Source organism: Papaver somniferum, chromosome 3, assembly GCF_003573695.1.
Source record: "Papaver somniferum cultivar HN1 chromosome 3, ASM357369v1, whole genome shotgun sequence".
In the NCBI taxonomy this organism is placed as follows: domain Eukaryota; kingdom Viridiplantae; phylum Streptophyta; class Magnoliopsida; order Ranunculales; family Papaveraceae; genus Papaver; species Papaver somniferum.
In genome coordinates, this window is record NC_039360.1 from 173739208 (window position 1) to 173811296 (window position 72089).

General features: G+C 36.4%; 1 long non-coding RNA gene across 5 annotated transcripts; it reads right to left on the minus strand.

The window, feature by feature from the left end:
* Positions 1-25683: 25683 nt before the first annotated feature.
* LOC113358054 lies at positions 25684-30805 on the minus strand. Of its 5 annotated transcripts, none has more exons than XR_003364173.1 (7): positions 30586-30805; positions 30264-30454; positions 27772-30173; positions 27328-27546; positions 27128-27236; positions 26048-26318; positions 25684-25938 (listed from the first exon to the last, which is right to left on the minus strand). It is a non-coding gene; the product is annotated as an uncharacterized LOC113358054 (long non-coding RNA). The 5 variants fall into 5 exon arrangements; XR_003364170.1 differs by having other exon boundaries at positions 30264-30482; XR_003364171.1 differs by having other exon boundaries at positions 27772-27881; positions 29414-30173; positions 30264-30805.
* Between the last annotated feature and the right edge of the window lie 41284 nt (positions 30806-72089).

Sequence of the window (72089 nt, forward strand, 5' to 3'; positions counted from 1 at the left end):
CAACATCCTCAGCGGTCGCTCCGACTTCCCCAACAGCAGTTTCATCATCCACTTCAGAAGTTGTTTCAGTCTCGCAAACCACAGCCTCTTGAGAATGCTCCAGTTCGTCCACCTCAGAATCGATGATTATGATACCATTATGGATAGGGTAATTAAACTGTCTCTTGTCTAGAAGTTTCTTGGACTCAGTCCTTTGCAGTTTCAATCGAGAGGCGAATCGTTCATCCCTGGCACTGGGTTGTGGAGAAAATCCATCACGTTGAGATTTCCCGACGCGCTGAGATGCTTCATCATGTCTCCACTTTTCCTCTATGTCCATCGAAGCCATGAAAGCATGAGCACGCATCCTCACGATGCGTAGATGGGTGAGAGACATGCCTTGTATAATCCAGTCGGCTTCACGAAACAAAGGGTTGATCTTATCTAATACCTCCTTGTATGAAGAAAACCTGGGTTTGTCAACTTCAAAAAATTTCTCCGAAGAGTCAGAGATATGATCATCACCGGAAGATCCCATTATATGCTTAAAAAAAATTTACATTATGTGTGCATCGACAATTTACGAGATGAAGAAGGCAAATGGAGAGCTATGAGAGGAGACACGATACGGTACCTGTGAGAAGGACGGATGCAATTTTATGAGGATCTATATAAAATAAAGGATAATTGGATCACCTGGACTACTGATAGAAAGAGGCTTTCCGCTACAGAGATAAAGCCAATGATACGAAAATAAAAGGGTGGACAACGCCTTTTATGTACATTGTATTTTTGGAGTTTGAGTAGAAGAAGGTTTCCTCTTTCGGGTCATGCACAGAAGAATGCAACCGAGCCCGCAAAGCCAGTCAGGCGCTCTCCCTGCCATTCCGTGACCTAGCCGAAGGAACGCCATCTTCACCGCTCAAAGCAGCGCAATCTCCGCGCGCTCCACCAGGCAAGCAGCGCCATGACTCCAGCACTCCGTGATCAAAGCCGCACGATCTCTGCCCATTCTGCGACCTAGCCGGCTCCATTTTTACTGTTTGGTAGCCAAAGATCCAAGTGTTGTTCCTACCATTCCACGGACTGAAGCCAGTTTTCATCATTCCATGGACTGAAGCCAAGCACCATCTCCATACGTTCTGTGACCTAGCCAGCTAGCGCCATCCACCGATTCGCGGACCAAGTCGCAGCGCCATCTTTGTCGATCAGTAGCCAGAATTCCAGCGCCAACGCCAGCACGCTATGGCCAAGCCGGAATTACGCAGAGTCGCCAATACAAGGATTACGGATTCCTCATGCCTTCCGCCAAAGGTTAGTCGAATTTCCCTGGAAATCTCTTCACGTATTTCCCTTTCGATTTTACTCTTGTCTGTCACCATCTCATGCTTACCCCGCAACAATGTCATTGTTACGTGCTAAGCAGGGGACTTAATGTTGATGGTGGATTTTAATTCAGGGCTGAAATTGTAAAACCCTGCATTTAATAGGCCGTAACTCTGCAAAGAGACAGAGCCATGTAAAGTGATGAGTGTTCAACCTCTTCACTGGCACACTTATTGAGCAACTCAATATTTTCTCATGAAATTTACCAGAATGGTGCATGTAGCAACAATCTCAGATATTCTGTAAATTTTGGCACCTTACCTATATTCACTTAATATAAGTTTCTTTGAATGCTTTATGTGCTACGTTCCCCGGCTGAACCCTTAATGAAGATATGGCATGACAATTTGTGTTCACTCGCAGCAGAGTAGCACGAATTTCCAAGTATCAAGGATAAGGTCTTTGCATAAGGTATTCAATCAGAAAGCATGCTTCTCTCTGGAAATTAACTTAAAAGAGCTATGCGTCAACACATAGAATTCAATCAATTACCCTGACTAATTTGCAAAAGTTAGGGTTTTGCGCCTTGCGCAGTATATCAGACCTTGCTTGTCGAAATTAAGCTTAGGAAAACTAGGTAATTGATCCTCCATGGATTATTAGGTGCAAAATTTTGACCAGAATCAGAAAACAAGGAGCCGCAGGATAGGAGCAGCAGCAAAGGGAGGCGTGGCCATGCCTTAAGCCAGCCGGCGCCATTTTCCATTGGCCACGCCCCATCCTAAACCGGCCTTATTTCCCTCGACCAATCAGGTCGCATTAAACGCGCCACACACACATAAGTTGTGGCTGGGAACATACTTGTCATTCCCAATTCCCATCGACCAATCAGGTCGCTCTAAAGTCGCCACACTCACACCAGAAGTGTAGCCACGCCCATGCTTGGCCGGCCCTCTTTTTTGACCAATCAGGTTGCTCTAAACTTGCCACATTGTTAAAAATGGGAAACTGTGCCAGATGGTCAAGAAGCCAATTGGCTTTCCAATAACCGCGCCAACATGCCAAACGTGTCATGTTGCGCCAATGAGATGAGCGGCATGCCAACATGCCACTTTCTGGCAGCATGCTAAAACATGCCATAAATAACGCCCTGCATGCTAACCTACCTCTTGTTTGTGGCCAACGCCATGATAAGCTTAAATTAGGGTTTTCTAGTCAGAAGCACGACTCTGCATTAACCAAAGCCCTAATTTCCAGTCGTGGCACAAATTATGCCACTTCGGCCCCACAACATGCCACGAGCCGTGTGGGACCCATGAAGCCCTAGGAATGGCGCCATATCATAGCCACCCACGACAATCCTTACTCATGTGGCCGTTTCCACACCATGGCCTTGCTATAGTTCCTTTGGCACAACTATGGCACCGTTTGCACAAAAAGTGTCCGCATGCCACACACACTAATTAGGGTTTCAGCATGTCAAACCCTAATTTAGGAAAACTTGCTACGCCAATCAAGACAAGTAACGTTTCCCAGAGCATTGGGATTGATGTGGAAACAAGGCCAATGTTGTCGCGCCACATTTCGGGTCTAACACCAATGTGCCAAAATATAGCGGCCATGGCTACGCCAGGCGCTACTTGCATCATAGTGCCGCTGGCATGCGCCAGCTATGTCAGCCACGCCACCGTGCCGCAATGCACGTGCTAATTAAGGTTTCGATACGCCAAACCATAGTTTAGCTAAAGTCGCCATGCCAACTAGGTTAAGTGATTCTCCTAAGTCCTTAAGTTTAACTTAGCAACAGGGCCAATGTTGCCAGAGCCATATTTGGGTCTAACACCAATATGCCAAAACAGCTGTCACGGCTACGCCACTGGCATGCCGCTATGCCAATGGCGCCACTTTTCTATACAACAAGATATGGCCATAATCAATGGCCATCCTTTCTCATGAGATGCAATCTCAACCAACCAAATTCGCCACCGAACTGACAGACTTGTGGCAAGTTTTAGGCGACCAGCCGCTTAAATCTCGTGGCCATGGCTACGCCAGGCGCCACTTATACCACCGTGCCACTAGCATGCACGAGTTATACCTGTCATGCCACAGTGCCATTGGCATACACCAAAAACGTCACTGTGCCATTACCAGGCGCAAACAGAAGGTAGCCATAATCAATGATTAACCTTCCTCATGAGATGCAATCTCAGCCATCCAAGTTCGTCATCGAACTGACGGACTTGTGGCAAGTTTTAGGCAACCATCCAAGACGTGCCTAATAGCATCACATGCTATTTTCTTGCGGCAAGACTCTTGACTTTGACTTGCCGCACATAGAAACCTGCTACACGTTTTCCACGAAAACACTCGAGACATCAAACATGTCACAAACTGGGGGATACTCATCAGGGTATTGGTCTGGCGGTTTACAGCGTGCGGCGTGCAATACGCCCGTTATAAGAAAGTGTTATGAAGCGAGATAATTAGTGGCGGCAAGAAGTAACGGGTGTAAACGGATCCACTTCCTTCATCATGGAAGCATGGGTTTCTGACGGTTATACGTTACTCCACTCTTCCATCACCCAATCGTTCCCACTTCCTACGAGACCAGGGTACGTTTAAAGATGACTTGTATAAATAGGCTTCACCTATTTCCACCAAACAACAAGTTTTTGGTCGGCAACAACATAATATCTAGAAATTACCAAGAACTGGTAGCTTTTCACTCTGCAAGCCAGATCCACTTTCTGATAAAAGTCATAAAACAAGCCACATCCTCAGAATTAACCATTATGGTCTCAACATTTTGTTCGCTTCCATTCCTAAGACCAACCCTTCTCCTTCACTTTATGACCGAAGCAATCCTGAAACGACCATTTCTTGATTTAGGCCAGGATTGTACAGATTGATCTCCCGAATCAAAAGTACTCCCGCATAGTGCATTGTTTAGGGTTTAGATTTGTTTCTCATCCACACACCCAAAATTACCAAAACCAGCAGAAACAGTTTTCACCCGTAAACACTAAGAATAATACCTTTTCTAGGTATATATTTCTTTATCTAAGAATAATTCTTTTTCTAGAAAGAATTACTTGTCTAGGTATATTTCCTTATCTAGGAATATTACCTTATCTAGGAAGTATTTCCTTATTTAGGAATACTTCCTTACTTTTGTTTGGTTTCCCAAACCTTCTAGGAATCAATTTCCTTATGTAGGAATATTTTCCTTCTATAGGAATACTGCCTTAAATCAATAATCCCTCATAAATTACAATTTTATCCTCAATCCGTCTCGAGGATCACTAGTTCCCGGAGAGATGAAGATACACATGTATCATTTACTTTACATAAATCAGAAAATCCCCCCATTGTTTTATATAGGAAACAGCTTGACAATCCAAGACCTCTCTGTGGGAACGATTCTTTCTTGCCCTTGCTATATTATATATTTTGAGTAGTGAGAAAGTAATTTATTCTTGACGGATACGACAGTGATCAGTAGGCTAGCACAACAACCTGTTAAATTAACGTAGTAATACGCTGTTGGAGCTTGTCTTGTTAGAGAAGTTCCTATAGAATGAACAAATCAAGGATTTGTTCATTTTGCTCCCACTACGGACTCAACAAACATGAAAGACGGATGGGCAAACCAAAAAATTTGAGGGTTTGTCAAGTGCGTCCGTAGACTAAACGCGTGTTTGATGGACAACCTCGCGGGCGAAGTAAGCATGCTGGTTGTTATCCAAAAACACCAGTGTTTGATGTTTGACCACCCCTTGGTTTTCTCTCTCCCAATCACGATCATTATATTTAGGGTTTATTTTTTATTATTTATTTTATTAGTTAAATAGTCAGTGGGATCCAACTCTTATTGGTTTATATTAATGTAAAATCACTAGTGAGACCCTAAAATATCATATTTGTTCATTTTGCATTGGTTTTCCATAGTACAAAAACGTGTTTGTTTATCCACGTGGCTCAACAAAAAAAAATTGTTGATTTCCATAAGAATTACCCTTAGGTTTCCAACTAGGGGCTCAACTTGTTGCTAAGTTGCCCTCCATCGACGTTGTATAATAATTTTTCTTTAAAAAACACAAAAAAACAAATATAATAATAATAAAATAAACTAGCCATGTTCGAACATTGGTTGGGCTTAAACATTTACCTTAAACATTTAGAAGAAATAAATATCTTTATGTTTTGTGAATTTACCTTAAATATTTTCGATATTTATTGCCTTTAATATTGACTTTGTTTTCAACAATCAGGTGGAATTCTTGGAATGGGTTAACAACTGGTTTACTAGAACTGATACCATGGAAAGGAGAATCCTTAACTGGTCAGAGACTATGGCCACTATAATGTGGCGGATTTGGAAAACTAGTTGTGATCTAGTGTTTAAGAAAGACAAACCAAATGTTTCTAGAATCAAGTATAGTATCACTGCCTTAATTAAAAGTAATGATAGATGTACGAGGTATTTACACAAGGAGGAGGAGATTGCTAACTCCAACTCGGACTACATAATAAACCCACCCATTCAACAATGAAAATTAATGTTGTCGTGGTTTGTGATTTGACCAACAAAAATTATGGCATTGCCTGACTACTTCTGGTCATACAGGGGTTATCTCATGAGCGAAGTGTGTCCATGCAGCAGGAATTGGCCGAGAGGAGCTAGACGGCCAGGCTGCTTCACATACGATCAAGTGGGCACGAGATTCAAACATTCAGATGGTCCAAATTGAGGGTGACGACTTGAAAGTTCTTGAAGCTACTCGGAAAGAAGTTAACAAGATTGCAAAAGCTCTAATCAGGTTGCAGGAAGGATGCAATTTAAACTTTTGCTTATGTATGAAGAGTATCAAACCTCTTACTATGATTTGAAAATAGTGTTTGTTAGTCTGTCGGAAGGTCTGTCTAGTAGCTGGAATGGTATTTCTTTTTTGAACTTTATGAACCACCGTCATGGCATGCAAGGTCAGTATCAGGTCTCTACTAGGTGTTACCCCGTGCGTTGCACGGTCCTAGATATCTTGTAGAGAAAAATATGTTTTGGTGCTAGTATATTAGTGAACTTCTAGGGATTCAAAATTTGAAGCATGAAACAGAATAGATAGGCAATAAAAATATCACAAAATTGGTTAAAAAGACCAAAATCAGTAATTTTTGGGTGAAAAAGACATCTAGGTTTTGATACTGTTTAAATGGACAAAAATGTTAAAATAGCCAGGATGTAAACAGTTTCATCCTACCCATTCAAATATTTTTTCTTATTTTTAGTTTACATCAGGATGCATCCAGTTTCATCCTCGCTATTTTTTAAGTTTAAGCCTGGATGAATCCAGTTTCATCCTTCCTATATTTTTTTGTCCATTTCAACCTTAATAATTTTTAGTCGTCCATTAGAACCAATTTGGACAAATATTTCATTTTCCGTAAAAATATTTAGTTATTAAAAATGATAGCGTTGAAAATAGTCAATTAATAAAATTTAAATTATGTTCATTCCATTGCAGTTAGATTATTTATTTCAAAATACGACTTATACTCTTCCCTGGTATTTTTCGATGTTACTGATTTTATTTTTTCTAGGTCTCCACTTTGTGAACTACCCCATTTTCATTTTCAACTACATTCACCATCGTTGCACCATATTTAATTAGCGTCCTTTTCCACTATATCTCCACATTAGTTTCATGCTCTAGAAATACATCCTTCCTCCGTCTAGCTTCTGTTGACGCATCCAACTCGAAGTTGTAAATCTGAAAAATAAATATAGGCTCGGATAAGTTGTACCAAGTTTCGGCAAATGCCAAAATGCAGAAATTTCAGGAAAATGTTAAAAAGACGACTTTTCAACGCAGTATTCAAGTAGCGTCGTTCCTTCTATGATGCCAATATTGAGGTTTCTAAGAAAAATAATTTGTATAGCAATATTTATTGCATCCTATGACTTAGGATGTCAAAACGTTGACAATGTTACATAAGTGGGATCATTGAATTCACATTACTATGTTTCATCTACATAATTTACATTAGCATACTTCATCTAGTCTACATACATATCTAATGACACCAACCGTTAAACAAAAATTTGAATAATTAAAATTAATCTTATCACATATGACATATTATCAGAAAGATTTGGAAGACTCAACTAAATCATTTGCAAATAATATAACAAATTACTAAGCTAATATGTTTACTGTGCCATCTGATAGATCAAAGTGCCATTGGATTCCAAACTCCCATGGATGCACCGGCATCCATGTACTTCTTCCCTTGGTTCCCAACCTGCAATAGTTGATCATTTCACATTAATAGGTTTGCAAATTGTAAAATCACAACTTTTTTTTTTAGCACAATTTTGAGCCAACACATGGCAACCTCTCCAATTAAGAGTCGATTGCTACATCCAGTATCTGAGCTCCATAATGGCACCATACGACATGTCATGATGATACTTAACCGATTAGTTGACTTATACATTTCATGCTAAATTTAAAAAATTATTAACAGCAAAAAAATTTAAGATACTTGCGAGAAATTCAGATTGTTGCTTTGATTCTGTTGTACTCACGTCCTACACTGGCAGCTTTATCCATACAACAACTAAGAAGATAGGGCATACTCAAAATATAATGAGTGCTAGATCAACCAAGGTGCAACAGAGAACTTCCCCTTTTACCAATAATTTATGTATTAAGGAAACATATTATCTCCCCGTGATTGCTTTACGTTTTAGATGGGAGAGCACTACATTTTTGAGATAAAGATTTACGAACAGTTAGATATGCATACCTCATCACTGTTTTACTCCAAGAGGTACAGGTGTTGGGTTAGACAAAACCCATTTGGACCCATCAAAGAGTTTATTAAAACCACTAAAGTTTCTTGAAGCACCGAGAATACCACCTTCCATTATGGACGATGACACACTATTGTTATATGGACTTCAATAGGTACAGCACACCCAACCATCCCCTTGAATGCATATGAAGTTGTCCCTTTCGAGAATTCCTATCACCGTGAAATCATTAGCGTGAATGACAATCAATCACCCGCAAAAATAGAAAAATCAACAAAATCAAAACCAAAACGGAACAGGAGAAAAAGAAAAAAACAGCGAGATGTTTCTATGTTGAAATTTTTGTATCGCCTCTTTTATATTTACCTTAAGTCTCAATCACCGTGATTTTTATTGTTTTGCTGTTAAGGTTTAAACACGGAAGAAAAATCTATGGTTTATGCTAACAAAGAGGTAGAAAAGAGAGATGAGAAAAAGAAATAAAAGGTTTATGCGTGAACTATTCTCTTTTTTTTTTTAGGTCTGATCGGTGGATAGCAAAAATCCTAAATAGGAAAATAAACTCGGTTGTGTTCCGAGACGAAGTATTGTTGGTGTGAAATAACGGGATGTTTCTATTGGCTGAAATATATTCCGGGGCCAGAAACTCTCAGAAAAGAGCTTTGTTCAGCTTTTAACCACAACAGAGAAAAATCACCTGAAATCATATTGTTAATAATGTCTATATAACATCAGGGGTTACCCTGTTTTCTTATTAAAAAACAATTTTATTTGTTTTTGTTAGTTTTTTTTTTTTTGAAGCATACAATTTATTAAAATAAATTTAGTTTACAACTTGTCGTGGATATGTGGTACCCACAGAGTCTTGAAATAAAATGTGACTGATAAAGGATGGAATTGCCTGGTCCCAAATTTTGGTTGAAAAATTTCCTGCATGGCTTCCATCCGCTGCATGGTTTGCCAATCCGTCCGCTGCTTGATTTCCTTCCCTGTAGTTGTGTTGTATAGCGACCTGCGGGATTTTCCTAAGTCTCATTTTTATTTCTTCGATCATTCCTGCTATGTGCCAAGGTGGCGACGTAGTTGATGTGATGAACCTCATGAGGTTTTCCGAGTCTGTTTCAAATAGGATTCTAGTCCATTGTCTCTCCGATGATGTTCTTGAAGCCAATAATAAGGTCCATGTTTCTGCAGTTAGTGTTGTCGTAATTCCTAGTGGTTGAGCCATAGCTATTAATGTTCGTGCATCAGAGTCTCTACAAATGAATCCAGCTCCTGCAAATCCCGGATGTCCTCTGGCTGCTCCATCTGTGTTAATCTTAATCCAGTTGATATTCGGAGTGGACCAACCTACCAATATTGTTGATGTTCTTTTGTTTGTTATCGTGTTGTTGAATGTTGGTGTATCTCCTGGTATGATTGGTGGTGAAGCGTGTAGTGCCCAAAAAAAATTTTGTTGTAGTTTTTGTGCCCAGGCTACGATTTCTTCTGAAGTTGTTTGTTTTTGTTGGTAAATTAGATCATTTCTGGATAGCCATAGGGTCCAAAATAGGAAACAGACTGAGGAGATTATAGATGTTGATGTTGGATGCTGGAGGATTTGGGATATGGTTGTTTGAGGTGTTAAGCGTACATCATAGAGTCTTCCTCAAGACTCTCTGTTCAGTTAGTCAGTCAGTCTGCACTAGACTATAGGCTAGTTAATCGTTCTCTTTTGGTTAGCTATAAACTCGTTCTCAATATCTGTAACAATATTTGGCTTTATCAATGAGTCTGTAACTGTTTTTCAGAGTATAAATAAGAGTTTAATCTCCACAAGATTTCTGTGGAAGATATTCACCAAGAATAGTGTTCTAAGTTGGTATCAGCTTGTCGATCCAACGCTTCTGCAAGAACCAAAACCAAATATAACACAAAAAAAAAACAAAACCCTAAAACATCAGAATGGCTTCAACATCCAGTCTTAGACAAATCCAGATACATCACCTGGTAACCCTCAAACACACAGAAACCAATCATCTTCTTTGGAAGACACAGTTCAAGCCTATTCTCAAAGGATATGGTCTCACTGGTTTTATTGATGGCACCAAGGTAAAGCCTGCAAGAACTCTTCCTGACAGTGATGACATCAACCCAGACTTTACAGAACATGAGGCTTGTGATTCACTGCTGGTTGGCTGGCTAAACTCCACTCTTACACCTGAAGTGCTAACTGAAGTTGGTGGACTGGATACGGCTAAGCAAGTTTGGGATAAGCTAGAGAGCCATTTTACACCAAAAACCCTTGCACATCAGGTGAATCTAAAAAGGCAACTTCATTCACTACAGAAAGGTAATAGATCTCTTAAACAATTTCTGCAAGAAGCTAAGAATCTATTTGAGCAGCTTACTGCATCTGGATGCACGGTTTCATATGATGAGAAGAAACAAGCCATTAGTAATGGTCTAAATCAATCTTATGACCCAATTGTTACATCCTTGAGCACTGCTGAAAATCTGACTATAGATAGCTTCTATACTCATTTACTAACCTTTGATATGCGGTTAGAGCAACAATTACAGTCTTTGCAGCAACCTTTGGCTAATGTTGTTGTTTCAAGCAGCAGGCCTGATCAGAGGCGTTTTAACAATCATGGGAATCAATTTCCATATAATAATAACCAGAACAACAGGAGGAACAACAACAACAATCCAAGAAACTACACCAACACTCAGCAGCAACCAAGAGGTAATCAGGGAGATCAGGTCTGTCAGATTTGTAAGAAGAGAAATCACACGGCAAATCGTTGCTGGTTTTGATATGAGAAAAGTAGTGACAATCAACGTCAACGTGCAGCATATGTTGCTTTACCAGGTGGCCAGAATGATAATGGTTGGGTAACGGACACGGGAGCTACTCATCATCTTACTGCAGATTTGAGGAATCTCACTATACCTCATGAATATGATGGTACTGAGCAAGTACACGTTGGTAATGGTAATGCACTCAACAATGCCAATGTTGGTAATGGCTCATTCCTCTACAAGTCAAGATATTTTGTTTTAAACAACACTTTTCATGTTCCACAAATAAAAACAAACTTGCTGTCAGTTTCACAATTTTGCAAAGACAATGATGTATTTTTTGAATTTCACACTTCTTACTTTGTTGTGAAGGCCAAGCAAACGGGGGCAACACTTCTGCGAGGGCTAAATAAGAATGGTCTCTACATCTTCTCGGGCATAGACATGTTAGCACCCTCAATAAAGCCGCAAGCTCATGTCTGCTCTACTCTACCACTGTGGCACCAACGTCTGGGTCACCCAATGTTGCGTACGGTCTCCAAAATTTGTCATCAATCTTCAATTCCTGTCTTAAGTAATAATTTTGATTTCTGTCACTCATGTCATGTTAGTAAAAGCAGGAAGCTGCCTTTCTCTCTTAGAAAAATTGTTTATGACAAGCCTTTAGGCTTGATAGTCTCTGATATTTGGATTTCACCCAAGCTGTCTAGACTTGGTTATCGTTATTATATTCTTTTTATGGATGTTTATTCTCATTTCACATGGATATATCCTCTTGTACAACGTTCTGATGCATTGCAAATATTCATTCTCTTTCGAAAGCAAATTGAAAATCTTACATATCATAGCATTAAGGTTTTTCAATCTGATAATGCTCTAGAATACAAAAGATTCACATCTTACCTGAATGAGTCTGGAATCCAACATAGATTTTCTTGCCCACATACTTCGCCTCAGAATGGAATTGCAGAACGTTGCATACGTCATGTGACTGAGTCGGGTTTAGCTCTATTGTTTCATGCACACATGCCTCAGTCTTTTTGGGCTGATGCATTCTCTACATCTTGCTATCTCATTAACAGACTCCCAAAATACAAATCTGAGAATATTACTCCTCTTGAACTCTTATTTAAAAATAAACCAGATTACAGCTTTCTAAGAGTTTTTGGATGCTTAGCATATCCCTGCCTTCGCCAATACAATAAACATAAACTTGAGCCACGTTCACTTCCATGTGTTTTTATAGGATATAGCAGTGCTCACAAAGGTTACATGTGTCTGCATCGTGAAACAAATAGAATCTATATTAGTCGTCATGTTCGTTTTGAAGAGAGATCATTCCCTTTCATGCCTATACCACAGCAGCTGCCGTCGTCTTGTTCAGGTATAAAGCCCTCTTGTACTAGTGTGTTGTTTTCTCATCCATTTAAGAAACCAAATCTCTCAGCAGCTCATGATTCTGGTACTCAGCACTCACTTGTTCACAGTGATTCACCTGTAGCCTACCAACAGTGTTGTCTACTGAAAGTGCATCTTCATCTGCTCAACAATCTCCAGTTTCTACAGCGCAGAATATGGATCCGCTCAATGTTTCTCAGGCAAACTCAAGCAGTTCTTTGGAATTAAATCAGCATATACTACAAAATGTTCAGCACGAAGTTGAACAGCCTATGCAGCAAGTTGCAGTCACTCATCCCATGGTTACAAGGGCTAAGGCAGGTATCTCAAAACCCATTAAAAAATGTGCTTGACAGCTACGAAACATCCTCTTCCTGAGTCAGATTTCATGGAGCCAACTTGCTTTTCTACTGCGAACAAAGATCCACAGGAGGAGACCTATGGATGATCAAATCAATGCTCTCATTCAAAATGGTATACTCGTTGGTTAAGTATGAGCCTGGCATGAATGTAGTTGGTTCAAAATGGGTATTCCGTGTTAAGCAAAACCCTGATGGGAGTATTGAAAGACGCAAAGCACGTTTGGTTGCAAAAGGCTTCAATCAACAGGGTGTTGATTACGGAGAGACTTTCAGTCCTGTTGTAAAGCCATGTACTATTCGGCTTGTATTATCACTTGCTGTGATGAATCAATGGCAGCTGAAACAATTGGATGTTGAGAATGCCTTTTTACATGGCAATTTGGAAGAAGATGTCTACATGACGCAACCGCCTGGATATGTGGATCCAAATTTTCCCAATCATGTTTGTAAGTTGCACAAGTCGCTTTACGGTCTTAAGCAGGCTCCCGTGCTTGGTTTTCGAAGCTCTCCAATCACTTGTTGCATCTTGGGTTTAAAGCATCAATTTCTGACAGTTCTTTATTTATACTGCTCTCTGACTCTTACACAATTTATGTGTTGGTATATGTTGATGATATAATAGTCACAGGTTCGAATCCAATGATTACCAATCTCATTACGGATCTCGGAAAAGCCTTTGCTATAAAAGACATGGGTGATTTGTCGTTCTTTTTGAGTGTTGAGGTTCTCAGGCAAGGATCAGAAATTGTTTTAACTCAGCGCAAGTATGTAACTGATCTTCTGTCGAACAAGGATGGATGGTGTTAAACCAGTGACGACACCTTTAGCCTCAAATGTCAAGATTCATAAAGTTGGCTCAGAAAAGTTTGCAGATCCAACTTTGTATCGCAGTGTTGTTGGTGCACTTCAATATTTGCATCTGACACGGCCTGACATTTCAGTGGCAGTTAATAAAGTGTGTCAATATATGCATGAGCCGTTTGTGGAGCATTGGGAGCTAGTGAAAAGGATCATCCGTTATCTGAAACATATTGACTTTGGTTTACATGAGATCATCCAAGGACTTCTCTTTACATGCTTATTCTGATGCGGACTGGGCAGGCAGTTTAGATGACAGAGGTCTACAAGTGGGTATTGTGTATACTTTGGTGGGAATTTAATCTCATGGAGTGCCAAAAAGCAGAAGACTGTCTCTAGGTCGAGCACGGAGGCTGAGTATAGGGGTGTTGCAATTGCAACCTCTGAACTTATCTGTATTCAGTCATTACTTAAGGAACTAGGTATTTTTGCATCATCTCCAACATTGTGGTGTGATAATCTTGGTGCGACGTATCTCACTGCAAATCCTGTCTTTCATGCACGAACTAAGCACATAGAGATCGACTATCATTTTGTTCGGGAGAGGGTCGCTGACAAGCAGTTACAGGTGCGGTTCATATGTTCTAAAGACCAACTGGATGATATATTTACTAAGGGGCTCTCTTCTCCTAGGTTTAAGTACATCCGAGACAAGTTTCACACTCGTCCACTCAAGTACAAATTGAGGGGAGGTGTTAAGCGTACATCATAGAGTCTTCCTCAAGACTCTCTGTTCAGTTAGTCAGTCAGTCTGCACTAGACTATAGGCTAGTTAATAGTTCTCTTTTGGTTAGCTATAAACTCGTTCTCAATATCTGTAACAATATTTGGCTTTATCAATAACTCTGTAACTGTTTTTCAGAGTATAAATAAGAGTTTAATCTCCACAAGATTTCTGTGGAAGATATTCACCAAGAATAGTGTTCTAAGTTGAGGATTTAAAGTGAAGTTTGGGTTGGGGTTGGTGTTTGGTGCATTTTGAAGTTGGTTGAATAAGATGTTCCAGGAAGAAGCCGTTGTTGGACAATGAATTAAAAGGTGGTCTGCTACTTCCGTATCAGTATTGCATCTAGGGCATATGTCTGAGTTGGTAAAATGGATTCGATGTAAGAGAGAGAAGGTCGGTAAACCTTCATTAATGGATTTCCACAAGAAAAGCAGAATTTTTGGTGGACATGGTAAGGTCCATAAGAATTTGGTAGGTGGTAGAGGTGTGTGGGTTGGTTGACCAAGGGTTAGACATTTGTACCCTGAAGATGTGGTGTAGCTTCCCGATTTTGAGTGCGGCCAGATAATTTTATCTGGAGTATTGTTTTGAGGTAGGTAGATGTTGATGATTTTCTGAATTTTTGGGTTGGGAAAGGTGTTCAATTTTTCATGATTCCAGGAGTGGGATATTGGGTCGATGATATCTGCTACCATTTGAACTGGGTAGCATTGCGTTGGATCGAGATTGGTAGAGTGTGGAATCCAATTAGCCTCTATCGGAGTTGATAATCCATTTCCAATATGATGGAAAATTAAGTTTTGCATGGTAGGGATAATTGATGCTAGTTGTCTCCATTTAGGACTGGAAGAGGAAGGAATGGTAATGTTTGCTTGTAGAATTGGTTGTTTATTGAGGTATTTTGCACTGAAAAGGCTTCCGCATATGGAATTAGGTTGTTCATGCGAATTCCAGATTCTTTTCAATAGAAGGGATGTATTATGATCACTGCTTTTCCTTATCCCTAATCCTCCTTCGGATAATGGCTTTGTTGCTTTATCCCATCCCATAGGGTGTAGTTTATTTGTTGTTGAGTCATGTCCCCAGAAAAATTTCTGGTTATACGATCTATTTGTTCGTGTATATTTTTGGGAAATTTTTGTGTTTGCATTATATGATTTGTGGTAGGGGTTAGGGATGTTTTGATGAGGAGGAGTCTTCCTGCCGGGGTTAGGCATTTTGTCATCCATCCTTTTTCTTTTCTAGCCAATCTTTATAGGAGAGGAGCGAAGGTGTGATTTGCTTCTCTTCCTTGTTTAAACTGTATGCCTAAATAGGTTGGCGGTTTTGATGTGGCCGGCATATTAAAGAATTGTTGAAGATCACTTATTTTGATTGGATCTAAATTAGGATGGTGGATGATTACTGATTTGGCAGTGTTAATTACTTGCCCTGCAGAGGAGCTATAGGCATGTATAAATGTTTTAAGGTGATGGTTACTCTGAGTTGACGCTTTAAAAGTTATCAGAAGATCATATGCATACATTAGGTGAATTATGGAAGGTGCTTTTTGTGAAATGTTAATTCCTGGGACTAATTTTTGGTTTTGAAGGTTTCCCAGGTTTGTGGATAGGATTTCAGCACAGATGATAAAAATATAGGACGATAGTGGGTCTCCTTGTCTGATGCCTCTACTTGGGGTGATGTATCCATGAGGTATACCATTAATTTTGATGGAGTAAGTAACTGTTGTGATGCACATCATAATGTAGTCTATAAAGGATGATGGGAATCCAAGTTTTGTAAATGAAGTTTTGATGAATCCCCAGTCTAGGATGTCATATGCTTTTTGGATATCTAGTTTGAGAGCTATTTTTGGATCTTTGGTGGGTTTTGAGGTTCTAATGTTATGAAAGAGTTCTCCAGCAATGTCTATATTGTCGTGTATTGATCTTTGCGGAACAAAAGCACTTTGGAAATGGCTTATTTAAAAGGGGAGAATAGGTCTAATCCGGTTGACTAATATTTTTGAGATGATTTTATATGTGACGTTGCAGAGTCCTATTGGCCTGAATTGTGAAGGTTTTGAAGGGTGGTCGACTTTAGGTATTAGTGTTATGTTTGTGTGATTCATGAGAGGGTGCATATTAAGGTTATTGAAGAAAGCTTTAACCATCGCTATCAATTGAGGGTGAGTTGTATCCCAGAAAACTTTAAAAAACTTACTTGTATAGCCATCTGGACCCGGAGCACTTTCAGAATTTATGGAGAAAAGTGCTTGTTTGATTTCTGTTGTAGTTACTTCCTTCGTAAGTTGGTATGATTGTCTAGGAGTCAATCTTGGTCTGATTTTTATGAATAGATCTTCATTTATTACTGTCGGTGGAGCCGTATATTGCTGAGAGTAGTGTTCTAGGATGAGTTGAATAACGTCTTCCTTTTTGCTAATCCAGTTGTTTTGTGAGTCTTGTAGTTGTTGTATATCGTTACAAGCTCTGTGAATGGTAGCTTTAGTATGGAAAAAAAGTTTTGTTAAGATCGCCTGATTGAAGCCACTGAATTCTAGATCTTTGTTGCCAATATGTCGCATGATATTGTAATAATTCTTCATGTTCTATTCTCAGTTGTTTTTCTTGAATCAGTCAAAGTTCTAGATCTGATCCAGTTTGGGAAGCACATTGGTGTTGGATGTTCTTTATTTTGGTTGTTGATTCCTTGATCTTAGTTGGTAGGTGGACAAAGGTTTCCTTGTTCCATTTTAGGAGAGTTTGTCCTGTTGTGATTAACTTTAGCTGTAGGTTGAGAGTAGGTTCATTATCTTGTTGTTGTTCCCAAGCCGATTCGACTATCTGTTTGAGTTGGGGATGAGAGAGCCAGAGGTGTTCGAATTTGTAATTTTTTGTTCCTTGCCAGTCTATTGCTTTCTTTTGTAGTAGTATCGGGGCATGATCAGTTGCTATTCTAGGAAGGTGAGTAACTGTTGCATGTGGGTTTTCTGTCCTCCATAGATGAGTTGCTAAAGCCCTATCTAATCTTTCTAGGATATTATCTTGCCCTATTTGGTTGTTTGTCCAAGTGTATGGGTCTCCTAGGAATCCTAAATCTATAAAACCCATCTGATCCATTAGGGTGAGAAGAGGTTGAGATTGTTAAAATGTTACTTGCCTTCCTCCTTTTTTTTTCCGATTGATTTAAGACGTCGTTGAAATCTCCCATTAATAGCCAGGGTGTAGACGGGTCAATATTGTTGAAGATTGTTGGAAATTCTTACCAAAGATTTTTCCTTATATCCGAATGTGGAGGGCCATAGATACCCGTGAAGAACCATGGTTGTTCTGGAGGCGGTGGTGTAACTTTTGTATGGATGTAATTTTGAGATAGAAGTAATATTTGGATATTTAGATTATCTTCCCACATTAAGCAAAGTCCCCCTCGTCTTCCAATTTTTGGGATGTTGAAGTAATTATTGAATTGAAGGGATTGTGTTAGTCTTCTTATGTGTTGATCGTTAGAAAGTGTTTCAGATAGAAATAGGATGCTAGGTTTGTGGAGATTAACTAGTCCTTTTAAATATTGAATTGAGGATGGTAGGTTTATGCCTTGACAATTCCAAGCAAGGATATTCATAGTGAATATGACTAACTAGATTTGTGTGAGATATTTTTGGTGGGCTTTGCAGTCTGAGGTTAGGGAAGTTTAAGAAATATTTTGAAGATAGGTTCAATGGGCTTTTGAAGAGGTGGAATATTTAGGTTTAATAGGCTTTAAGAGTAGAGAAGGCTTCTTGAGGAATAAGAAAAGAAATGGTTAAAATAAGAATATGAACCTTTTAACAGAGAGTAAATCACAAATCCAAGTGCAGGAGAAGGAAAAACTAGGGGATTTTAAAGGTGTTATATCAGCCAAACTAGAATTCTGATCAGTTGCTTATTACATAGAGAATGCTTCAAAACAAACACTATACAAAGTAATTACTTATTACACAGAGAATGCTTCAAAACAAACACTATACAGAGAAAAAAATATAGGATTGAATATAATAGATGTGAATACAGTTTAAGCGTACAATATAGACTTATATTTCAATATCACAGTACAAACTTATATTATAAATACAATTTAGGTACTAAGCAGAGAGATGTGAATATATGTTAATAGTACAAAATAGACTTATGTATCAAAATGAGAATATGTTAAAGTCACAAGAATAGATCAATGAAAAGGATACTTTAGTTTTCTGGTAAAATTAAGATGGTTTGTAACACTATAAATCAGAATTCAGAAAACAGGACAGATTAAAATGTGGCTGTAAAGGAGCGTAAGAGAAGTAGATTCAAGCAATTTCAAACCAATTGAAAGACAAGACTTATCCAGCACTATAGAAAATATCAGTAAATTGGAGATGGGAACAAATTAAGCTTTCACATTCAAAGTTTAAGTGCATGTGACTGAATTCTAGCAATTGTGACGAAACTAACTACTGCGCAAGGCAACAGTTCTTAAAAAAGTAACAATAAATAACAAAACAGGAACTTACAGACTCCTAAATGACTACTTACAGTACTGGTAAGATGCAGGACACATAGAATAAAAGGATACTAGTACCGTTATGTGAATGCAGGAAGCAGAATGCAAATTAAGATGGTTTGTGACACTGTAAATCAGAATTCAGAAAACAGGTCAGATTAAAATGTGGTTGTAAAGGAGGGTAAGAGAAGTAGATTCAAGCAATTTCAAACCAATTGAGGGACAAGATTTATCCAGCACTATTAAAAAAAAACAGTAAACTGGAGATGGGAACAAATTAAGCTTGCAGATTCAAAGTTTAAGTGCATGTGACTGAATTCTAGCAATTGTGACGAAACTAACTACTGCGCAAGGCAACAGTTCTTAACAAAGTAATAATAAATAACAAAACAGGAATTTACAGACTCCTAAATGACTACTTCGAGTACTGGTAAGATACAGGACAAATAGATAAAAGGAAACTAGTGCCGTTATGTAAATGCAGGAAGTAGAATGCAAATAGACTCAAGAGATGATGCAAAGATGTAGGTATTCTAACTGAAACCAGATGTAATGATGCAAGTGCAACTGTAAATATATAAATAAATAAGACTTACAGCTAAGGTATATACTGAGATGTAGAATATGCAAGTAAACTAGTTTGAGAGAGAACCAACAGGTGCTAACTGTATGCACAGATGGATTAAATTAATGATAACGTACACTATAACACAGGGGAAAAAATTAAAACTGGAAGTAGAGAACTAAGATGCGGAGTATATACAAGTAGATTAAAATTTAGTAGTTAACCTACAATGTCAGCTAAATCAACACAGTGTAAAACCAAAACCAAGTTAGTTAAAAAATTGTCATACCAGAAAAGGTTAAACTAGAACAGTGCCGAACCAAATCAGTGTAAAATCAGAAAGTAGGCTAAGGCAGGGTTATGGATTATAATTTAACAATATTGCATTTTATGGCACTAAAGGGGCAGCATTCACAGAGAGGTTAAAAGGAGAAAACAAGCATTATTTATATAAGCAAGCATTATTAAACAAGCAGTGTGAGCAAACAAAAGGTGTCAACCACCAGCTCAATCTAGAAGGTAACCTAGTAACTAGCAAACACAATACGTAGATGTATGGATATTAACATGATGTACCAAAAACTGAGATATAAGGAAGCATATTAAACTTAGATATGGGTTATAGACAGTGAATCAAAAAATGTAGGGGGTATCCACCGGCCCTTGAATGTGACTTTTGTTGCATTGGGTATGTCCGATTAAGGAAGATGTTGGTGTTGTGAATCTTGAGATTCTGAAGGTGGTGCAGTGATGGCTGGTTGTGTCGAATCGTCTTCAATAGAAGCTGTGCTGAGCGTGCAAATGATGGAACTGACAGATGTAGAAAGAGCTGGAAGCTCCAAAATGTCAGGCTTGAACTTTTTCGCCGGTTGAAGGATATTTATCCATTGATCCAGTTCTTCAGTAGTTACAATTCTTGAAAAGTCTGGAGCAGAAGATGAACCAATGCTTGTACTGTTCAAATAAGATTGATTCTCGGGGTTTAGTCGCTTTATGACTGAGCTTGGGAAGTCATTGTCTGATATGAGTTCAGCTTCTTCTATGTCTGAGACAAGGAAATTTGTAGGACTGAAAGGTTGATGAATCTCAGTAAAATGAGGGGGCGAGGGAGCAACCAGTCAGAACTTTGAGTCTCGAAGGTGCTATTTTCTTCAGCTAGCCATGTTTCCGCAATAGACCTTGAAGAGTCTGAGATGGTGCCAGAATGAAAACCCTCTTGCCGGTAACCTTCCTCTCTGAAGAAAGAAATCTCAGACTTGTCTTGATCAGAGATCGCCTGTGATTCAATAGAGGATGAAACCCAATCACTCCAATCCGTATCTGGTGCTTCAATATCCACATTGTAAAGCATCTCTTGATGGTAGTCATCATCATACTCAGGTTCTAAGAAAGGTCCTAGCGCATGAAGATTATTTTGAATAGGAACTTTTTTTGTTAGTTGACTAACCACTATTAAACAAAACAAGCTAAAAGCGGGTATTGCTAGTCTAGGTTTCAGAGATAATAACTATAGGTATGTGCTTTGCTGGCTTTATAATCTAGGATTTGGTGGTATGAGAACTTTTTGGTTTTTCTGTACAGCTCGTGTAGTTTCAATTAGTGTTTGGCAAATCCCAAAATGCCTAGTTGGACTTTTGATCCATGTTCATACAGATTGATTCTCTCTCCATCTAGTTGCAGTTGTATTTATATTGCTATGTGGTTCTAGTTAATTTTCTTGTTGGTAATGGGCAGTAAGAATGTGTGGGTTTAACAATACAATTATGGCACAAATGTCATCTAGTTTGCACAAATGTTTTTAATAATGGGTGGGAATCTTGTAGAAAACTTGTGGTACAATGAGCTGACTTTGCTTCTTGTTGTAACTCTTCTACTTGTAAGTGTTGACATATTAGTATCTCTGTGTATATGATGGTGTGGGTGCTTATATAAGGAAATGTAATTGCTGCATTTTGGACAACACCTGAACCTGAAATTTTCTTGCACCTAATTCGCTAAATCATCTCCTATATGATTTTTTTTATTCCTGTTTTTAATAATGTTTTGAGTCTTAAGGTGGAGTTAACAAGGGATCACTTGCGTTCTGGTAATCATATGCAAGTACAATTTATTGTTGTCTCACAGTTCTGTTTCTGTTTGATTATAGAAACTTTTTCTGAGGTTCGATGCTTTCTTCATTCAAATTTTTACTGCATTTGGACGGTCTCTAACATTTGTGGGTGAAAATACCACTTCTTACTCAGGTGTTGTTGCGGGAGCTAGGGAGGCTTTGATTTCTGGAGAACCTTCTTTCAATCTAGTTGAACTGGTTGGTTGATACTTCGTTATTTATGTTTTGTGCTTTGCAACCTGATACTTTCTATATTTGCTTATTTTACTAACCTACTGGCAAAACTTTAGATGTTCTTTGTTAGGGGAATGAGTAATCTGCAATGTTAGTTGGGTTGATGGTGCTTTGCGATCTTATGCCCTTGTTGGTAAATAATTATCCCACTTAACAGTTCATATTATAAACTCCGAAAACGGTATTAAATCTCGTATGTAGTTGGTAGATTTGTATTTAGTGTAAATCTTATGGTCAAAAACGTTCTATATAGCAAAGAAAAGTTGAAGAATAGAATAAATTGAAGCAAAGAAAAGTTGAAGAGTAGAATAAGTTGAAATGATATTTTGTAATCAACAAAATTAACAAGTATTGGAAGAATTTATTTTGCTTTTCATTTTAAGTTTACCATACTAATTTATGGACTTCTTCATTCATAAGCAGGGTTTTGCCGTACAAGCTTCACATTACTTTTGACTTCTTATAAGTGCTTCACCTTTTGTAAGAAATAAAAGCACTTCTACTTTTTCCCGTACACCGTTTTGTTAGGTTATGCCTACTAAAAATGGAATCTATACTAGTGGAGCTTCACCATCCAAAGACGATGGCTAGTAAGTGTTAATTCATCTGCCTGATCATAGGCTTGCTATAGTATAAATTATTGACTAAATTATGCATGAAGTTATTATATATGTTATTATGATTTTTATAGTTATGTTTATCTTAATGAATGAATGCATATATAGTGAATGGACGGGTGGTACGGCTCTTGCAATGGTACTTAAAAAGGAAAATGCAATAGTAGTAGCCGCAGATCGCCAATTAATAAGAAAGCGAAAGAGAGATCAGAGTACCTATGCGGATGGTGATTATGAAACAATCCCATGTATGTCTTATTTTGATAAATATAGCACTTTAGTTTATGCATCGTTTGTTTTGATTAAAAGTGTATGCACATATATCCCATAACTCCCCCCTTTTGTGCAGTTCAAGGTGAATTACAGTATATCCATCAGTTAGATAATAATACTGCTTGTGTTGTGGTCGGTCAACAATCGATTGCAAATAGTTGGTTTGGATACTTAGATGCAATGGTTAGTTGTCATCATAAAAAATAATTAAAACTGGTTAGTTCCGATTATGTATATATGTATATATATTCATAAGTTTGTTTGTTGTATATATTCTTAGCTTTCCACAAAGGGAGGAAGTTCCAACATGTATAAGAGTAAGGATAAAGTTAATGCAGAAAGCAACAACACCTTATTAGCTAGTCTTCAACACTTGAGCGATTTTCAAAAGGACCACTTCAAAGCCAAAGAAACAGCATCAGATGTTCTGTTAGTGTGCTGGAATGAACAAGCTGAGGTTTGTCATATATTGATAGCTATGCACGTAATTAACATATGTGAAATCATGTTCTTACATGTTCTTGAAGGATGAGACGGACAAAATGATGTTTCTGTTTTTGATTGTGAGAATATTTTGCTCTTAATGAAGCTAAACTTAAAATCATGGAATCTGAGGGGTTTGTCTCACGTTGATAGAAGAGGCGAATTCAAAACCCTTTTAAGGTTTTGGAAACCAGACGTAGTTTGTTCACAGGGAACTAAAATTAGAAGGTGGAACAGGAGAAAAGTGATGAATATGGGGTTTAAATGCAAACTACATCTAGTTTCAGTCTATAAAATTTTAATTATCGATCAAAAACAAAAACAGAAAAACCATTATTTTTTTTAATCTTTGTAGCCATCCTTGTATTACATCAACCATGCTGGGCCAAAGGAAATAAAGGACGGTGTATACATGGTTGGACGAGGATGGTGTGACACTGTTAAGACACTTGAAGCGTAAGTTTTGCATTATCTTTCTTTTCCTTTTTAAAGACATGTATAGTTATTTGTGAAGTTATAATGACACTTGAAGGCTGCAGCCCATTCAACTCTTGGTTTCTATCCTGTTACTTGTTAAGTGCCATATTTTCCAATGCCAAAGATTGCTTTGTTGATAACATATAGGATAATTTTGGATGTTTTAATCCATAGGCGAAGTTATGTTGGAGTCTACATTTTTTTTTTGCAGTCTAAATAATTAGTTGTACCTTGTGTTTAGCACATACTGAAAATACAGTAAGACGAGGAGAAAATGTATAATTGTAGATCTCATCTTGCCCAGAAAACTAAGAGGAAACGGCTCCACAGCTGATTAGTTATTATTATGTTTTTTCTTATAGTTACGATCCAGATATGAGAACATCAGATGCGAAAGAACTTGCTGAAAAAGCACTATTCATATCACATACATTGAAAACTTCTGGTATCGGCATGGATGGTACGCCATTTTCAATGAAACAACATTCTCTTGTTTTCCTCTTGTTTTTGCTATATTTCTATTATAGTTATTAAATGTATTTCTGTTGCAGTTTGGACTCTGAAACCTGGAGGTATCTCAAAGAAATCGCAGCGTATGGAGAATTTGAATCACAAACACGCAGATGTGTAAGTTAACAATACTCTCCTACTTCTGCAGTTGTACTTGTTCTAGATTGTTTCAAAGCCTTGATCATAAGTAGTAATGGAAGAGAAACGAGTCAGCCTTGGTAGTAGTAGAATTGGATGGAGCATGATTCAACTTTGGTACAAAACATTCAATTGATAGATTCATTTCGTGTTGCATCACCCAATTTTTAGCTTTGATTGGATGGTTTTTATGCAGGATTGGTGGTGTTAAGGTATGAAAGATGTGAGTTACAATATAGAATGGGAACATTGCAGTTTAGGTATTGACTGAAGCACTAATGATGTTTTGGCTTAAAACACTCCTATGTTTAAGAAATTATAATAGTTTGTTTTGATGCGCTAGGTGCTTCATGATTGATTTCGATAGATTTGAAACTTAGGTTTGTCAAACAACTCTCTGACATCTGACATAGTTGCCCTTAATAGAGAAGAAAAGGAAACAATTTTTCATTCATTCTCCCACAGTCCCACTCTCGCTGGTTAATTGTTCCATACAAATTACACGAGTTCTATTGTAAGTGGTATTCTTGATTTTCCGCTAACTCAGTTATATATATGACTTATTAAGCTCTCAATGGTATCACGCTTGTGTATTATCGAGGATGTTTCTTCTATCATATCATGCACTCCGAGCCTCTTACTGTCCACAGAGTGGACCTATGTTTTTGTTTCACCGAGGTCAAAGCAAAAGAGCAAAAAAAAAAAAAAAAAAACTTAAAAAAACACTGTAGCCCACAGGCGAATTCTGGCCGATGCGGTAACCAATTTTTTTTTCCCTTTTTTGCGGCAGATTCTTTTGGAGCTTGTGTTTGACTTCGACATTGAGACATTCCTCTGGTTGCGTCTTGTCCCGAAGCATTTATTCATAGTCCGTGTTTTCCATTTTTCCACTGCTTGCGATTCGTACACTTTTATGTTTAAAAGAAGGAAAAAACTACTACCAACTCCTTTCCGCTGCTTGCGATTCGTACACTTTGATGTTTAAAAGAAGGCTAAAACTACTACCAACTAAAGAACAGAGACAGGGGATAGACAAAAAGGCAAATAGGATCAGCAAATGATCAAATTTCAGCATTAGCCCATGTCGGCCAAAGTTGAGCCGACCGGTTTAATACTGGTCCCAAGTTTGTTCACTGCATAATATTTTAAAATTCAAGTTTGGTTATCCACTGAATAATATTTTGAATTTGACAACCAAACTTCAAATTAATGATTTAATACAACTAGAGGGTACATTAATTATGAGCAATCGTCAAAGAAATCTTAAGGTTTTGGTTTTCTCACCGATCTGTCCGTATGTATTTGTTAAGTCTCACTGTTATGTTATTGCGACCACGACGAACAAAGGAAGAAGTCCTTTTAGTGATGAGAAATTGTATCTCACGAAGAATGTACAAGGTTTTTTATTTTCACAATTTCATGAAAATCAGAGAAAGTTTGCGATAAATTGATGATCAATTTCAATCACATACAACCAAACAATCCAGTTCAAAATTGTTCGAAATAGCCATTAGATCGATTCACAGTTATCACGAGACCTTTTTCAGAAAGAATAAAACACTAAATTATAAGCTTTGTAAATTTCAGATTTTGCTAAACTCATTCGAAAATTCAATCATCAGACTAACCCAAAAAACAAATCTCTTGCTTCGATATCTCTACTCATTCTCAAGGCTCATTTCACGAGACCTTGTTAGATCTTCACTCCAATCTCTTCCTGGGCCAAAGAGTTGCATAGGTTATCAAGCACTACCTCAGCATGCTGATAAGATGTCTGAAGAGAAATGTAAAAAAGGTTCATAAGCAAAAAATATCAAACATTCTTGAAGTCTTGAGAAGTGTTGGAAACAATGAATAAAATCAGTGACTAATGTTCAACCGACCTTGAAACTTTCGTAAGAGTATTCTTTGATCTACTTGCTGCCTGGGTGAGAATTATGATAAGGACTAACAAGTTTCTGCACCATCTTACTAAGAAAGGCATAGAGTCCCAGGCCTACGTCATAGCACCAAGAGTATAAGCAGGAATTTTTGACAGCTGTTTTGGAATTCCATGAACTTGTATATTACCAGAATCAATTGCTAACAAGAACTCTACGTATTTCAATGTTGGAGGGCGAAGAGCGGTCTCTTTGTAGGGGATAAACCCAGTTTCTGCACAAGAAGAATCTCTTCATTATATATAATGGTAAAGCATCGAAAATCATGGTAAGTGGCAAACGTATAATCAGATGTGCATACACTATAGACGAATCATCCATTTATTCCTTAATCTAAACTTTATGTAAGTCGGTGAAACACTCTGTAAGGTTAAAATAAACAGCTGCATTTGATCTACAATCACATTTCTTGTTGTTATTTTCCTTGCTATACAACTTTTATGTATGTGAGTCCAAATACTGTAAAGGGAAAAAACCACCAGCACTCGATCTGCATCTACGATTGGCACCTCTAGTGCTAAGCATTCTTAAGCGTCCTTTCCTCTAAATTAACCGAAATAATTCAAGATCGTTGCGACAAGAATGTGACTGTTCCTAATTGTCTCTACTAACGTTATGGAACTAGATATTATGCATCAGGTGCAACACAAGAAAATAATAAATTACCCACATGAAACTTCTCGATATACAGACCTAAATTATACTGATCTGATGCAAATGAAGAAGTATGGAAACGAAGATTTCTTTCTAAGACCTACAACCGGATTTGTCCACTGCATTATAACATCATACCCGACAGAAATGGCCAAAGAATTTTTTATAACAGAAAAATTTGTTCCTGGGCATTTCTGATTCTTATATGAAGCTAAATGATACAATATGAGAAACAACATGTATTAGTTGCCCTAACCTAGTAATTTTACAAGAAAAAGAAAGATGGAATTCATCATAGATATTTATAAAATCCCATTTCAGCATAATCAACAAATCACTGCAAGAAAAGAGAATCCTCGTGGTACTTACTTCGACGAAAGAATTGTGCCTTTCCAGTTCTTGTTTCACAGTATCACTCCACAGTAAGAGTTGAGCCTTATCAGAATCATCAATACATTGATTTTCAGCTAACTTATACCTGAGTATGCACAACAGAACATATACAAATCAAATTTAATACACAGACACCAGAAAAATATATATATATATCAAGAAAGGTCGAAACTTACAGTTCCAAAAAATCGTTCAAAAGATGTGCATGATTAGCAACGTATTAATAAAATTCTTTATCGTCTAAATCTCCAGAAGCCATGTGTACAAACAGAGGTGAATACCTAAAGTACAGTGCTTCATTCTTACAGGACCATAATATTTCTGAAACACTAATCAGATTCTGACATTTCGTCAACTTTTTTTGATGTCGAGATGCTGGCTTCTTTTGGTGATTCCTGCATGTGGAGTAGTAATAAGCAGGGAGAATAAGAATAACAGTATAGAGAAGAAAATATGGCTTCTTGATCAGCTTCAAGAACTAACAGCAAATAGACAATGAGAAAAAGAAAGAGTACAACAAACTATCCGGGAGAGAAACAAGTAGACTGGATGACTACTTATAAGAAAGGGGTAGTTATTTGTTTATTGCTCAGGGGATTCTACAAGTTTAACCAACTAACCTGAACAAGCGTCGTTTGTGCCTTCGCTGCACCTAGATTGCACACCAAAAGGCCACCCTTGGTCATATTTCACACATTGTCTGCTGCTGCTGGTGCGAGATTTTTATACTCTGGGTCATAACTTGTGGCAATCAGATTAGAAATATGGGAATGAATACCAATATAATGTTCAGAGGCGTACTAAATTGAAACTCAACCATTACCTCTATTAATACAAGAAACTATCCAGTGGAATGTCATTTAGGGAACCTAGCATAATAGCTAAGGAGGTCGCGTATCTCTTTAAGGAGGTCGCATAATATTAATTGGGTACCACTTATACAAGGTCGCATAATATAAATTTGATACCTCTTTAACCCGGTCGCATAATATTAATTGGGTACCTCTTTAACAAGGTCGCATAAATTACAATGACATCTTATTTTTCAGTGTACTATAGTTAATCAGTGATTGTGACACTACAAACTCAACATGTATCAATACTGATACTAATTTGGTAACACTACAAAGAATATCTTGTAATTATATATGCAGGATGATATTTTGATTCAACATTATGCCACCTGAGCATGAAGGTTCAAACAGTGTGTGGAACGACAGAATTTGGACTATGTTAGATGAATATCAAAACTAGGGCGTAGTGCTGCATGAACACGGATGCCATATGTATACCATACCACTGCTTATCAATTGACAGACACGAAGAAGATGCGCAGTACATAAAAATTATGCAAGAAAGAATACAGAGAATCTACAAAGAACAAACTTGCACTATAAGTCCAACACATTGAATGAAATCCTTCTAATTAGGGCATTTAATTTAGATATATCTGCTGTTCCCTGCCTTTTTTCATATAATCATTGATCTTATGTCATGAAATCTAGGACTAGGACATCGCTATGTCTTAATATCTTTGCTTGTCACTTCCCTATATCAAGCCAACATTTTCAATTAGAGATGGTGGTGGTGAAGTTGTGGTAGCAATATGAAAGTGACAGCAACAGTTCAACTGATGGAACCTTGGGCGCAACAAGGAAGTGTGGTAATGGCACCAAGGGAAATAAGCAGTTGTGGAAGTGACTAGTGGATGATGGCGTTGGCCATTAACTGCATGGTAAATGACAGTGGTGGTAGTCCCAATTGAGGTCTCTCAAGACATGAGTGAGAAAAGAAAAAAAAAACATTTCACTATGACTATACATAGAGAAGTTTAATAATGAATGTACACATATCACAATGACTTACTTTCAAACACACTACCAGACACAAAATTCATACGTAATGATGCTGTTAATGCTTGAGGAGCCAAACATTCCATTTACATTAACTCTACAACAGTTCTACACAAACTTAAAGAACGTATAGAACTTGGACCATGAGGCATTTAAAGATACAATGAGATTTTAAAAATGCCAGGCGGGGCCCGGGGGAGGGCAAGAACACCGTATCTCAATCCTTTCCCGGTCCATCAAGTGTTTTTATTATCTTAATGATTATAAAGGGCAATTTAATATTCGTTGCAACGGAACATCTCTAAGCAGACTGATCCAAATTCAACCCTAATTAAATTTCACTGGGTCATTTACAAAAACAACTAAAGTTCATTAAACAAAATGAAGAAAGAAAGTAAGAAAGTGATACCGAAATCGCGACCAACAATACAATTCCAAGTAGGACCATGTTTCTTAATTCCTTCTTGATATACTCAGCTATGTCTTTCTCCGCATTCGACAAAAAAAACCAAATCTCAAATTGAATCTTTGTTAATAAAAACAGTAAAGAGATAAAGGGGGTGTTACAGAGATGGTGAATTCAATGGCTTCCTTCTCCTGTTGATGATAGCAACCAAAAAACAAGTGAAAGAAGAATAGTGATTTCAGATCACCTGGCGGATTCCCCTCCATCAGCGCTCGATCGAGAACAGAAGAAGATCGAAGTGAGTTAAAAAAGAGGAAGAAAATAGTTACGCTCGGGCTATGATTTATAGCGGGTATCAGAAGCAGATTTTCTTCTGCTTCTGAACTTCTCAGAAGTACTTCTGAGAAGTAAAATTATGATCAAGTTAGTTCGGTAACTGGGTGACTTAAAAGTTAAAAAGCTAATAAGCAAGTTTGGCAACTAAATGATATCAGAAGTTAAAAAGATAGCTATTAACGATGATCATTGCTATCTTCATACTAGTTTTGAATACTATGTCTATAATCCAACAACAAAAATTCGTAGAGAGCTTCATTAATGTGTTCGTCTTAAAAGTTTTAACAATTGTTATGTAAGCTGCTTAATTTACTTCCCGACGAGAAAACAAGTGGTTCAGACATTTTTACAAGCATCTAATGTGCATCTTGTTGGTGATATATGCACGAGTCTGCTGATCATTCCTTGGCCTACCATGTCTCCTTCCCTGCATTCAAACAACCCACATTCACTAAAATCATTCAAGCATTCTTTCAGTCCTGCAATTGATCACAAATTCAAGACAAACCACACATACATCCATATATCTCCCAATCGACGGCAACATCACAAGTTCTTGCTGTTTTCATGGAGTGGAAATCTCTTACCAAAACCAGAAGACCAAATTCGAATTTACACTCAACCAACTCATCATACCATGCCCAGCAGCGAGAATGAGGAAGGTGCAACAACATCCTTTTTTTTGGGTGCAACAACATCCTTGTTCTCCTGTTTTTCACGGCATCAGGTTGGTGCCCTTACAAAAGAAAATCCTAAATTGTTTGAATGAGTTCAACAAAAAATTCATTAGAGGCGCTAATTAGTTCCTGATTCATTGTAGCATCTCTGTATTTACTAACCTTAATCGACTCATGTAATACTGTTCGATTTTTCATTCCCAATTTGATCCAGGGTTCAAAATTCGTTCTGTGATTAACAAACGACGACAGAGTAGAAGAAGAAGTAGAGATTTAGATAATCCATATTGCAATGATTGATTAGTTAACCATGTGAGATCATTCTCATACGTTCTTTTTTTTTTTTTATTTTGCTTGAATCCTTCTAATGTTCAGAGGATTTCATTGAACCACGATCGAAAAAAAATAAAAGAAAAAAAATGTTTTAACACAGAAACCGAGGAAAGAAGTTGCTTTTTTCAGAAGCAAGAAGCTAATAGGGGTAGTCCTCGAGTGATTTCGGGGGAGTTGAGTGTATTTTAAATCTCAGAAATTTTGAGAGAGTGTAGGGAGTTTGAAAGAGTTTTGTGTTTTTGAGTTCAGGGAGTTTGGGGGAGTGTAGGGAGTTTGAGAGAGTTTATTAGAGGGAGTTTGGGGGAGTTTGAGAGAGTTCACTCCTAACTCATTCTCTTTTAAGAAACAATAAACTCTTATTTGCAAATAACATTAATCTTTAATCAAAAAGAAAAAAATAAATGAAAATGATCATATCTCTATATCAATAGTATGTTATTTTGTGCAACGAGATAATTTTTTTTCCCTTCAATTTAACGGTCTCCATACAATTCTAACTCCCTTTGTTCACGAACATTTTCCCACATATCATCCGCTATACTCTTTCTCCAACCGAATCCAGAAGTACAAGATATAAACAAATCCTGGTATTGACCAAATCTAGTCTTCAGCCATCTATGTTTCCCTTTATAGTTCTCAAAAGATTTGTCACAACCACATGCTTGGTTAAGTTTTGGAAGTATCTCCTCTTCCACTATTCTCTTAGTAAAACATCCACTAGTGTCTTTCTTCTTCTCAAATGTAGCTTCTACCAACAGTTCCAATAATTTCTCAGTCTCTCGAGTTGTCCATTGTTTGTAATTCGTAGTCACTTCCGTTTCCGGCTCCGTATTCTTATTCTTCCTAACATTCTTTTTCTTCTTGTTGTTTTCAGCAGGTTGGTTGGATTTTTCCATTTTATGGTGTGACGTGTTAGCTACATTAGTACTTAGACTAATACTAGAACTTAACAAAGCAAGGATAGTAATAACACCAAACAGTCTAATGTAAACATGATAAAAAAAAATGTGATACTAGATTACACAGTACTAACACGCAGAGCTACTTAGCCAAATTGTTAATCAAAGAAAATCCCTTAGCAACTCCTTGCAACAAAAGCACCGTATGAATTGGCTAAAACACGCCAATACGGAATGAAGTACGCCACTGTATTGAACTTTGGCATATAGAATAGAAGAGAAGTATGTGTCTAAATAAGATGACTTAACAAGGGATAGTGATTCTCAATAACACCCATGCAAAGTATCAAGCCAATTAATGCATGATGACATAACAAATTATGAAGATAGCTGTAAAGGAATTCTGTTTCACCGAAACACAGTTTAAGATTGTCCAATCTTTGCAGTACTAATACTTACCTGATCCTCTTTAAATTTTGATGGTACACTTACAACTCAATATTCCACAACACACTCAAAAATCATAGCATTCCAACGGTTCATTAAAAAGATACATTACTCAGAACCCGACTACTTTCAATACGTGCATACAGAATTCAGTTCCGGATTTCTCACACTTTGGTGTATCTAAAGTGATCAGAACTTCATGAAATTTCTACAGTAGGTAACCTTCATATATACAAACATCATACTAAAATTTCAGCTTTGTCCGATAAGAGGAGAATGAGATAAATAGGAATCAGTCCCCTATTCGGGATTTAAACTCAGCAGACCATAGTCATATATTGTGCAAGCTTTGAAGTAGCAAACGTGACCTGATCCGCGTGAAAATTTTACTGTACTTCTATAACAAGGTAAACTACGACATACTCAAATTTCATCATATTCCAACGGTTGAATTTAAAGATATCATTATAATCAAATCATGCAATTTCTTATCAAGATCTTTTGAACCACAAATTAGGGTTTTGACAGAGAGAGAGTACCCACAAAAAAAAACTATACACACAATCAAAATAAACAATCATGGAGATCAAAGATATGAAAAACAATCAAAATAGTACACAAATCAAACTATTATAAACAATCATTGAGATCAAAGAAGAAAAAAAACATACCTAGAAAAAAACGTTTCCTCTTCTTTCTCCTATGGTTTTCTACGCACCAAACTCCTTCCCAAATTTCTACTCTTTTGAGAGATTTGTTGTGAGACCAAAATACACTAAAAACTCCTTCGAACTCCCCAAAGCAACCAACTCCCTAGTATTATAGGGTTTTATGACTAACAGGGAGTTCAAGAGTTTTTTTTAAACTCCCCAGCGACTAACAGGTGTTTTCTAGAGAGTTTAGGAGACTCCTCTAAACTCCCCCACGACTAACGGAGATTTGGAGAGACTCCCTCAAACTCCCTCAGGACTAACAGGAGAAAACCTAAATACATTAAAATCTCTCGAACTCTCCCACGACTAACCCCCTGAAAGTTTTTTTGCTCCTGCCAGAAGTGACTTTTCTACTTATAAGTTGCTTTTAGAAGTCGTTTATTTTTGCACTCCCATTCATGCTTCTGGCTTTTCAACTTAATTAAGTTGAAAAGCAACTTCTATGGTCTGGGGTATTTACTCTACCAGTTGCACTCAGGTTAGGCTAACCCTTATGGGCTAGATTGAGCTGCTAGATTGGCCAAAAAAGTGTTGCAAATCAAAAAATAAGTATGGGAAAAAAAGTTAACACCTGTACCTGCTACTTCTCTTTCCTAACATTTGCTCGCAGTTCAACTAGCAGCTAGTTTCAAAAGTTGAACCGTTCAGCGCTCAAAAAGTAACCAAAACGCTGAACCATTCAGCACTGGGAGAAAATTTTCTGATTTAACGGCTGAGATTTAAAGCGCTGAACCAAACAGCGCTCAGCGCTAGATGGTGGTCCCGCTGACGTGGTCTTCTAATCTAGATGCTAGATTAGCCATCCCATAGGACTTAGGAGGTTGCCCTAGCTGACGTGGATGGCCAATCTAGCTGCTAGATTAGAAGACCATAGGGGTAGCCTAACGACTAAAGGGCTCAATGGGATTTTACATATGATTCGGGGTCAAACAGGCTTGATCGCTTTCACCCAGTCGGTCTATAAAGTTTGACTTATACCTTGTCCTTCTATAAAGTTTGACTCAAACCCAAGGATTTCGGTGAGGATCGGCCTTAATTATATACTTCTGACTTTTTTATTTTTTATTTATTTTTTTTATAAATTATTTTATTTTATTCCATAAGAGTTGAGGTGTTGCATAATACAATTAGGTGGTTCATCATGAACCCACTATCTATTTAAAAAAAGTTTGAAATTGCAAATTAAACTAAGTCATGAACAATAGAATTGGTTATCTAAGAACGACCGTAAAACTAATTTCGCTGAAGTCCTTGACGCGGTCTTGAATTGAAAAAACAGTTGAACGAATACTCTAAGGAATATCGTTCATGTTCCATGTTATAGCTTTAGGAATGTCCTAGGCATCCCCTTCAACAATGATTTTTGAAATTTGTAGTCTTCTATCCATCTGGATACCAAGACCATATGCTTTAGCCTCTGCCATCGTTGAGGAGAAAGAGTCAAAACAAATAGCTCCACTTCCCAAATGCATGCCAGAAGAATCTCTAGCTACAGCTGCAGCAACACCTTTGTCGTTGTTATACGCAACCTACATTAATCTTAATGTAGAACGGTGGAGGAAATTCCCATTGGATTATGTTCTGCTGGTGGATAGGAACTGAAGAAAGAAAATTCAAGGCATGATGTAAATCAAAAACCTTGAAGTCTTGCAGAGCTTTGTGAATACAAATTGGCACCGAAGGTTGAGTATTATTGAAATTTGATCGTTCCTCATTTTTCATATATTCCACAAAATACACGAACCCAGATTTAACATGATACCTTAATCAGTCTGACTTAACCATTACTGGATGATGCCCATCGAGATAATACCATCTGGGATGTCGATGAATAATGGACTTTCCTGAAATACAGCCTTTAAGAATTGACAGGAAAATAATAGATGATGAACTATTTCTTCTTCTGAGTTACAAAGTGGACAGACATTTTGAATATGAGTGTTGAACTTTGATAAGTTACTGTAAACATCCAGCCAATTATGAAGAACCTTCCAAAGAAAAGTATGAATTTTTGGTTGAGTCTTCATTTTTTTTCCAAAACAGCTTCCACGGAAAAGAAGAAATAATTGAAGTTGTTGCCACATTATCTGCAAGAAATTTGTAGCAAGATTTTATAGTGAAGATTCCTATATTTGTTTTTAACCAAACAAGTTTATCCTCCAAAGACTCGTCTTGGGGAATATAAACACTGGAGATTGCTTCCACATGATCCACTGGAAGTAGCTATAATAATAGCTTGACATTCCATGTATTCTGACCTTGAACAAAAAGATCTGAAACCAATTCAACTTGTATGGTCGACTGATTTAGTCTTGTTGGTATAAGACCTGGTGTATTTGGCATCCGTGGATCATTCCATATGTATATTGAATTGCGTGACCCAATAAACCAACAACAATTGTTTATAAAGATCTCTCTGACAGACTACATGTCCTTCCAAGTTATCGAATCGCGGGGTTTTGGATCACAATCCCAAAAAGAGACTGACTGAAGGTACTTATCCTTGTATAATTTCATCCATGTAGCATTAACACTTGTTAAGAAACGCCATACCAATTTTGAGACCAAGAATGCATTAACATGTTCCACATTTATTAACCGTAAACCCACATCTTCCTTAGCTCTTGCAATATTATCCCAGTTAATGAAATGATATTTTCTTGTGCTTGTGTCATGACCCCACCATAAAGATCGTTGGATATGAGATATCTGATTTGTTACACCCTTCGGAAGTTTACTGGTACCCATCGAACAAATTGGAGTTGCAGAGAGAACATTCTTGGACAATACTGTTCTACCAGCAAAGTTAACAAAGAAAGATCTGTAACCTGATAATTTGTTGCCAAACTTTGCTATTAAAGGCTCATGTGTTTCAATACTGCAATCATACTTCATAGGAAAGGACCCTAAATACTTTTCATTAACTTCCATTTCCCTAACTCCAAATTTCTGAATAGTTCTTCATTTGTTGAAAGTAGAGCAACCATTGTTGAAATGTATCGAAGATTTGGAATAGTTTATGATATGACCTGAAAAATAAGAATAGGTATCTAAGATATACTTCAACTGATGAACATTAGCTTCTGAATTTTTTCCGAAGAAGAAAAAGTCGTCAGCGAACATAAGATTACTTATTGATGGTGCTCTGTTGTTGAATTGGTAACCACTGAAAAGGTTTAACTTCAAATTTTTCCATGAGGAGGGAGAAACCTTGAGAAAAAATAATGAATAACGATGAAGATAATGGAAAACCTTGGCGCAATCCCCTTCCACTTTTAAAATTTCCATAATGAGCACCATTCAAAAGGATAGAAAAAGTAAAAGTAGAGACACAACTTATTATCAGATTACGAGAATGACCATGTATACCCATTTGATGAAGCATGAAACTCAGGAAAGACCAAGAAACTCGATCATATGCCTTCGACATATCCATCTTAAGAGCAAAAAAACCTTGTTTCGATTTAGACTTGTGCATTGAGTGAAATAACTCTTTCGCAATAACAATATTATCAGTTATTTGTCTATTTTTCACAAAAACATTTTGAGACCAAGAAATAAACTTATCCAGATAAGGACTTAGTCTAATAACAATTATTTTTGCAACGAACTTATACAAAACATTGCACAAAGAGATTGGTCTAAACTCCATTGCAGTAACTAGATTTTTCACTTTTGGAAATAAGCTAATATAAGTATGATTTAACTTACTCGATATTTTACCTGAATTGAAAATTGCTTGGATGAACTTTGTAGTATCATCTCTCACTATAGATCAACATTTCTTATAGAAGACTACTGGGAGTACATTCGGTCCTGGTGAGCCAAACAAATTCATGTATTTCACCACCTTCCAGATAACTTCAGTTGTAGGAATTAAGGAAATAAAAATATTAGCAGATGCATCTAAAGAAAAAGAACACTCTTGCAAATCAGAAGGGGGTTGAATACTCATGTCTTCTTGAAATAGGATTTTCAAAAAATAAATTAATTTATCTGCTATCACACTTGGATTGGTAAGCCATTGCCCATTACTTGCTTGTATACTAGAGATATTATTTTTTATTTTTCGTTGTTGTATCGATAAATGAAATTGTTTCGAATTTTGATCACCGGTTTTCAACTAAGTTTGCTTCATCCTTTGTTCCCAGTAGGTAGCTTCCATAATTATATACTCATTTAACTGATCTGAAGTAATATTTTCCCGTTGAAGAGTTTCCACTGTAGGATTAAGCCCTTGTAGATGGAGTAATTTCTTTTTTTAACTTACATATCTTATTCTTAATACAACCGATTTTGTGTTTGCTCCAACTTTTAAGAAAACTACCCAGAGAGGCCCCAATCAAATCACTTGAAAGATTGATATCCCAACTTTCTAAAACCACTTTGAGAAAATTCGGATGAGAGCACCAATAAGCTTCAAACTTATAGGATGGAGGATTCCGTGGGATATTTCTATAAGTGTTAAGAATAATAGGCGAGTGATCACTCGATATTCTTGGCAGATGTAAAACACCCGAGCTTTCAAACATCAGGCACCAATCCGGTAATGCTATGACTCTGTATAGACATTGCCTAATTAAGCTCTGAAATTGTCTTCCATTTGTCCAAGTAAAAGCCGGACCAGAAAAACCCAAGTCTAGAAGATGATTATCTCAAATGAAGTTACTGAAGTGAGTAATTGTACAGTTCATAGATTGATCCCCTCCAAATTTTTCTCTAACCGAAAAAATGGCATTGAAGTCACCAATATAACATTTTGGCCCTTCTACATGTGAAGAATATATAAACAGACTCTGCCAAAAGTTTCCCCTGTCTAATCTATTTGGTGGACCATAAACGCAGAACAGGTTCCAACTTCGAAAAGCACCATTTTATTTCACTTGCGGGTGAATTATATTTTTAAAAGATGAAATAATCTCAGCATCAATATCATTCTGCCAAAGTAACCAAAGGCCATCACTTCGACCTATAACAGGAACAACACAGTGATTGGAATAACCAAGTTTACGAAGAATTGAACCATAAGCAGATTCAAATAATTTTGTTTCTGAAAGAAATATAATATTAGGTTTTGTACTTCTAAGGAATGATTGCAGTGTTTGAATTGTTGGGTCATTCCCTAACCCCCAACAATTCCATGCAAAGACTAACATGGACTGTGCGGCTAATCAGGGCTAGCCACCACCGCCCATTGATCATCTGAATCCTCCTCGATTCTTGCAGCCATCTCTGATTGTGTAACTCCAGAATTGATACATGATTCATCCTGCATTCGTTTAGCTCCACTTGTATCTCTGATGGGAGATGGTTCCGAAACAGAGGCAATGGAAGTTTTCTAGCCATCGATTTTCATTCATGCCTCCTATTAGTCTTGCTTGATTTTTTGGGATTCCCTAAAACCCGTCCGCTGTCACTATTCTGTGATTTGTGGTTTGTCCTGGATATAAGTTGATGAAGATTCTCATTAACTGATTTACTGGAAACTTCAGTTATAGAAGATTTGAGCTTTTTGGTAACAAATTGAAATGATTCTGATACTTGTAGAGACTGGGATCTGTTGTAATTATATTATGTGGAAGAATGTTACTGTTCAAGAACAATGGATTTTCCTTTAACTAGTTCTGAATTCAGTTGATGTAGAGCAGGGATTGAAGTAGTTACTGGTATATGGTATCTTTCATGATGCGCAGTTATTGGAGATCCATTTCCTGGGATATTTGGAGCAGTTAAGGATGATAATGGACTTGTTTCCTAATTGGATACTTTAGGTTGGTAGTTGAATTGGTTTGTAACCGTGAGATCATTATTACCCAAAACATATCCAGAAATGGGTAACTGCCAGTGCAATTTATCTCCTCCATTGTAAAACGGATCAGCAGATGACGTGGAGGGAAGATTCCCAGCCATGGATGAGTTGTAATGATGACTCATCATCCCAGAAAACTCTGTTGTTGTTGATCTTCGATTCTGTACAAAGTCAATTATGTCATCTTCTTGACAATCCCCTTCTTTTAACTCCTCCAAATCATCAACATAGTTCTTCACAGAAGCATTAATTGATCGCTGGTATTTTGGAGCTATGAGATCATATGCCTATTAATGTAGTTCTGGAGGAAATTCCTGATGAACCTTATCCTTAAGTTGATGTACCTTTGGACATATTTTCATTAGATGACCAAGAAGACCACATAACAAACAAAATCTAGGAAGTCTTTCATATCTAATTTCAGCCGTGATTTCCTGCCCATTGGACAAGGAAAATTTGATAGAATCTCTTAGTGGATGTTTGATATCGATTGGAGGTCGGACTCTGGCAAATTTTCCCCAATTCCGAGATTCTTGAATAGATATGGTTCTGTGACTACCAGCGTGTGCAACTAATCTTTGGATAAACTTTTTGTCCAGATAATTAACCGGTAACCCATGCAATTGATCCCAGAATTCCAATCTGTCAAAATAATATTCATGTGGTAATTTGTTAGGAACACACCTTTCCAAAGCCAAAATATCATTTCTTGTTACCCATGGAGATGATTCTATGATAAATTCTGAGTCTGAATGTGACTCAAATTTAATGAGAAATGTTTCTGATGTAAATTCATACACATAGAATGGTTAAATTATATCCATAACTTATGACGTAGTTCCTTGACATTAGAAATTTGAAAGGTTGTAGGAGAAAGAATCAGGAGAACTGAGCAATTTTAGTAATCCTTTGATAGGTTTGGTAGTGGAGTATCAATACAAATTTTCTTGGATGGTGTTTCTTGACTGAGAAGACTTGCAAATTGACGGATCATCTCAGTGTTTGGGTTTTGTTGTTGAAGGTTAAATTGATTAGAAAGGGACATATTGGACAGATTTTTAGAAGAAATTTATTAGGAATAGAGATGAAGTTTGATTCTATATAGGTTTCACGTTAATGGAGAGAAAGTTGCAGAGCCCATGAGAGACAAAGTTCAATTCCTTCCTTAAATATTTATTCAGTTACCGGTTTTAGTAGATTATAACATGGATACATGTTACTTTGATTTGATCTCTTCCTTTCATTATTACATAGAACGATTAGTTAACATGCTTCATATACTTCTGATTTTGACACCCAACAAATATACCATTCAAAAAGTAAATTATACCCTCCTTAAGAAAATCAAATGTCAAGTTACCAATATACCCCTTAATATATATATCTTGTTATAATGTTACAACTCATTTTTCTCCCTAGACGTTTCTAATCATTTCCGTCTATTTCTCTCTCGGCTTCTCTCTTCTTCAACTGGATCTGAAAAAAATTGAACAAATAATTGAACGAAAAAATTGTAAGAAAATCGTCGATCTACAAAAAACATAAATCATTGTGAACCGAATCATTTAGACATCTGTGGTTTGACGAGACATCAAAAATCAATCATGGAATCATCGAAAATTAGGTTTGACCTTCCTAAAATTGATTTATTACGATTTTGATTTTGGAATTAGATTTCATTCTCTGAAAAAATTTGATGCATGTATGATTTGTTATCGCTTACTGTTACTAATTAGTTTGATTTGGTTTGGTATCTAATTAGTTTGATTCATTGGTATCTACTTGGTTTGGTTTGATCGAAATCCGTACTAATTTTATTTTTGATTTGTTGTTGCATGTTATCGGAAGAAAAAATTGAACTCCGACATTGCAATTACTAAAGGAGGAGACATCAAAACCATATAGGTAAGTTGAACTGTTCAGTAATAGCATGTTATTGTTCCTTCTGTTGGTGTGTTGCAAATTTTTCTATTGTGTGTGTTTAAAATAATTTTTGGCTTACAATGATTGGTGATTTTCATTATCAGTTATTGAAGGTTTATTTGATGATCAATTTTTTTTTCCAGTTTTATTTGCTCATATTAGGTTTTTTTTTTGCTGCTAATGTTACAATTGTTGAATGTTCATATCAATGAGTAAAAAAACTTGTTGCTTATATAATATTTTCTAGATTTTGAATAAAAATTGATAACGACTATCTTTGTGGATGGAAGATCAGTACATAAAGTATTCTGAAATGAAATTTATTAGTTGTTAACGGCACGGTCTCGGCGTCTTGTATCCAATATGCTACTTCAACACGACAACTTAAAAAGTTAAAATACGTGGACACGGCATACATAATGTAAATATCATTGAATTTAGTAGTTTAATACATATAACTATATAAGGTAGTGAATTTGCACGATATATTCATATAATATGTATGATTATTCCGAAAGGTATTACATAAACTTCATATAATTATTTAGTTATACTCCTATAATATGTTGATATCTAAATAATTTAGTCAAAGTTTTCCAACTGAGTTGTATCTTGAAGTACTGGTGTATTAATACGCGTGTCGGTGTAAGTACGTATTGACACGGCTGAATTCGTTTTTAAGCATGTCGTTGTAACACAGGTTGTTAAGTTTAAAATTTAGAAAGACAATGTAAATACTGATTTTTTATGCGAATAAATCAGACAATGTTATTTCAATACTTGTTGAATGTAATCTGATGGTAGTTCATTTTTGGTTTTGGTTTTTCTAACAATCACCATGCTTGAAACTTTTTGAAACTCATTTGGAGCGCAACGCATCTACAAAATTTGTGTGCAACTAAATCGCTTATTGAGGAAAACACCTTTAACACGCTTTACATGTATACATTGTCACGTGGATGCAGTTTCGAAATCGCAAATTTAGAAATCGAGTGGGTGTTAGTCAAATAATGTAGATAGAAACACTTCCTAGTTATAAATTCATGACTTTGATTTTGATTGTAAATGAATGAATGACAAGCAAAAGTAGATGGGATCAACAATAGGAGTTGATACCGTAAAACTGAAATCCAGGGACACATATTTTCCCAGTAAATGGTGTCAACAACCAAAGTTGACAGTATATATGAGATCAACAATAGGATTTGATTTTGTAAAACTGAAATCTAAAGACATATTTTCCCAATAAATGGTGTCAACAACCAAAGTTGACAGCAATATCTGGGATCAACAACCTAAGTTTATACCAAATGTCTACTTGAAAAAAATTACTTGCTAACTTTTAATAGGAATGCTAACTATTATTTTTGTTTGAAATAAGGTTGAGAAAACAAATGAGGAAATCACTAAGGTTTATAAAGAAGAATCAAGAAAAAGATATAACACAAGATTGAGAAAGTTAGAGCACCAAAACGAAGGGGGAGAACAAGAAGATAGTTGACGAAGAACCAAAAGGAAAGGAGGAGAACAAGAAGATAATTGAAGAAGAACCAAGACGAAAGGGTGTTAGAGCACTGCTCGGTTGAACCCACCAAGCGTTGGTATGTCAAGATTGGTTGTCATATTTAGTTCCAAAACTCGAGTCGCTATTATGTAAACTACAGTCAACTTTGATAGGTTAGACTAGAAATGATAGAAGTATTGTGCTCCAGTTACTCATAAAGATCTGAAGATGGATTGAAGACAACAAAGACATCTTCCTTCAGCTTGAGGTTAGTAACTATGACTTGACTTGTTCCATATCTATCTTGTGTCTTTCAAATCTTTTAGATCGAAAAACATAACATGTAAAATCATATTCTTATGAGAAAATTGTCAAGGAATTTATCAACATAATCCATTGAATGCTATTATGATTATGTATGGGTATGAGGTAAGGATTTCATCCTAGGGAACAATGTTTACATGTGTTCTAAGGAAGTAAGTTCATAAACTTGTTTGTGAACTGAAAAGGAAATTTCCAGGTGTTATTGGTTTTGTTATTCATTGCATATCTTATGAACAACCAACATGTGTGGTTGAGTATAACCGCTCACAACTTGTTTGTGTTCTTGGTAGAACTATTCACAAAGGCCTGACTTATGTATTGGTATGACTTTTATTAGTGAAACCGATCTTAAGTAATCACCTGAGATGATATGATCGATTTTGTGTTGTGTCTGACCAAATATGGGTAAAGGGGAACCGATCCTAGTAAGAGGTGTAGTACATCACAAAGGGGAATCGATCCTTGTAAGAGATGCAAAAGGGGAAGAGATCCTATGCACATGTGCAACGAGTTTTGTTATTGGGGGAAGAGATCCTATGCACATGTGCAACAAGTTTTTTTATTGGGGGAAGAGATCCTATGCACATGTGCAACACAGTTTTATCTATAGGGAACCGATCCTCTAGACATGTGCACCAAATTACAAGTTAGATACCATATATATATATACCGATTTTTGAAATATATTACATATCTTGAGAATATTTTTGGTTTTGGAAACTCCTTGGTATCCAAACTTCCTTGACTATAAATACTTGAAGTTTGCATTTCTAGCAAACTAATCCTTCGTGACAGCAAACTTCATCGGTTGTGTTGTTACTGGTGTAGCCGCCTATTCAGAGAGGAGAGTAACCTAATTAGGCGAAATCTCTTACGGCCGCTCAGTTTAAAGTCATCTTTGGGATTGAGAAGCTCTAGCGTGTACCGTTGGTGGGAAACTAGAAGATTGCATTGTTAATTCAGTTTTCGATTATTGATTTATTTGACTAACGGTTGTTGAATCTTTGGTTGCACCTAGTTTTTTATTCTTGAGAACCTTCTCTTCTGATATAAGGCTCACTCAAACTAGATCAAAGATCAATATTTCTACGGATCTAAGTATTTCTAGATCGGTAAGATAGATTCATTGATTTGCCATTGTTAACATACTCCGTTCTGTGCGACAAATCAATGAGGAATCAAGTTTGTTTTTGCAGGTTGTTACTTTGAAGATTAAATCGAAGATTGAAGACTTTGAAGATTTGAAGACTTATGTTCTTGTGTTTTGATTTTTTGTGTAACATTCTGTGACTTGATTTTCGGGGATCAAATAGGTTGTTTATTTTTAATAAACATAACCCTTTTTAAGATCAACAAGTAGTTTGTGATTCTATCATAAACCTTGCAATCAAGACTTATTATTTCGGTGATCATTGTCTTGTTTGATCTTGTAATAGAGGAACTTCGGATCTGGTAACAAGTCTTAAAAATTGGAAAATCCTTAACTACGCTTATATCATATATTTCGGTATTGTGATTAAAAAGTGAGTTTTGTTACCAAAATTTTTATCCTTTACTGTTTGGAATACGATCCAAAGGAATCATGTATTGAGAGATTGAACCATTAATAAGATAGATTAGATTTAAGTCCTAAAGAGAAGCATGTTCTGCTAGGATATCTAATATCAAATATCTATTGAGAACTTCGGTTCTGCTAGATATTATCAAAACAAATATCTATAGAGAACTTCGGTTCTGCTAGATATTGTCAAAACAAGAATACTGCTGAAGCTGAGTAACTAGGATTTAAGTTTACTTAGTAGTGTCTACACGAAGTTGCCGGTTTACTTTTTGCAGCGTCTTAATTCATTGAGTATTCAAATCTGGACTAGGTCCCGGGGTTTTTCTACAAGCTTGTAGTTTTCCTCGTTAACAAAATTCTGGTGTGTGTGCTTTACTTTATTTCCGCATTATAATTGTTTTTATATTGTAATTAAAGTAATTACACTTGTACATTAACTAGGCACTTGATATTTATCTTATAAGGTTTCGATTATCAAGTGAACACTTTGTTGTAGTATTGTCTCGATTTCATATCCATAGACGATCATACAAAGTGTATTGGATTTCTCCACTTGTCTGATATAATTATTCACGTGTTAGGCCAGTACGGACTAAACCTATTCAAGTGGACACTGTGTTGAAATATTCCTTGAGTGATTGTTTCTCCAAGAGGTTTATACACGATAGAGATTTAATAGGTTGTGATCAAACGAAAAGATTGTGTTGTATTTGGGTACCCTCGCCTTTTCAAAGGGGAAGAACAAGAAGATAATTGAATCAGAAGAAGAAGACCAAAAAAAATCAGAAGAATAAGGACAAGGAGAATCATAAGAAAAGGAACAAGAATTAGAAGAAGAGAAAAAAGAATCATAAGAAGAAGTAGCATAAGAGGGAAAACCAAAGAAAATCCACAAAGGTAAAAACATTGATTTGAATATGTATGATGGTATACATACCATTAAGTTTTTTTTTATTAAAAATAAAAATAAATCATTGAGTTGCATATATGCAGGTAAGTCAAGGACGAAACAAACTAAATACAAAGTCGGTCTCAACATGGGGAGTTTTCTATACCACATGTTTGAAATAAAAGATAGAGAAAATAAGAAGAAGAAACCGATCCTTGCACAAGCATTAAACGCCTCTTCATTCTGGTACTTTTTCAACCCATTATACAGAAAAGATATCAACGAAATAATGACTCATAAATGGTTAAATGAAATTAATCTTGCGAGACAGCTGCTGCTTAGTGGATTTGATAGTGAAACCAAGAAGTTCACATATGGAACTTCCACGGAGTGCTCTCTAGCAGAAAGGGATTTTGCAATGATATTTAAGATGAGAAGACTTATAGAGAGTGACGATTTGAAGAAGTTACTGAATCCAAATCATGGAATTGACTGCACTGATTTCTGAAATACCAAGTTCAGACCAGAGAAAATGCCAAATTGTATAGTCAAAATAACGAAGTCTGAATTTCAAAGGAACTGAAAACTGCAGCTGAAGACCAAACTGACCCGAATCATTTTTTGAGACTGTTTGTTATGTGGTTATGAACGGGTTTTTTCTTCACAGATTATGGAGCAACGAGGTTTCCAAGGAAATGGTTCCCTCATGTTTTACTCATGTAAAATGTGTCATGGAAAAATCACATTGTAGAATATTTGATTTCGAACATTAAAAAATAGAAAGGAAATAATGGAAGTGTTGTTGGCTGCATAACTCTCCTACTGGTAAAAAAAGACGTTCATTTCGTAAAAAGTAAAAAATGTTTATTTTTGTAGGGCGTAAAATGTATACTGTTTGTAAAACTAACCTCTTTGTTTCTCTGTATGCAGTTTTTAGAGCATTGCTCATTCGAACTCACAAGTGTTTCTATCTCAAGCTTGTTGTCAAATTTAGTTGATCAAAACTATATCTTGAATCTTGATTTCTAGTCATTTAGTCAAGTCTCGGAATAGGATAAAAGTTTATACTTGAATACCATATATCATTTCGTTCTACCGTTTGAAGGCGAAGATCAATCGAAGCTTTTAGAGAACTTCATCAACAAAAGGTAATTGAATAATGAACCACCTATTACTCAAGTTTGCACCTTTCTATCTATGAGACTATGTCGCATGACTAAAGTGGACTTTAGATACACAACAGAAATTTCGAGTCAAGTTATCTTGTTAATTATTCTCGAAATATATTGACTAAGCTTAAGAACATTTCTTCATACTTGATGAATTTGGTTAAGAACAATTTATTGTTTATGGCCTAAATTATGATTCAAGATTATCATTTGAAAATAGCCTGGAACAGTAATATGTGTCATTGATGTTATTCTCGAAATATATTGACTAAGCTTAAGAACATTTCTTCATACTTGATGAATTTGGTTAAGAACAATTTATTGTTTATGGCCTAAATTATGATTCAATATTATCATTTGAAAATAGCCTGGAACAGTAATATATGTCATTGATGTTATTCGGGAATATTTCAAATTGATTATTAGAAAGATATAGAACTACTGTAATATGGATACAAGACAGTACACATACCAACTTAAATACTGGTGCAGCTGTTATAGGTCCGGAGCCGCAGTACATGTACCCAGTACACGTACCAGCGTAGCTATAGTTTGGCAACGGATTTTGGAACATATACCGAGTATTCAAACCCAAAAAGTTCTATTGACTCGTGAACTCAGGATAGTACACATACCTGGTATGCATACCGAAAAAGTTATGTGGACTCCTGAACTTGTTTTGTCTTAAGGGTATACAAACCCGATACACGTAACATGAAAAAATAACTCATGAACTGGAAAGTAAGTTCACGTACTTACCCAGTCGAATATTTTCAGATGCATTATAATTATTTCTATGAGATAATCGGTATTTGAACAACTCTCTAAAAACACACATCTAGACATATTTGATCACATTATAACCTACGGTTGTGACTCAAGATTAAAGTCTTACAGTGTTATATGAAAATGGTTAAGCTTATAGTTCGTATGGCTAGTTTCGGCTAATCTTTCATGAACAAGTCATTGTACACGGTTCGGTTACGGTTCATCCTAACCAGATGTATATATTTTTGTTGTGTTAATCTCAAATCAAAGATTCATCAAATGGAGGGTATTCATTGCTTGATTCCAAAGCTACATTAGCTTAAATATAAGGCAACATTTGATTTTAAAAGTCTATATAAGGAGAACCTCAAGCAACTGGGATCTTTGAATCCCCGATATTTTTCTTGTGTGTCCTAGTTTTAAAGTAGAGTCGTCCTCACCTTTAAACCTTTTAGGTTTAGCGACTAATTAAAAAGACTTCACTTAGGGATTCGTGAAGCCGGGTCCGACTATCTTTATCTTGATAGTTCGTGTATCCTGATCTTTCTACTGATTATTCAGTCTCACTCTGATCAGAAAAGATAAAAATCGCAAAGTTCTTCGTCTCAGACTTTGTGATTCCACAAGTATATTCATCTATACCGATTTTTTGTCCAAATTGGAGTAGGTTTTACTTGTGAGGTGAATAATAATCTAGGATGCTCTTCGGGAGTTGTAAGTACCGGATTTTGAGGTTTGCTAGACTTTGTCTATTGCAAATAATTTCCTATCTCACCTTGATCTTTTGATCAAAACGGAAATCACATATATGCTTATCTGTGGGGGGGCAGATTAGTTTAAAGTCTTCAATTGATTTGAAGCAACTCTTAGGCTGTAAAGGACGTCAGCTAAGGGAATCAATTGCACAGAGGCTTGTGAGATTCAAAATACCTAAGGGGAGCAACTATAAATGGATTACTGTGTCGATGGATTCGGTCTCAACTATATTCTATTCTGAATGATATTAGGCTAGAGTGTGTAGCATCTTAACACAGTTTGGTGTTCAAATCTGGAAAAAGTCCCGGGGTTTTTATGCAATTGTTGTTTTTATCGTTAACAAAATTACTGGTGTGTATGTTATTTCTTTTTATGCATTATATTATTTATATTTATAATTGAAATATCACAGGTTGTACGTAAATAATTCAAATTAGATATGTCCATCATAATTCTTAGATACGACTTGATTGATCTTTGATATTGATATAGAATCGTCCAAGAACTCTCACGACATAATCAGGTTCACAGACTTTTTCAGTTTACATATTGATTGCGAGAGAAAGAGATATAAACTCTTAGTATAATTCCTGATTGAGATTCATTAAGTTGTAACTCTCGGAATTACATTTTAGTTTAGTCCATACATGTTGCCTAAGAAAAAGCTGGTGGTGTATTTTGGTACCCCCACATTTTCAATTGGTTTCATAGCAGGCAAACAAGGAAAACCTAATAAGTTTGTGTTTGTTTGATCCTGAAAGTATATTCTTATGGGAAACTACTCTAGGAAGCTTTTTCTGTTAACCTGTAACGTACACCGGAGTTTCTTAAAGATTTTTCAGAGTTTTTTTTTCTTCAAGACTTTCTGCCTCACAGGGTGCTCGCGATTCAACCAAGATTCCCGATGTTTTGGTTGATGGTAAGGAATCTATAAGAAAAAATAAAAAAATCCTATGTAATAGGAATGCAATAAAAAGGGGTCTGTAGACGAAGATCTCTTTTTGGCTTTTGAAAAACTTTTAAGTTCTTGGAACACCTTGCATTGATCTTGAGTAAGGATAAGTCCTCATAGTTTTCAGACTCTAGTACAACTTGTTTTCAGTATGGAAAATTCGGACATGTCAAAAAATCTTGTACATTTACAGCAATGATATTGACTATTCCTAATGGTTACAAAATACCATTTCTTGTTAACCTCGAGGATGTAGAAACACAACGGAAAGACTGTCACTCCAGGATGGCTTGTGAGTATTTTTATCACCCAACCTCTTGTTAAAAAGATCTTGGCAGCACCCCATCATGTAATTATTTCTTTAGATTGGGCAAGAAGTAGTAAAGTTTGTTTCTGTTTGTACTTTATTTAGTTCCGTGATGTATCCATCAAGTATCTGAGATCCTGATAGTCTGGTAGTTGACTCTGGATAAAGGAAGGTTCTTAGTAATCAGTCATGACCAAAGTAAAACATCACATATTGTTGAGCTGGCTCCAATTTCATGGCTTTATAAGGTCATAATAGATTGCAGCACTTCTAATCCTGTGAATATCAATTTCACTTGTGCTCTAAATATCATTGTTTACGACATTTGATTCATTGATCTAAGAATAATATTAATCATCTTATTATGTTGATATTATAACTTAGATGTTATTCTTGTCAATTATTGGGTGTCACCTGCAAATCATAATACAGTCTGATAGTATACATCAAACGAAATATGTATGATTTTTTAAGAATAAAGTTAAGATAGGCTTTGTGAGATTTTGACCATAAGACATAATTCTTGGAAAATTATGTATGTTAACCCATCAATCCCACCCTATCATCTTTTGAGCACCAAGTATGTTTACGTTAGTAGTTTCAGATTTTGGCACGTCATAAATCTGATGAATTTATCGACAATGTTATTGAAACGATTATTATCGAGTTTATTGTTGGTGTTGAAAATTTGAGATTAATATTTGATCCTAATTTTATCATCTCTGACATTCATGTGCCTCATGATTTTAGCAATACTTTAAGGGATGCAGAGGGAAGTCTACTTCTGTTAGCTAAAAATATATATTTTTATGACGATTTTAGTATTTGGATAAGGTTCTACCAATTTTCAACCCACACTTTTATATTTGCCACCCATCCTAATTACCACCCATATATTTAATAATATACTCCCTCTGTTTCAAAAAGATTGTCCTCTATTCCAATTTGATATGTTTCAAAATTGTGTCCAACTTCTATTTATAGTCATGTTTTTTCAATGAACTCTTTAATATACCCTTAAATTTTTTATTTTTAACGGGGCGGATCTAAGATATTAAAGAAATCTATATAATTAAGGAAACAAATATATCTTTCACTCCTTTTAAGAGAATATATATTTGGCTCTAGCAATTAAATTCCATATAAAGTTTATACTCCATGAAATTGATATTTTTTAATTTCCTTTTATATTTCGTGTTTATAATTCTCCTAATAATTTTAGGTAGTTTTTATTTCCAACGGTTTTATTAAAATAAAATAGATAAGTAACTAAGGGTGATAAATTAAAATATTACAATATCTTTAATGTTCTGACAAAATCAAAACGGACAGTCTTTTTGAAACGGATGGAGTATCATAAATACTACTCATTGACTTTTTATTTATACCCAACCCTAAAACCACCCAGATGATAAAAAAAAGAAAGAAAACTAACCCTAAAACAACTATTCTTCTTCTCTCATGTGCTCTGTCCCTTCCTTCTTCCTTGTTGTTTTTTCACGCTTTTTGATCAAAAGTAGGATCAAGAAGAGGAGTTTGAATTGTTCAAGTTTTACAAATAAAAAGAATCCAAATGTGGATCTAGAGAATATAATAGATACCTAAGGGTCCCAAAATTTTGATACAAGTTTGTTTAATCAAACATTTTTCGGTTAATGTATCGCCATTGAATTCTTAATGAAATGTTGATCGTACTTATAAACCAAGCTTCACTGAATTTTTCATCAACCAAAGTCATATGGGTTCTCAATACCATTATTTTTTTTATTAAAAGTAAATCAATCATACTTCTTGATAAACAACAAGTGAAACAAATTTTCAATTTTGTTTGCCGTCCATAAATACACCCGTTAAGAATTCATCAATCAAACGATCTTATTGATGTTAAGGTGGATTATTTTTTTTTAATTGCACCTACGTACACATTATACATACAATATAACTGCTTGATTGAGTTTTTTTTTTCTTTTCTTTTTTTGATACGATCTGCTTGATTGAGTTGATTCGACAAAAAGAAGAAGAAGTATAAAAAGAGTTAATGGGTCACTGGTATACGAATTTTTTAAATAAGTTGATCAAACCTCATCCATCAAGGCATTGTTAGTTCTTATAAAAATTCAACGCGTCGATATGTTTGACTTTCATAGGTAATAAATAGGAAAAACTATAATTCAAAAGTAAAATTGTTTTAGGAATTGTAGGATCGGTGGCAAATAAGAAAAATATGGGTGGAAAATAGGTGGAACCTTTGGATAAACAACCAAAACACTTCTATGATATGTGCATAATATATAATGACGAAGACAAGAGGTATTATAGTAATGGTTCATCTACCCGCGGATACATTGAAGACATTAATAACTATTATTTGATGGAGGATCCCTTCTTAAGCTTAGAAGAATTAAAACTAGGGTTTGAGATTTTTCCAGCGTACTAATGGAGTTATTTTTTTGTGGGTGTTTCTGTAGAAGTTTGTAAATAACTACAATTAACTTTCAACGATTATAAGAAAAGATGAAATTGAAAGAACTTTGAACTTGATTTAGTGATTTTTTTCCTGATAGATTCGGGTTTGTTTTCTTAATTTTTACATGATTGACATATATTATAGTTGTTCTTAATGCTAATTTCATGTTGAGTTTTGATGGTACCAATTACAATTTTATAATATTAAAGTTTCATTTAATAAATCTAATTAATTTAGATATGAGTTAAATAGAACAATAACATTAATTTGGAAATGATAATTTAAAAGGATTGTCAAACAACATATATTGATCAATTGGTTTGTAATAATATTGTAACCAGAGTTCAATTAGAGTACGTGTTGTTGTTGTTAATAAATTTCAGAAAGGACTAGGATTCAAGCATCATTTTAGGGAAGAAGACGATAGGATTATATGAAATTTTCAACTTATTAAGGATTCTACATGTTTTTGCACGTTAAGGAATTGCGACTAAGCTAACAACAACGTCAGCCAGTTTTTAATAGGATCAACATGTCGGAAAAGATCGATATCGACCGATTTTTTATAATTCAAAAATAAAAATGGGGTTTAAAATTAGTTATTAATTTAAATAGGGACACTTAAAAAATATCCCCTTAGTTAAATGTGTGGAGTATATTTAACTTCAACTGGTTCTATTTTTTCACTTGTCGGTGTTTTGCGTATAGATTTATTGAAGATGTGTTAGTACGTAAATATGAAAATAAATGAGTTTCTGCACCTGTGAAATGATTGGAGGTTTCATATATGTTTGTGTAATAGTATTTACAAGAGATTTGTGGTTTATGGACCTTAATTCATTAAGAAATTTAAAGAGAAATTTGAATCGACCGGAATGAAGGATGATTCATAACTTTTTATATGGCCTATTTCTTTCCTCACTCTTTAACTTTTGCCTTGACATCGGTATAACTTTTTTAAAGTATAATGATATAAAAATATTAAAAAATAATTATTCTCTCATATTTTTTTATTGCTTTCCCATGTGTAGTGCTTTTATTCCAGGTTTTAACAAAACATATTAGGGTTAGAAAATAAAATGTTTCACTAAGAAAGGCGCAAAACCAAAATAGATGTGTCTTTAACAACGTATCCAAATAAAAAACTTGGTCGTTAAAATGACATTAGACAGCCTTAATCCTAACTATTGGGTATCTTACTTCCCTTAGATAAAAGGATGGTGACAGATAGAATTTTGCGTAATTTATGGTTTCTTCCGCTTTATTTTCATCTTCCGGCAAGTCTTATTTTTCTCAAAATTGAAGAACTTCTTTTTAGGGAATCTGTAAGATTGAACTCAAAATATGTCAAACTTGATGTTGCTGATCTTAAAGAACAATTTCTGGCAAAAATATGGACCAATCTCTCTTGTTTGCATTTTGTTTATAATTTATGTTAGTAAGTGAATGAATTTCAAGCATAGATTTCCATTACTCCATGACATAATTCAGTGATATTTCTTACTGTTATACCTTAGTTTTCTCAAGCATGAGTTTTATTAACTTTTCAAAAGAAGACTGAACTTTTGAAAGATAGAACTTTTTAGGTTCCGGGTTGACGACACTACCTTAGCCTTCATATAGAGTTTGAAGGGAACTGTGAACATAAATGTTTTTCTTCATCTTATTAGTTGTGCATCTAAATTTCATTTTATTAGTAGCAATAAGGGTGACTTCATAATCTAGCTGACGAGTTACTCGTATGTATGCAATAAGGGAGATTGAGTAGGCTCTCTGTTAGATCTGTCATGAGGTTTTGGTGTGTATGCAATAATTGGAAAGCTTTGATTCCAAAAGACTGTCACTTCATCGATTTACACTTCATTTTACTCTATAAGAAATATATAGAAGCAGAGTTGGTGTTACCTCCCTTCTAATCATGCCACATACATATACAAAACGTTGTTTTATTATATATCAACATTTTCTAGTAATTTTATCATAGGGGTAGTCATTGTTCACTCGGGATACCTCACATAGGTCGTATCCATGATAATACCTTATCTAGGTATAAAGTTTGAAGGAGAAATATGAACGGACATGGTTTCCCTCTTTGTATTGGTTGTGCATTTAAATTTCCTCCTCTTGATAAGGTGAGCCTCATGCTCTAGCTGATGATGAATTAAATTTATGTGAGATATTGAGCAAACTCCATGTTAAATCGCTCATGAAGTTTAAGTGTGTCTGCAAACGTTAGCAAGATTTGATTCAGAAAGATCGACACTCCGTTGATCTACACTTTACCCTGTCAAAAATTTGGGAAGTGGGGTAGGTGTTTCCTCCTTTCTCATCATGACACATACATATACAGAACGATGTTTATTATTAGCGGAACTAGGAATATTGTCTGAAAATGGTAATGGAGGAGGATCCATTGTTCACACAAAAATACCTCATGTATATCGCCGTGACGCATCTTATCTCCCACTTGTCAATGGTTTGTTTTGCTTCATAGACACTCGATCATCTTTTGTTTGCATGCACGATCTTAATGCCAGAGAATCAACGTTTTTTATTAAAATTAATAATTAAACAATACATCGAGATGAAGGTAGCATGATAGAAGTAATAATTGAAGATGTTGATTTTGCAGTGCGTAAGAAACTCAAAGTGATTTACTTTTGGGTGAGAGATATCCAATTAGAAATTTGGGAAAAGTGAAAATCATCTTTGTGAAATTTTGACCGTAAGATACAATTCATGGAGAATTCTCGACGGCGTCCCAACAATCTCAAAATATCATCTTTCAGGTGCCAAGTCTGTTTGGATCAGTTCCATATTTTGGATACATCTTTGGTCTAAATTTGTCGATAATATTATTGAACCAATGATTGTTGAGTTCATTGTTGGTGTTGAAATTTTAAAATTATATATGTTCCTAATTCTATCATCAGTGAAATTCGAATGCCTTGTGATTTTGGTAATGCTTTAAAGGAAGTAGATGGACATCTAGTTTTATTAGCTAAAAAGATATATTTTTCTGACGACTTTAGTATTTGGATGAACAACAAAAGCATATAAAGATGAACATATTATATAATGACCAAGTTATAGTAGTGATTCGTCTACCAGCACTTATAATTATTGGATGGAGGATTCCTTTTTGAGCTTAGACGAACTAGATTATGGGTTGATATTTCTTCTAGTGCATTGATGGAGATATTCTTTTGTATGTGTTTCTGTAGAAGTTTATAAATTACTATGATCTATTTACAAAGACTATAAGAAAAGATGAAATCAATTTTTTTTTGAACTTGATTTAGTGGTATGTTTTTAAAAAAAATAATTTATACATGATTATTATAGGTTATAATTGTTCTTGATCCTGATTTTGTGTTGAAATTTAAAATTTTCAATTAGGTTTTTATAACATTAAAGTTTCATTTCATAAGTCATATTATTTTCAATATGCATTAATTAGAGCTTCATAACGTTGCTTTGGAAAAAAATGATGTAGAACTCGTCTAATAACATATGTTAATTAATTGGGTTATATTAGTGTTTCAATTGGGGTTCAACTAGGGTCTGTGATGGTGTTGTTAGTAGAATATAAAAAAGGAATTAAGGTTTTAATACATAAATTTTGGAAATATGATGATAGGATAATATGAATTCAATTCATTACATATTATTACGTCTTTTTGCGTATTTAGTTGATACAAGAGATTTGGTTTTCCCAGACCATATTTTTTTTTTTTTGAAGGTAAAACAAATTTCATTAATTTGTTTAGCAGAGTTTGACATATAACTTGAGTACATCGATGAAGAAAGTACAGTAAAAAGTACAAATAATGATAAGATCTCCTAAAACAGAAGAACTAATAAAATACATTAAAGGTACCCAATACATATATTTCCATGAGGATATCGATGTTTTCCCAATGGTTACTAACTTCATGTTGAACCATTTTGATATTTGAATCTTTAATTTAGATTCTTTGATCTTCAAATCTTGAATCTCCACTGAAAAGGAGTAATATGCCTTGAACATCTTAATCAACATCATCACCGGTAGCCATGGATCCTAGATATAAAATGTTTGGATCTGCGTCACGCCGGAATAAAGCATCCTTGATGATATACCCGTGTATATCTCTGCAAGTGAACAAATCGCTAGAAAGGATATTAAAATCAGCTAAAATACCATATAATAAGAGATCGTAATGGCAATAACAGGCCATTAGACTATCACAGAAAAGAAATAAAAAAGAAAGAGGGAATTAAACCCTAAATTGTTGTTTATCTGTACGTCAGCAATTAAATTTTATTAAGATAATATATCCTAATACTAATACTATTGTTGTCAAATCTACTATGAATCTTAAAATTCATAATAGATTTGACAACACAAGATTTATATAAAGAGAATTTATTTTTCTGTAAAAATTAGGGAAGGAGAAGAAAACGGTTGATGGAGAGTCTTAGGATAAACGATTAAAGAATTACAGAGGGAGGAAAAAAAAACAGACCATAATTTGTTGAGAAATCTATGGAGGAAATTGAATTGAGATGAATCAAGAATGATTCATTTCTTTTGATATACTTTCCTCACTCTTTAATTTTTGGTTTGAATATCGGGGAAAAATTCTTTTTAGCATAATGATGTAATATCCCGTACATAGTACCTGGGATTTAGACATAACCCTTAAGGTTAGAAAATAAAGATGTTTCACTCTGAAATTCCAAAAACCAAAATGGATTTGTCTTGAACAATGTCAGCATGTCCATAGAAAAAGCTTCACCACTAAATAACATTTGACAACTTTAATCATAATCAATAGGCGCATAGAAATCTCATAGGTATCTTAGTTTTCCTCGGGTAAAGGTGGTAACCAGTAGAATTTTGCGTAGTTTTCTCCCTTCTTTTTATCTGTATTCTGGCGAATGTGCCTTTCTCAAAATTCGGAGGAACAAAGTTGAAAATGCGGGGGTACAACAACCACACCCAACAATTCGTTTGCAATATGAGAGGACTTACTCGAATATACTTTCTGGAAAATCAACTAGACATTCAGACTCAATCTTAAGAAAAGTATTATAGGAATTATATCTCTATTTCTCAATTCAATCCGCAATCAAACAAATAGTAATTTGCGAGCCCGATTGAATATAAGAAATAACTTGGACGGTATCAAAAACCAATATCCAAGTGTCAATCAATTTAATCAACAACCAAAGGTTGGATTCCCAATTGATTGAACTTATACGCACAACCTGCGATATTTCAATTATAAAGATAAACAATATAATGCGGAAAAGAAATAACACAGACACCAGAAATTTGTTAACGAGGAAACCGCAAATGCAGAAAAACCCTGGGACCTAGTCCAGAATAAACAAAGACTGATTATAAGCTATTACACCAAATTCCTACTGCCTATTCGGACTAGATGTTATACCTACTTCAGCACTTGTAGAAATCCTAGCAGAATACCGATTCTCTTTAGAAATTCTTCACGCAAATATTCTAGCAGAACCCAAGGCTTTCTTTAGAAGTTACAACAACACGATTGATACGATTCAATATTTTGTATGCACAAAACACCAATTTTATTTCCCTTGAGATGTGAATCAAGGTTTTGGAAATCTTGTGTTTATTTTGATAAAAACAATCACTAGGTAAAAGTAATATCAAAACAAACTTGTAGATTAGGGTTTTAACTTACAATCAGTATACTTACACACAAGGAGTCCGTGAACCTGATTTTCGTAAGTGAACTTGGGCGATTCCAAAGATCAATTTCCAAGTTAAGAAAATCCTAATAATTCTACAACAAGAACAACTAGAATAAATATAGAGATATCTTGTTTAAAACTTCTTAAGGATGTTTACGAGATACCTTAATAGAATTTTTCTTCCTAGCTTCCGATTTCGACTAACAAGTGTTGATATACGATCAGAAACTGAAATCTATCAAAACCTAGGGTTTATGATCAACAACTCTTGAATGGTTTTATATCAGAAGAGAAAACCTTAGAATAGACAAGAGGTAAAAAACCTAGATTGCATGTTTTACAATCAATCACGAAGATTAATCCAACTCGGCTTTGTGATCCCCAATACAAAGACTTTTATCTCACTCTTGTTCACGAAGAACAGAAGACATGGAAAACAATCTTATGAGCTTACACCAATTTTCCAAAGGGGATGACAAACGTGTAGCACTCACGAACCCTTTATTTATAGTGAAAGGTAGCCTGAAAGCTAAGCACAGGTATTTTCCTTTTTCAAGACTCTCCTAATTTTGGGAGTCTTTCCTAAGTTACAACTCTTGCCAAAATAATTAAATAAATGATTAATTTAGCAAAATTGTATTTATGTGAATAAATCACAAATTAAATTAGGAAGGAATCATAAATACTTTAATATGGTAATCAAAGATGTTTGGAGTAATATCTAACTTGCCTAGATAAGGAAACATCACCAACTTGACTAAAAAAGACTTCTAGTCACGTAATTGGGCTCAAGTCCGTGAACCGTTACAAGCAGTCCATGGATTATTTCCTACTAACGAACTGTAACAGTTTCAGCAACACTTAAAACTGTTACTTTAATAAATCACTCATAACTTCATCATTATAACTCGGAATTGAGTGATTCTTGGCTCGTTGAATTCTTAAGCTCTTTCACTATAACATGAGAACCTCTATAGGGATAAGGGTTATTGTCAGCAAAGTCATGAATCAAATAACCTCAAGTATATATACATAAATGTTCATTTACCGTTATAGGAATTGTTCCATAGAGTGAGCATTTATCTTGATAGATTATAAAGGTAGAATTGAACAAGAATACAAATGAAATCAATTACATACCTTTGTTGATTAAGTACTTGTTGATGTCTTCTTGTAATCTTCAATCTTCACCCTTTAAGGGTAGCTTCAATTCAACCTCTTAGACCTAATCTAGTAGTGAAACTATCTTTAGTATGTTAAATAAAGAATACATTTTGGCAACTAAAATTGACAACTAACTTGACATACCAATGCTAGTGGGTTCAACCGAGCAATGCTCTAACAATCTCCCCCTTTGTCAATTTTAGTGACAAAACCATTTTACATATGGATTTTACTTGCTAAAAGCATTACAACTCCAAAATTCTACATGCTTGATTTCCTTGGTTCTTAAAATATGTGTGTGTTCATCCTGTACTTGTTCAAGATCCATCATAGTATTATTACACAACATCAAAGTTTCATTGTATCACAACTTTGACAATAATACTACGATGATATGTATCACTCTCCCTTAGTCAATACTCCATCTCAACATGAAAACCACTCCCCCTTACATAATGATCCGTAAACCATATGTATTTGTAGTGTGAACTACACACTAATTCTCCCTGAAAAAGCGTGGGTCTAACAACCACACCCAATAATTCGTTTGGCAATCTGTATGGACTAACTCCAATATACTTTCAAGAGAATCATAGTCAGACTCAATCTTAAGAAAAGTATATCAAAGAGTTTATATCTCAATCTCTCGATTTGATATATATATATACTCAAGCAAATAGAAATCTGCGAGTCTTTATCAAATACTAGAGAGATAACTTGGATGGTACCAAAGACCAATATCCAAGTGTCAATCAATTTAAATCAACAACCAAAAGGTCGGATATTCTAATTGATTGATCAACGCACAACCTGTGATATTTAAACTATATAAAAAAATATAATGCGAAATAGAAATAACACAGACACCAGACTTTTGTTAACGAGGAAACCACAAATGCAGAAAAACCCCGGGACCTAGTCCAGATTTAAAAAACTCTGTATTAAGCCGTTACAGACACTATCCTACTTCAAATTAACTTCGGTCTGGACTGTAGTTGAACCCCAATCAATCTCACACTGATCCAAGGTACAGTTGCGCTCCTTACGTCTCTGATCCCAGCAGGATACTACGCACTTGATTCCCTTAGCTGATCTCACCCACAACTAAGAGTTGCTACGACCCAAAGTCGAAGACTTTAATAAACTAATCTGTATCACACATAAAAGTCTACGGTAATAGATAAATCCGTCTCCAACGAATATACCTACGATTTTTGTTCCGTCTTTTGATAAATCAAGGTGAACATGAACCAATTGATAACCCGGACTTATATTCCCGAAGAATAGCCTAGTATTATCAATCACCTCACAATTATCTTAATCGACGCAGCGAAAAAAGATATTGCGGAATCACAAACGATGAGACGAAGTGTTTGTGATTACTTTTATATCTTTCCTATCGAAGATATCAATCTCAAGCCAATTATTACAATTGTACTCGTACGATAGAAACAACAAGATCAGATCACACAACTACAAGTGTAGATGGTGTATTTTCGACAAGGGCTAAAATCGTAAACTCATAATTATACGAAGCTCGGATCCAGCAATCAGACGTGGGTATTGAGACATGCGTCTCTCATCAAATTCTCAACGGAGAGTACTTTCTCTTAGAGTACATGTAGATATGTAGTCTCACGACTGGACAACGGCATATCTCATGAATACTGAACACTTTCAGTGATTATTTCTATATAGTATCACGAGATGGACGGCTCCTAGACAGCTTGCTCTGCTAGTATAGAGCGATAACGTCTTCAGGAACAAACAACGAGTTTACCCTGACTATATATAGGATATGACTTACCGACAAGCTCATATCGGGATAATTAATGCTCCTAGACAGCTTGCTCTGCTAGTATAGAGCCACAAAGTTAATTATTCCTAATTAAGATTAATTCTGCCGTGACATTCACTACTGAATTCCCAGAATAATCTATTATTGCTCCTATTCCATGGTCGAATCCACGACTGGTCCTATGGAATGGAAATAACAATTGCTCCTATTTCATGGTTGAATCCACGACTGGTCCCATGGAATGGAAATAAACAATTGTTCTGATTCTATGATCGAATCCACGCCTTGATCTCATAGAATAACAATAACTATATTATCTCATTACTCCGATTTCATGATCGAATCCACAACTGGTCTCACAAATGGTAATAGATAAATCTTAATTACTCCGATTTTATGGTCGAATCTACGATCCCATGGAATGGTAATGCTCACTTTATTATTCTGAATTCGTAGTCGAATCCTCAGCTGATCCTATGAATTAATAATAAACATCTTATTACTCAGTTTTGTGAATTATTCTCCACTGAATTCCACAACTAGTAATAAATAATCAACAACCGGGCGTCTGAGCTATCTCTAAGTAAGTCCCGATTCAATTGGTGAAAGTGTATTCAACGACGATACACTAACATTCACCACACGAACGAGTATTTCAAAATACAACGAAACGATGAACCTATGCAAAATAGGGAAGAAAATAATAAATAATTAAAAATATTGACCAGAGTGTTGGGAGCACGGACACACGACCGATCGACCGTGTTGTGGTCAATCCCACGCTAGTTTTATATTTTTAATGCATTTTTATTATTTTCCATGATTTGATGAAAATTCTCTCATTTTATCAAATCTCCTTCGTCTCGAGGAAACTCCTCGGTTTCATGGTATTTTCATAAATTCGTAAAAAATAATATAAAATTAAGGAAAGAAGTGTGGGGCGTGACAGTTGGACAACCGACCATTCCTTGGTCCCATCCGGCCCCACACCTCACAGTTCCTCATTATTTTATTATTATTATTATTATTTCTCTAATTTCATGAAAAAACTCCTTGATTTCATGGTATTTTGCACAAATCATCAAATAATAAATAAAATTATGAAAACTTGTGGGACCGGGCCACTAGACGGCCGGCCATGCCCTAGCCGGTCCCACACGTCCCTTGTTTTATTATTTTATTTTATTTTTCCTTGAATTCATCAAATTCCTTGATTTCATGGTATTTCTCTCAAATTAGGAAAAATTCCCTCAAATCATGAAAAATACCTAAAAAAATATTAAAAATTATGAAAACTCGTGGGACACGAGCACGCTATCCTAACCGACCAAGATTGGCTCTTTGACTTACAGAAGCCGTTCCCATCAAGTTTCACAGTTTTGACCTAATTTGCACAATTGCACGTATTAGGTCCAAGACTCTTCCAAACACTTTGGATTTTCATGAAGTGATCATCAGGCGGTCACGTGACTACCCAGGGCCGGTTTCATGACCCCATGGTCGGTCCCTCACTCCGTCATAATTAATTAGGTTTTCTCACCTAAGGCTCAGACGAGCATTTTCGAATAAATGATTAAACCAGCATTTAATCATTCTTTCACCAACAAATCGTCAACTCTTCAGGAGTTTTTCGTATTTGCTCACGTGAGCATATGAACACTGCATGGTTGATCCACGGTCCCATGTAGCCGCTCCTTCCTTCGTTTCATGGTTAAATTTCTAACAAATCATGAATTGATCACCAATCGACCAAATTAGGGTTTCTGAGTCCAAGGACCATGCTTCCAGACTCCAACCTTAATAATTCTATGACGATCTCATGGTCATTAATATTATTAAATTATGCTCGGTTCTACACCAGTACTTTAATTAATATTTTTGTTCATTATCAGATGAGCAACACTTGCTCGAATGATCAATATTTGCTCAAACCAAGGAATATTGGTTCAACAATCAACCAATATTCGACAATTCATCGAACGAGCAATACTTGCTCACCTCATCATGAGAATTATACATCTGTCTCAATATACACGTTTAAGGTCATGAATCTCAGAACATTTCATGTTCAACTCATCAAATACATGGACTCATCGTCCCATGAAGTCAACAACTGACTAACTAAAATCACGTCTGCCCTACAGACTCCACGATCACACGAGACATCTATCGTGTCACTTGGGGGGATATCAACTAGGGTTTTGGGCTGGCGGTCTACGGCACGTGTGCTCAAACACACGATGGAATGTGAGCAAGTCATGCAATCAGTTGAAGGAGTTCACAAAGTAGTGGATGGAAAATCGACCAAGTCATCACACGATGAGCAACTGGTCTCAAACACGATTTCTATTTCCCCACTCTTTCATCCCATCAACTGTCACACTTCACGGAATCATGGTGTCTAAAATTCCAGCAATATAAATAAGTCTCTGAATCATTATTGAATCATCGGTATCAACATAACATCATCAATATCACGTCAAACTGATAATACGAGATCAACAACTCATCAATTGAGCAATTACTCTCAACAGAGCAATTTCAATCATTCAGAACTTATCATATTCAGAATTCACAACACACCGATAATCTTTGATTACCATTGATTCCACACATTTTTCAGCTTTCCTCCTACAAATCAACCCATTCTCTCTTGTGACCGAACTTACTTTGGAACGACCATTGTCTTGGTTTAGGCCGGAGTACTACAGATTGATCTCTCGAATTCAAAGCACCCCCTTTGCAGCGGTGCATCTGTGTGAGGTTTAACATTTCGCTCGGTTCGAGGAGTCTCCTCCGCACGGGCGTCTCCTCAATTCCTTAAAAACCAGCAAATCGTTTTTCCCCATCTACAGATTGGCGACCACAGTGGGAGATCATTCTCTCGGTTGCAACCTCAATTCGACAGGATGGTCGGTCTTAGGTATGGTTCAGTTACCAATACGGGTTCAACACCCAACTCTAACATTGCAAGTCCTAATAGTACTCCCAACAAGTACTACTCCTATTAACGTTGCAGGCTCTAGTGGTAGCGTTAACACCACTCCTCCGGCCAGCAACATCACGTCACATGTTACTATCACTCTTCCAAGCACTGGTGCTCCATAAATCGCCCCTGCAAGTGACGACACTGGCACCATCAACAATCCACTCTTCGGTTGGTCTCCTGAAGAAACCAGAGGAAATCAGCTTGATCTCATGAAGGTTCAGACTGACGTGGCTGCAACACAGAAAGATTTGTATGCTTATCTCAAAACTCTCACAGACAAGTTTACGTCTGAACGAACTCAGCCTCAGCGCGAAAAAGGAGAAGCTAAAGAAACATCTTCAACTGCTGATCCTGAAATATCTCCAATCCATGTTGTACAAGATGAAGAATTCCGCAAAGCTGCAGATGACTCTCCAGCAAAGGAACTTGCATGCTTCATCGCTCGTGAGGACCTGGAACGCTTCATGGAGGATCGAGGAAAAGACAAAGCATCATCTATTTATCGTTATCAACCTTCATACCCTGTTTCTACGCAAATAATCTCTTTCCCGAAGGGCTACACTTCCCAAACGTTCGCACTATATAACGGAACATGGAGCGCTCGAGAACACGTCTCTCGATCCCTGGAGGCACTAGGAGAGCATGAACAAAACGAAATGATACCAATCTACAGAGCCTTTCTCTGCGACTCCAGACTCTCTCATAATTTCATGAAGCAGCCAAACGATCATCGACTACTACACCTTCTTTGCTGAGCAAAGTCTACAAGGTCGAGGAACCTCGGAGCATCCGACGCCTGATCAACAAACAATATAATGTCCAAACTTCCATGAACGTTATTGCTCACGCAAAAGGAAAGCTCCTGCTCAAACATGAGACATCCAACACCTCATCCTACAAAAGCATCAAGAAAGGATAACCAATCTTACACAAACCTCGATCCGGCATTAACGAACGGGGAGATGATCGTACATACTCAAACTTATCATGAAGCAGTGATCGAGTTACTAGAAGTCTGGGTTCAAGATGGTGCAATCAAATCGCTGCTCATCATAGAGATCCAACTGAAGAAAAATGAAGAAACCCAGGTATTATCACCTTCATAGATTCATCAAATCATCCAACAAGTAACTGCAATATTTTAAAGCAAATTTTCAAAGAGAAGGTTGATCCACAATAGCTTCAACGAGGGACTGAAGGAGTACACAAGAGTCCTCTCCCAATCAGAAGCTTTACACTCTCTCTGAACAACTTATCAAAGAGGCAGTTCAATCCTGGTCGAACGTGAATTGCCCTATTTGTCGAAGGCACGAAGGAGAGACATGTTCACAACACTGAACACATCATGTCAAGAAGTCCATTTCGAAAATACTTCTTGAGCCTCCATCCACGGACCAAGAGGTGTACAACTGGGGACTGCTTACCACAGTCGATCTCAGAATAAACGAATTGCGAAGAACGTTGATCGATGCTAACACCGCCATCAACAACATTCCACTGAAAACCATCGGATCCACATGCATCACTTGAAAAGAAGATACTCATGCTCCATCTCAATCAGAGACCTTGAAGGAGCGCTCGGAAATACTTATGGCTACATCATTCTCAAAGTGAATATAAGTTCAACATGGACAGAAACCAAGTTTCACATAATCAGGAAGATCCAGGATATGACACGTCCTTCAGAAGAGCGTGGATCCACACTGAAAATATGGGTACTTACAAAGAGCCTTTGATTACATATCTCTCCAACAAAGAAAGTTCTGATCCAGAAGATTTGACGGACATTCCATCATCAGAGCACTTGGAGGAATTTCGAACTTTGACGAGATTGAAGCAAGAACCTGCAAAAGATGCATAGACATTCATCAAGAGGTTCCACACTCAGGAAAGTCTCATTCCTCCCGTGTCTACGTCATTTATTTCCTCACATGCTATGTAGCATGGGGAATTAATTCTGCTAGCAACTCTGCAAGACGTTATGAATGGTAACTTCACCGCATTAGTATTTTACCAAGTGGTTGAATCTGACATTTCTCTGAATCGATCACTGAGACGTTCATTGATGAGATGATGTCCAAACATGGCAAAGAACACTTTGGGAGTTTCTACATAGCCTTGCAGGAGCGTCCATGTGTGCCACAAAATTAGAAAGCTCTGACTTCTGCACAAGTGTTGAATCCCACTGCTGCAATGAAAGGAATGCTGAATCAACATAAGAAAGTCGGGGCCCAGACGATCAAACCTAAGACATGCTCAAGGGGTATGACGCTTCAACGCTCAATCATCTAAGAAGCCTTCAAAATTGTACTCCCAATCAAAGAGTACACCTTCGATAATGGCGCCTCTGGCTTCAACACAAATATCTCGACACTGATTCAATACCAGCACGACGCTACATTTGACAAGTCTTCATTATCTCATTATAAGACTTCTGAAGCAGATGCAACATCATTCACACATGAATGTTACCAACTCCTTCAACATACACTGGGCAACCTGAGGTGATTCCGTGAAACTTTATCGACGAGACTTCTCTACATCACAAAACCCTACATGACTGAGGAACTTGTTCCCTTCACCGATCTAGAACGGAGATTTCTGCTGCTATCTTCCACAACAACATGGATTCACTTACAAAGCCGCTTCACGATACAGTCATGCTTTAAAGAGCACTCAGGTTGAACTCCCAGTATACCGGATTCTCAACTCACTAACTAGTTCGTGAACTTAAAAGGCTCACTGGATAAAGAAACAAAAATTATATCTATATTCATAGTTCTAGACTTTTCGGTCTTTAGAGCAACTTCAACCATGGTATCAACATCAACAATAATCTCTATAGGAACATCATCCATGATCTTAGCATCGACAAGGATATCTGGAGCATAATAATTCATGGTCTCAGCACCAACAACGGTCTCAGGAGCAACATCCTCATGACAAGACTCCATCAACTAACCATTCTCTGAAGTATTGCTCGAGGAAACGGACTTCTCGAAGAACTAATGATTCATATCAAGGCGTGTAGACATGAAATATGCTCACATGAAAGTCTTTCTGAAGATTGCACGATGGGCGGGCACAACACCAAAGTCTTCTACAAGATGTTCTCATCACCTCTACACATGAGATACAACATACTTCAGCAAATGGGTTTACAAAAACGTACCAACTAGTGAGGAATGAGACAATACTTCCTCAACAAAAGATGTTCGACTATGTCTCTTATACAATCTACCAAAAGGGCGCATCAATCGGACGTACGAGCTGAAAGATATGGCCTTTACCGTCAGGTCTACGAAATCTGAAAAATTTGTACGGGATTAAAAATTACAAATGTGCACGCTTCGTTGGATGACCTCTACAACTCCAAATTGAGTGATTCTTGTCTCATGGGATAACTCAGTCTCTTAAATTCAAAAGTTGGGGTCAAGCATCAAATTCCGACGTTGTATGAGGTTCCTACATCTTCCAGAGCGTACAATATATAAGCAGCAATTCTTAGACGGTATTCATGACTTCCACAGTCGATCGGGGTCCACCAAGTATTTCCACTAAGTACTTTATCAAGGTACCTCCAACTTCGACCATCTAGGTCTTTACATGAATTTTTTTACCTGGGTCCTCTATCCAAGTCTTGCCAGAAGAAGAGAAAACGAAGAGGAGAGATCTAACCAAAATACTGGGGACTGATGATTCACTGATCATGACGACCAGTTTCACAGTCCAAGACTCGTGGCACCAGAATCTCATGTGCTAATCATTCATCATAAAAGTAATGCTACCATCGGGACATGAAACTGTGGTCATTACATCATCCCCTCTCAAGAGCAACCTCAGCTATGGTCCCATGACCAGGGTTTCAGAAGCGATGTTTCTACGACTGACAGAAGCAAGATGGCGCTGCAAGCACCATGATCATGTATCAATCAAGGGGTCCTGATCTCAAACGAATAAACGACATTAAAATCCTTCACCAAACGTTCAAGACACAAGCGAATGGTCTAAGAACACAACATGAGTGTTTTACAACAAGCTCGGCTGAGATGATTTTACACTGTCCTGTACAAACCGACGATCTGGGACCAATTGGTGAAGAATCGAGGGATGTGTCATATACCATTCTCTTCGTATGAAGGTCCTCTACAACATATCCAAAATTCAAAAAAATTGGAGAAACGAGCAAAGAGTTGTGGCCAAAACATTGGACCACATGGCAGCTGAAAATTTTCTGAAGGTCTCTTGGAAGTTTACTGTTTCGTCGATTTCACATCCTAAACATGCTCGGAACTCAAAAGGCTTCTTTGTGTAAGTTTGTAAATTTCCTGGGCATGAGGATACATGGGTCAACCGCGAAAATCCGACATCGGACGAAGATTCTACAACAATCTCAACGAAGACCTAACTTCTGAATTTTCTGATGACGAAATTCTTCATTCATCCAATCAGGAGCTACACCATCAACACAAAGCCGAACTTCATCTTCATCCGATAGTCTCACTTGCTGAAGTCGGTGGTGCTTCTGCTAATGAGGGACGACTCTCGGATGATCGAGATACATACAATATGTCAGCTTCCAGTGTCTCTGAAAGGTTGATTTTCCTCAGTATGAGCATCCGCAAAAGTCTTCATCTTTGACTTGATATTTTTGGAGCGCTCCACGGAAGATCCCGAAGAGTGGCTGTAACCAGAAGTCACCACTATCTGAGGTGCAAGGCATGGAGTCATGGATATACCAATAACAAACACGCAACAAAAATGGTAATCCTCAACTGTTACTTATTTACAGTTTCAAGAACCTAGTGATAATAACGTAAAAACCTCGAAAAACTTGCTCGCTTCTTCAAACTTGCCAAGACGAGCAAAATTCATTATTTAAAGTCAACACCTGACTTTGCGTGAAATTATGAATAATTCACATAACCTTTCATGTGAACATTCGCTGATTTTCTACATGTGTGCATACACTATAAAATCTCATACATACATTATTTCATCACGTATACAATTGCTTACTTTCATCAATTGCTCAAAAATCATGACTTGATTTTCATAAAGCCGTGAACAACCCACGTAAATTTTTACTACGTGAACACTCACTGATCTTCAAAAATTGTACAGACGTCCATTCTACAATTGTGAAAACTCACATATAGACATTATTTCACCATGTATAATTGTCTACTTTCAACAGTTGTTCAAAATCAAAACATTGATTTTACAAAATATATATATTCAACGTGAAACTCACGTAAATTTGAAAAATATATCTATATATTTTTGCTCCCTCGCACGAGCATCTGTATTTGAAGCGAGAGTATATTTTCAAAGATTTCCGAAAGCTCGAAGATAAAAAAATTCATGAAGGCTCATAAACAAAATTTTATTACTAACAGACGCACGTCTATCAAAAAAAAAAACTTTTCTCTCGTACGAGCGTCCACCTTTGAAACGAGAGTTTATTCCACTCTGTGGAATCTCACATATATAAAATATAAAATTCCGGTTTTCGTGAAAGCTCATAGACGAATTTTATATCATTAGACTTGGGTCTATTTTGTTTGTTCCTTAAACTAACGAACGAACGAGCGTCTAGTCATAAAACAAGGATTTGTTTTCATGGGCCCATCCCGCGAATCCTAAAAAGACCAAGGTCATGTCGTCCAAATCAGCGGTTCAACGCCAATCTATGCTCATCAGACGATGATGCTCTATCATGCCACTGGGATATTCATTCAAGTCACGGTATGCTCATACTATCGAAATCAGGTAACATCTTAACTTACGACTAAGTTCAATTACTTATATTGTTTATGGCCGGAAAATCAACATTTAATGCTGATTGAGGAACACAACTTTCCTCAGTAAGCAGCGGACTTAATGTAGATGGTGGATTTTCGACAAGGGCTAAAATGGTAAACTCATAATTATATGAAGCTCTGATCCAGAAATCAGACGTGAGTATTGAGACACGGGTCTCTCATCGAATTCTCAACGGAGAGTACTTTCTCTCAGAGTACATGTAGATATGTAGTCTCACGACTGGACAACGACATATCTCATGAATACTGAACACTTTCAGTGATTATTTCTATATAGTATCACGAGATGGACGGCTCCTAGATATCTTGCTCTGCTAGTATAGATCGATAACGTCTTCAGGAACAAACAACGAGTTTACCCTGACTATATAAAGGATATGACTTACCGACAAGCTCATATCGGGATAACTAATGCTCCTAGACAGCTTGCTCTGCTAGTATAGAGCCACAAAGTTAATTATTCCTAATTAAGATTAATTCTGCCGTGACATTCACTACTGAATTCCCAGAATAATCTATTATTGCTCCTATTCCATGGTCGAATCCACGACTGGTCCCATGGAATGGCAATAACAATTGCTCCTATTCCATGGTCGAATCCACGACTGGTCCCATGGAATGGCAATAAACAATTGTTCTGATTCTATGATCGAATCCACGGCTTGATCTCATAGAATAGCAATAACTATATTATCTCATTACTCCGATTTCATGATCGAATCCACAACTGGTCTCATAAATGGTAATAGATAAATCTTAATTACTCTTCTATGGTCGAATCTACGATCCCATGGAATGGTAATGCTCACTTTATTATTCTGAATTCGTAGTCGAATCCTCAGCTGATCCTATGAATTAATAATAAACATCTTATTACTCAGTTTTGTGAATTATTCTCCACTGAATTCCACAATTAGTAATAAATAATCAACAACCGGGCGTCTGAGCTACCTCTAAGTAAGCCCCGATTCAAATGGTGAAAGTGTATTCAACGACGATACACTAACAGTCACCGCACGAACGAGTATTTCAAAATACAACGAAACGATGAACCTATGCAAAATAGGGAAGAAAATAATAAATAATTAAAAATATTGACCAGTGCTGGGAGCACGGACACACGACCGACCGTGTCGTGGTCAATCCCACGCCAGTTTTATATTTTTAATGCATTTTTATTATTTTCCATGATTTGATGAAAATTCTCTCATTTATCAAATCTCCTTCGTCTCGAGGAAACTCCTCGGTTTCATGGTATTTCATAAATCCATAAAAATAATATAAAATTAAGGAAAGAAGTGTGGGGCGTGACCGTTGGCCAACCGACCATGCCTTGGTCCCAGCCGGCCCCACACCTCACGGTTCCTCATTATTTTATTATTATTATTATTTCTCTAATTTCATGAAAAAACTCCTTGATTTCATGGTATTTTGCACAAATCATCAAATAATAAATAAAATTATGAAAACTTGTGGGACCGGGCCACTAGACGGCCGGCCATGCCCTAGCCGGTCCCACACGTCCCTTGTTTTATTATTTTATTTTATTTTTCCTTGAATTCATCAAATTCCTTGATTTCATGGTATTTCTCTCAAATTAGGAAAAATTCCCTCAAATCATGAAAAATACCTAAAAAAATATTAAAAATTATGAAAACTCGTGGGACACGAGCACGCTATCCTAACCGACCAAGATTGGCTCTTTGACTTACAGAAGCCGTTCCCATCAAGTTTCACAGTTTTGACCTAATTTGCACAATTGCACGTATTAGGTCCAAGACTCTTCCAAACACTTTGGATTTTCATGAAGTGATCATCAGGCGGTCACGTGACTACCCAGGGCCGGTTTCATGACCCCATGGTCGGTCCCTCACTCCGTCATAATTAATTAGGTTTTCTCACCTAAGGCTCAGACGAGCATTTTCGAATAAATGATTAAACCAGCATTTAATCATTCTTTCACCAACAAATCGTCAACTCTTCAGGAGTTCTTCGTATTTGATCACGTGAGCATATGGACACTGCATGGTTGATCCACGGTCCCATGTAGCCTCTCCTTCCTTCGTTTCATGGTTAAATTTCTAACAAATCATGAATTGATCATCAATCGACCAAATTAGGGTTTCTGAGTCCAAGGACCATGCTTCCAGACTCCAACCTTAATAATTCTATGACGATCTCATGGTCATTAATATTATTAAATTATGCTCGGTTCTACACCAGTACTTTAATTAATATTTTTGGTCATCATCAGATGAGCAACACTTGCTCGAATGATCAATATTTGCTCAAACTAAGGAATATTGGTTCAACAATCAACCAATATTCGACAATTCATCGAACGAGCAATACTTGCTCACCTCATCATGAGAATTATACCTCTGTCTCAACAGACACGTTTAAGTTCATGAATCTCAGAACATTTCATGTTCAACTCATCAAATACATGGACTCATCGTCCCATGAAGTCAACAACTGACTAACTAAAATCACGTCTGCCCTACAGACTCCACGATCACACGAGACATTAATCGTGTCACCCTGGGGGGATATCAACTAGGGTTTTGGTCTGGCGGCCTACGACACGTGTGTTCATACAGATGTTGGAATGTGAGTAAGTCGTGCAATCAGTTGAAGGAGTTCACAAAGTAATGGATGGAAAATCGACCAAGTCATCACACGATGAGCAACTGGTCTCAAACACGATTTCCATTTCCCCACTCTTTCATCCCATCAACTATCACACTTCACGGAATCATGGTGTCTAAAATTCCAGCAATATAAATAAGTCTCTGAATCATGATTGAGTCATCAGTGTAAACGGAACATCATCAATCTCACGTCAAACTGACAATACGAGATCAACAACTCATCAATTGAGCAATTACTCTCAACTGAGAAATTTCAATCATTCAGAACTTATCATATTCAGAATTCACAACATACCGACAATCTTTGATTACCATTGATTCCACACATTTCTCAGCTTCCCTCCTACAGATCAACCCATTCTCTCTTGTGACCGAACTTACTTTGGAACGGCCATTGTCTTGGTTTAGGCCGGAGTACTACAAATTGATCTCTCGAATTAAAAGCACTCCCTTTGCAGCGGTACATCTGTGTGAGTTTTAACATTTCGCTCGGTTCGAGGAGTCTCCTCCGCACGGTCGTCTCCTCAATTCCTTAAAAACCAGCAAATAGTTTTTCCCCATCTACAACAAGAAAGTAGTATCGGTCTGGCTTCACAATCCCAATGAAGTCTTTAATTCGTTAACCTGGTTTAGAAGAAGAAACCAAAGGTTAAAGGAGAATCGGCTCTAGCTTAGCACAACTAGTATCACACAGAAGTTGTGG